Source organism: Humulus lupulus, chromosome 1 (assembly GCF_963169125.1).
Source record: "Humulus lupulus chromosome 1, drHumLupu1.1, whole genome shotgun sequence".
Taxonomy (NCBI): Eukaryota; Viridiplantae; Streptophyta; class Magnoliopsida; order Rosales; family Cannabaceae; genus Humulus; species Humulus lupulus.
Window position 1 is genome coordinate 261,513,688 of NC_084793.1, and position 72,089 is coordinate 261,585,776.

Sequence of the window (72,089 nt, forward strand, 5' to 3'; positions counted from 1 at the left end):
CAACACTTACCAAGTTTCTACTCATTTCGGGAACATAAAGTACATTTACTAATGTAACTTTCTTGCCGGAGGTAAAAAAGACTTCAATGGTACTATTGCCAAGTATCTTGGATTTTCCCTCATTGCCCATTTGAATCTCATGGTTTCCCTTTGATTCTTCAAAGGTCTTGAACAATGATTTGTCATAGGTGACATGGACGGTGGCACATGTATCATACCACCACCCTTTCACCTTGCCTTGGACCGCATTCACCTCACTAAGGGTAGCAACTATGTTTTCCTCTTGAGTTGCGTTCACCTTAGGTCCTTGTTGGTATTTTCTATGCCTACACTCTCTAGCATAGTGACCATTTTTCCTACACACAAAGCAAGGACCTTTCTCGCCCTTAAACTTGTTTGGGTTGGTTTTTGGACCCAAAGGTTTCTCGTTACCCTTTTTCACTTTGTTTTTGTGATGTTTTGGTTGTGACACCGCATTTGCTTTGGAAGTCTCTCCATTAGACCCCTCCACAAGTTTATCTCTACATATCGATTCCTCTTCGATTCGAATATGCTTTTGGATTTCCTCCAAAGAATAATCCTCATTTTTATGAAGGATTATTTTCCTATAGCTCTTCCAAATTGATGGTAATTTAGCCACTATAGCACCAACTTGAAAGGCCTCAGGAAGCTCAATCTTTAAAACTTTCATTTTTTTAACAATTATTTGCAATTCATGAATTTGAGGAAGAATAGGTTTATCACCAAAGAATTTGAAATCGAAGTATTGAGATATCAAAAACTTTTTGGTACCTTCCTCTTCTGCCTTGAACTTTTTCTCAAGTGCATCCCATATCTCCTTGGTCAATTTGGTCTCGGTGTAGAGGTCATAGAGCCTATCGGATAGGGCATTGAGGATATGACCCCTACAAAGGAGATTGTCCTCCTCCCTCTTCCTTCTTTTCTCCTCCTCCTGGGGAGTGTCCTTGTCGAATGGAGTTGGGAGAGGTTCTAGAGTGGATTCTAAAATGTAGGCGATTTTGAGAGTGGTAAAAAAGAATCTCACCTTGTCTTGCCACCTAGTGAAATTGGACCCATCAAACCTATCCAACCTCACTAGGTCTTGATTCATGATTTTGATGGTCTCACCTTCCATTGAAACAAACAAAGGGATAAGCCTTTGAATGTTAGGAAAAAATAGATTGCCTCAATGGAAATGGTAAGATAATACAACTCTATGCAATAATATTACAAATAAATATTGATTGATTGAATAAGGTTACAACTCTATAACTGAAAATACAAATAAACTAAAGAACAACAAGAAGAGAATAGTGAAAAATACAACTCAAAGCAAAATATTACAAGTAAAGTAAAAGTGTTTTGAAATAAAGAAAAGAAGATTACAACTCAAAACAAGAAATACAAATAAACAAAAGAGAAGAATATGAAGATGAAGAGAAATAGAATAGAAAGAAAGAACAAACAAACTAAATAGAAACAACTCTCACTCACACTACTAAAGTGAAGAGTGTTGGGGATCACCAACTTGAACAAGGTTTGAAACCTTTTTCCAAAAGCTTATTTCCCCCTAACTCAAGAACTAAGGGATCCCTCATAGATTATAGGAATTGCTTTCTAGAATTATCAAGCCTCAAGGTGTTTCTAGCCAAGTGCTCTAATGGATAGAAATGTTGTGTCTTTCAAGTGAGCTATATGCTCCTATTTATAGAGTTTAGAGATACCCTTTGAATTTCAAATTCCACCAACCCCCATGGTTGTTACCAATGTTTAATTGGATTAATATGGAATTACAAATGAGATTTTGGAGTTATTTGGGTTTTTTGAGCCGTTCAACAAAGATTGAAAAAACTGAAAAAATGGTCAGTTTTGGCCTGTGGCCACGGCCAGAGACATTAGTGGCTGCGGCCACTACTTTCTGTCCCACAGGCTGCGGCCACCAACATTCAGTGGCCGCGGCCATTGACTATTTTCAGCACTTAAAAATGTGTTGTTTTTCCAAACGGTTCCAAACCCTCCCAAATGATTTTGTAATCCCCAAAACACATTATTGGGATTAAAATCATATCTCTAACAGCCATTTTACATATGGATTTATGAAATTCATCTCAATATTGTGTAACACCAAATTTACACAATAAAGGGTAATATTTGGAAGTTACAAATTTGTAACACCAAATATGTTACATTATTTGGATATATCTCATATATCTAAATATTGTAACTCTCTATTATATGTTACAATATGTGACACTCTTTGTCACATTTATTTAATCTAAAACATTATATTATAATATAATATAATATAATATTACATTATAATATAATATAATATAATATAATATTACATTATATTATAAAATAATATAACACTCACCGTGTAGGCACGTTTCGAGGTCCCGAGAGTGGGGTTTAGGTTAAGACCCTTTCATTGTTGATTTTCATTAATGGAGGTTATAATTGGTTATGATTAGGTAACCGCTAAGGAATCAAAAGGTTGATCGTTCTCAGGAGTCGTTCTTGTTACATTTCTCGCTCGAACCAGAGGTAAGAAAACTGCATCCCATATGTGGCATGCATGGTTAGTCATGAGGCATTTTGAATGTTTAAATGTGGACATGGATTGATTATTGAATGCTTAGCAAATCTTGCTCACTTGTGCATGGTACTGACTGAATAGTCAGAATTGGCAAAGGTGTCAGTATCAACTATGAAGCTGTGACTCATTAGTCAAGTTCGGCAGAGGTACTGGGCACTGGTCACACAGTGTTGACTCATAAGTCAGGAACAGCCTTAGCGTGTTCAACGCAATCCAATAAAGATTAGATCTAATCGAAATCTGCATTAAATGACTCAGATGAGCGTTAATGCCAGACCGACCTCAAGTTCGAGGAAAACTAAAAGTGCTTATGTGACTTACCCATTAGTCACTCATCTGTTAAATTAGAGACTTACCCATCAGTCTCTCATTTATTTGAGCTAGTGACGTGCTTGTCAGTCACTCAGTATGGTTTACCAGAACCTCAAGTGTTTAACCACTCATCTGATTGAGAGCTATAAGCTCCTTCATGGTTAATGTAACCACAAAGTGATATTCACTCATTTGTTCAGAGCTATAAGTTCTGTATGATTATTATGATCATCATTTGATATTATATTTGTGCTATATTGTGTTTTCTTGCTGGGCTTTGACTCATGGGTGCTATTCACTCATCTGTTCCACTTGAATTAGTGACCTACTTGTCAGTCACTCAGTATGGTTTATCAGAACCTCAAGTGATATTCACTCATCTGTTTGAAAGCTATGAGCTCAGTGTGATTATAATGATAATCATTTGATGATGTTTACATATAATGCTATGTTTTCTTGCTGGGCTTTGGCTCATGGGTGCTATGTGGTGCAGGTAAAGGGAAAGAAAAGCTCACCCAGCCTTGAGTGGAGAGCTTAGGTGGTGCTGTGTACATATGCGGCCGCTTGACCACCACGGCCAAGGAGTTCTCAGAGGAACTAGGGGGTTTACCCTATTTTTGCCGCTTAGGTCAGCAGGTTTGTAAATTTGAAATAGTAATGACCATTTTGAGCTGTAACAGTTTTATGTTTTAAATAAAATATATCCTTTCTTTTTTATTGGCTTTCCACCTTAGCTTGTTAATAACACTTAAAAGCACGTTTTTAACCAAAGGACTCGGGTAGCGAGTTAAATTTCCGGTTCACCGTAACTGTTCTGGGGTAACCAGGGCGTTACACTCAGGGTCGATTATACTACCCGGTTTAGTAGGATTCGAGGTCCCGGGGCTAGGACTTGGTCCGTGAACCTTTTATTACTCATTTTATTGATGGGATTTCATATTTGGTTATGAATAGGTAACCGCTAAGGGCCAAAGGTCAGGATCGTTCTCAAGGGTCGTTCTTTATCTATTTTACGCTCAAGCTTGAGGTAAGAAAATTGCACCCATTATGTGACATACATGATTATTGTTAAAGCATGTTGATTGCTCTATATTTGGATATATGTTGCATTATGAATGCTTTAATGCATTTTTTATCTGAGCAACGCACTGACTTATTAGTTAGAAACGACAATGGTATTCAGTGCTGGTCGTGAAGCTCTGACTTATCAGCCAGGATCAGCAATAGTACCGAGCGCTAGTCGTATGGAATTGACTTATGAGTCAAGAGTGACAATAGTGCATTGAATGCTGGTCAATATGATTAGACCTAATCAACAAGAGCATTATATGCTCGTTTGACCTATTGGTCGAAGAAAACTAAAGTGCTTGGCTAGTCTATGGCTAGTACTCAGAGCCAGGGATAAAAGGCTCAGGTGACTTGATGGTCACATGGCTTAGGGTGCAGGACCCTAGGATGTATTATTTATCATCTATTTAAGGCACGTGATCCCAAGATGTCTTATTAGTCATCTATTCAGGGTGCAGGACCCCAGGATGTCATATTAGTCATCTATTCAAGGCACAGGATCCCAGGATGTCTTATTAGTCATCTATTGAGGGTGCAAGACCCCAGGATGTCTTATTAGTCATCTATATAGGGTGCAGGACCCCAGAATGACTTAATAGTCATTCATCCACGGCGCAGGACCCCAGAATGACTTAACAATCATCATCTGGTTAATGCTGCAAGCCCCAGAATGATCATTTATTAATACTTGTATACATGCAGTAATAAGTATTCTTATTGAGCTTTGGCTCATGGGTGCTATGTGGTGCAGGTAAAGGGAAAGAAAAGCTTACCCAACCTTGAATGGAGAGCTTAGGTGGCGATGTGTACGTATGCAGCCACTTGACCACCATAGCCAAGGTGTTTCTCAAGGGAACTAGGGTTTAACCCTATTTTTGCTGCTTCGGTCGGCGAGATTGTAACTTTTGAATTGTAATGACCATTTTGGATTGTAAACACTTTTATGGGATCCCATGCACAATTTAACATTTTAAACAAAATATATCCATTCCTTTTGACCGAAATTTCAACCCTGGCCATTAATAACACTTAGATGCATGCTTATTGCCTAATGACTCGTTTAGTGAGTTAAGCATTATTTAAAGTACACAGTGTGACGGTCTTGGCTAACCAGGGCGCTACAATGTGACTCACTTATTTGGATTGAATGCAAGTATGAGTAGGGTTATTACTGCTCGGCAAGCTAACTATAGTTCTGTAATATGTTATTAACTACTTATGAGTATGTTTAAGTTTTCTTGCTGATTCTTGGCTCACGGGTGCTAGGTGGTGCAAGTAAGGGAAATGGGAAGCTAGACCAGTCATGAGTTGGAGAGCTTCAGTGGCGACGTGTGTTGGGAAAACTTATACATGATCTTGTTTATTTTCATGTAAATCTTATATTAAACAAATAAATATAAGAAAACCTATAACATGTTTCTAAAATTGAATTCATACAGAGATAATGATAAGAACACTTAAATTATTGTGCAACAGAATGATTGAGTAATTCCTTCAGTTTCTCTAACCCTTGTATCCTTTCTGTCGCAGGGTATCACCAAGAAACTGAACCGTTCTTCAATTTTCTTCATAGCCTTCCAAAGTATCCTTAGAATCACCTAGACTAGAGTGGAAAATTCTCAACACATGAGATAGATATAGAGAGAAGAAGAGAAAGGAATATTGAGGCTTAGAAAAGGACTTTTGTTGTAGAGAGAATCTAAAACCTAGAGCATCTAGAATAGACCTTTTGATTTTCAGTCAGATAGTCTTTCTGTAATCTGTTTTCAACTCTCACTTAGGTCACTTATTTAATTAAAAAATCAATAAAATAATAGCAAATTATCAGCCCTAGGTCGAAATTATCATGGGCTTTAGGCCCGTGAAATTTCCCATTTAATTATAAGCCCGTTGGACTTAAAATCAATGTCTGTATTATTTTCTATTGAGTTAATTAATTAAATAATTATTTGTATCCTTTATCAAATTAATTATTTATAATTAGAACCTTGATTTAAACTTATTTATTAATTTAGATACTAATTTATCTTAATTAATGAATCTACCCTAATTTCTCTTTTCTTCTCTAAATTACATAACTCTGTGAAACTATCCAAAATTGACATGGTCAACTTTGATAATTCTAATTGATAATTAAATCAATTAATTGAGACTATCTAGATGATTTTATCTAAGGTACAGTGGGGACCATGGGCCTATGAAATCAAGCTTCAATAATTTATCATAAATTTAACAAATAGATATACTAACTTACTAATTCCTCGTGACTCCACTAAAGACTCAGAATTGCACCCTTGAATTCATAGAACACTCTATAAGCAATATAGATACGTTATTAATTATCCATTGTTACAACCATAATTGTCACTCAATCCTCTATAGACGGTCTACAATGAGATGGGACTAAAATACTGTTTTACCTTTCATTGTATTTTATCCTTAAAACTCTTAGTTCCTTGTAAATGATATTTCAGTAAACTAATATTAATTATTGAAATGAGATCTCTATCATTTAGCACCTTGAACCAAACTAAAAGGAAACCATCGTTTCACTTCTTCATCAGAAGCTATAGATATTCATATCTCTGATGAACACTCCCACTCAATTATACTACTAAGTTCCCAAGATGTAAGTATGGGCTAGTCCGTAGGGTAAGCTGGTAATGAACAAGTCAAAGAACTCAAATAATACAATCAGTTAGAATACTAACCACTCATAATTGAGATTGAATAGACCTATGGTCAACTATATGATATGACTAGAATATATAATAACGATATGTTTACTTATCCCATAAACTGTCAATATCGGTCTAGTCTGATGTAATAAATACATCCGATCTTATCTACTTTGCTAATGGTGTGGAAAGAACATAACATTACAATGTGTAAGTAGATCATATCGTAGATTGGCAAGTCAGTGTAAATCCTGTGCACTGACTAATCTTAGGACTAACTTATATTTGAACATATAATCATATTTATATTCCACTGTGATTACATCACTATAAATACGACTAGCTATATGCTCGAGATTTAATAGTTTTTTTTATATCAAATAATCATGAAAATAAAACATGTGAGCAAAGTGATTGACCAAGTCAAAAAATAATTATATTATTTTATTGATAATAAATGAGATTACAAAGAAATTGAGTTTTAATTAGGGCATAATACCCCAACAACGTGTACATATGCAGCTTGCTCGATCACCACGACCGGAGATTCACAGAGGAACTAGAATTAAACCCTAATTTTTCTACTTAGGCCGGCTTGTGTTGTAAACACCCTTTTGAACTATAGATGACCATTTAAATGTTTATTTTGGGATCTCATGTATGAACTTAAATATTTTAATAAAATGATCATTCCTTTTGACCAAAATTTTTAACCCGAATCTGTTAATCACTTTTAGTTACACATTTATGGCCTAATAACTTGATTAGCAAGTCTAGCACTATTTAAATTACACAATGTAATGATCTTGGCTATCCAGGGTGTTACAATAAATGTAATAAAGTTAAAATATTATGACTATTTATTTTGTAAAAATAGACATTCTTTAAAAGAAGATACATGTCACTAGATTAAGGAAAGAGTGCAAAAGAGAGTAATTCTAGAGTCTCCTTAGCACTCGTCTTCCAAATAATTAGCAAGCACTCCCAATGATCGGATGAGTTAAATAGCCCAACCTTCAAAATTTTGAAGAAATAAGGAAAATAAACATGGCCCAATGGGTGAGCTAAAAATTAGAATAATAATGATATTTATTATAATATTTGAATATTATATTTTTGAATAATGATAATGATATTATTATAATATTTGAATTTATATTAATATAATTACTAAATATCTTGTATTAAATATTATTATAACAATGATATTTTATAATATGTAAATTTATATTAATATAATTACTAAATATTTATTTTACCAAAATTTTATAAAAGTAAGATTATACACATAATAATATTAATATTTTATAACATTTATAATTATTACACATTTAGCCTTGAATTAAATATTATTTTATAATATTTGAATTTATATCAATGTAATTAATAAATATATTTTTTTAATTAATTTTAAAAATTTATTATGTTAAAATACATATTTTTATATATAAAGATATAAATATAGATAATTAACTAATAATACATAAATCCTTGCAAAATGGAGCCATAGCAAATAATCATATATTATGTGGAAGAAGAAAAAGCCTACACGGATATACCCACTCATTTAAAGGGCAGCCATTTTTATGGTAGGAGACTATGATCCAACCACTCGATACAGTGATCTATTAGATCGTGTCCTTAGGCTTTTTTATGATTTTTTACATTTTTACGTTCCTTCATTTTTTTTTACATTTTTACTAACTCATGTTTTCAAAAATATGATTTTAATGTTTCAAAATTACAAAAATATGATTTACACTAAACATCAACCCACAAAACATAACGTTAAAAAAACAATAAGAAAGCAACATGACAACAACCTCACAACAACATAGTGCAACCCATTGCAGCTACAAAAAAAAAACACAAAACACAACATCAAAAAATTCATTCTTACATTTTAAAAAAAGCAACACACTAAAACACACTGGAATGCCTGACCGCGATGGAGGCTGGTCCAGTGGCGGAGAAGCCACTAGCAATAGTGCGCCTACTGACTGAGACAGAGGTTAACATTGCTCCCATCCCCAATGAAGCAACTTGATACAAGGCCTCAGGACTTGAGGCGGAGCACATCCCGAGTAAGTTGAAGAACCTGGATGCTTTGGCCAGCATCAGGTCCCATTACTAGCTTCCGGTCGAGGCCTACCTCATCTATCTTTGTTGGGAGACGAAGAGGTCCCACCGGAGCATCTATGGGCTCAGGGCCTGGAGCCAGTCGCATCTCCAGGCGGAACAAATTCTCCCACTCCACTAGTACTTCCTGAACTTTCTAAAGTACGTAGGGATCTCCCTCTTCCAGCTGATTCCTAACGGCTATAGAGTCCTCGTGGGCCTGTATGTCTTGTACAAGCGCCAAAGGTAGCCTGACAGAGATTATGTATCTTTACAGCTTTCGGGCGTGTGCAAAGAAGAAGGATGTAACTTGGACGGATTCTACACTCTAATGAAGTATTCCCAGGCCCACTACAAGGCTCCTCATCTAAACGAGAGCCACGCTTGGGATTTCTAGGACCAATTCGTCTTCACCAGTGGCTTCTCGCTCCAGGCCAACCCCACCTTACTCCTGGACTTCTCCAGGGTTGGTAAGTTTTCTTGTTACCTTCCGATCATTCATTCATCGGTTCTCATAGATCTTCTTAGACTTAGTTTATTTTCTTCAATTAGGTCTTTTTGTCCACACCCCATTTATCCAGACATACCATGATCACCTATAGGCGATCACAGAACTCCTGGACGTGGAGTTGGAGCTGAGTCAATTAGTGACTATGGGGAACTTGGTCTGGGTAGGGCTTCTCCAGGCTGGGCAGCGTATCAACAACTTGTACTTGACCCGATTCTAGAACTCCACGAAGTCCCAAATAGGCTTTGGTCCACATAGATCAGGTAGACGCGGTTTCTTGGGCCTAGTAAAACCAATGGTTGAAGGAGGAGCACCGCAAGAATCCTCGGGCTATCTGAACGACCCAAGAATCTCACCCTGATCATGAGATCGAGGAGGAGCTCCAAGTGTGGATTGAGTCCTCCTCCTTGGATCAAGGTAAATCTCCCATCCTTGTTTATAATGCTAAGTCGGTTGGAGATAGGGTAAGTCATGAGCACGTGTGGGTTTCTCCTTCGCTCCTCTGGTGTGGTCTTACTCACGATCGTCATTGGACACGGGAGGAATATCAAGACTACCAAGACCTCATCGATTGTTACCTCCAACAGCCGAAAAGATGTTTGCCTCCTTGGGGTTTTGTGCCTCTCGACGATGTGACATCATTCTGGGTGTCGTGGTTTTGCTGATACAATGCAATGGTGGAGCATTTCAATGCTCTCCTAGAAGACGACCTTCAATCCATCCATGTGACAGCTGATTATATCCGCCAGCTCAAGCCTCCAAAGGAGAGACCTCGAGAGGTGCCAATTGGTTGGGCTGAGCTAGAGGGTCTATTTGCCGAGAAGCTCAACAATTTTGTCAGTCCATTATCCATGGAGCTTCTCCAAGGGGTCAGCTCCGCAATGTGTGAGCTGACTGCTCACAGTTTTTCCCAGTTGGGCAATAATAACGAAGTTCCCACCTCTCCTTGTGTCGGTACTCTATCGTCAGAGTAAGTGTTTCTTTCCATAGTCCGAGCAATGTTCCCATTTTGTGATTAGGGCTTAATTTCTGTTTGTTTCTTTATTTTTTCAGTCAGTCTTAGCGACCCAATGCTTGAGGGACGTCATGTTGGAGTTGGAGCAGTCCTTCAAGTTATAATGGACCAAGGATAAACTAGCCAAATTGAAGGCACAGGCCAGCACCCCTGCCGAGGAGTTGACCCAGCTGCAGGTAGCTCTTAAGGATGAGAAGTTCCACTCTCAGGAGCTCGGGCAGGCTTCTATCAAGGCACCAGAAGAGGTCCGAGTGAACAAGGAGAAGGCCAAGGCAGCCAAATAGGAGGCCAAAATGATTGGTGATGAGACCGACAAGGCTCAGGACGGTCCCGCCAAGGCTTGGGCGGAGGCAGCCAAGGTTCGCGAAGAGGCTACTCGAGCAGTGGAGATGGCCCAATTAACTGAGAAGGTGGCTCAGGCGGAAAAGGGCGAGGCAACCAAGGTCCAAGAAGAAGACAAGTCCCTTAGAGAGTGTAGTGTCCCATAAATCCTAATGAGATTTAATACTTTGATTAGCATGTTGGGAGGGCACGTGTGGTAATTATATGATTGAGTATGTATTATTATGTGCATTAAATGTGTTTAATCACCCACTTTTGTTAAAAAATGGCAATTTTAAAATTTTGACCTGTTGAGGGTATATTTGTAATTATTATGTGCTATGTGCTTGAGACCACATTAGTATGTGGATATATTTGTGATTTTCGGCAGAAGTGGATCCGTTCAAGAGATTAAGAGGAAAAGTCAAAACGGGATAAATGCCCGGCTCAGGTCGATCCTAGGGCTATTTGAGGAATCATTGGTAAATAAAGTAAATCGGGGAAAATATTTGTGTTTGGAAGAATATTGGATTTAATTTGGAGATAAGTGGTGTAATTATATTTTTAGATAAATGACCAAAATGCCCTTGGGATTAGTTTTGAGGTTAAGTAAAGGCAAGGGAAAAATGGTATTTTGGCCATGGAATTGGATAAAAATTAACTGAGTTTTTGATCCCTTGGGTACTTTCACATTCTCTCTCTCTCTCCTTCTTCAAGTTACCAAAAGCACAAACACTCAATTAGCAAGTTAAAGGCCAAACCTTGGGGAATTTGAGGATTGTAATGGGAATTGGACTTCAAGAGCAAGGCGTTTTGCTGCTGAAAGCCGCTAACACCATAGGAATCCAAGGAATTTAGAGGAAGAGGTATGGTTTTCTTTCCCACTTGTTTTTCATTTTGTTCTTGATAGAATTTGGAAATTTATCTTAATTTTTGAGATCGGGTAGTGTTAGGTTGTTTATTGAGTAAGTTGATAGTTGACTTATGTTGGATTTCTGGTTTAATGGCTAAGTTCAGATTGAAAGTAGAAACTGAATGGGATTTTTCGGATATTATGGGCAAAGTTAGAGTTTAGGACTCTAAGATGCTAAGTTGGGATTTTGGTGTTTTGATGATGTATTAATTTTTATATGAGTTGTTTTAGCTATATGGAGGTTTGATTTTGTATAAAACTGCCTGGAAATCATGTTTTGGAATGAGTTTTGACTTGAGAAATTGCAGGGGAAACGCAAATTTCTAGTTTTATCGTGGTGGTGGCGCCGCAACGCCTCTGGGTGAGCGCCACAGCTGAGAAGCATTTCCTCAAAAGCAGGGTGTGCTCTTCGAATTCTGTGGTGTTGCGACCCGGCATCGCGGGTCAAAATGGGTCTCTTTTAGGTGTAGACCCTATTTTAGGTCACGGTTTTTGGGTTTCATATTTAGGTTATAACTTTTGATCTGAATGTTTGATATGGACGTTCTTTATATGGTTGGAAAGCTTGTGAAAATATCTACAGTTCTAGTTCCTAATTGAAGTTTAGTTGTGAATATATTGGAGTCAGAAGTATAAGCTAAGCTTGATATTAATCGCTTTTGATCAATTGTGCTTAGGTTTGGCTAAAGACGGTTGAACTGTTGGGAATAGTGCCCTTAAAGCAATTGTAGTTAAAAATTGTTTTAAATGAAATAAATAATTGAATTAATTTATTATATATATATAGACTATGTCTGATATTATGTTGATAATATTAAGTAAATATCATAAAATTCCAAAGTTTATGTATGTGGTCTTAATCTCATATTGGTATGAGAGGATCGAGATTAAGATAATAAACTTAAAACAATTCGCAGTAAAATAAAGTTATGGAATCTTTAGATTAATTATTGCTAGTACAGTTTGCTAGTATTATCAATACACGTGACCTAGATTCGAGTCACTAGGGTAGTAGGACAATATAGTGAAGGTACTTTATACATAGTAATATATAGAACTGGACCAGATGTGATTTATTAATACTTGTTTAAACATAGTTTCATAGTATTAATCAAACACATAAAACAATGATCATATACACGATGATCTTAATCCCGAGGTTGCTATGAACTCCTTTATATGTCATTTGATTCATGTGTTAAGGTTTGTCAGAATGATCAGGCTAAGAACAATTGTTTTGAATGATATATACGGCTGGGGACATAGTTTAACAGATATGAAATTTATACCTTCTTATAGATTGCATAATGGTTTCCTATTGGGTTGACTTTTGGAACTGAAAAAGTTATGAGCGCTCACATCGCAAACTTGTTGTAACACAACCTTCACTAGTAAAGTCAATGGTACTTTAGGAACAAGATATAACTAAAAGGGTAAAACGGTAATTTTATTCCCTTTTAATTACGAACCATTAATAGAGGATTATCGTTGCATGTAATGATTATATCAATGGACACTTTATTCTTTAATAAAATACTCTGTAAATATATGTCTATAATTATCAAGAGTTCAATCTCATATTTATAGTGGAGTAATCATGAGATTAATAAATATGATTATTTAATCAAAGAGCTGTGATTAATAATCTAATATTTATTGGAGCTTGATATGACAGGTCCATAGGTCCCCAGGGTGGCTCTATCAATACCATATCAAGGTGAGAGTTGACATAAGGGTAAAACTGCAATTTGGAAATTTGAGAAGAATTTTATTCTTCGGATCAAATATACAATTATATGATAATTGAGGTTAAATAGTTAATTTGGAATTAATTATTAAATTTTCAAAAATATGTTTATTAATTTAAATATATAATTTTCAAAATTCATATATATATAAATAAATAAATAAAATTTTGAAATTAATTATTTTATTTGAGTGAGAAAATAAAATTGGTAAGTCAAAAAATAGTTTTTTGATTTATTGAATTTTAAAAGATTATAATGTTGATCATCAATTTGAATTTTGAATTTAAAATTTAAAATTTTAAATATGGTTATCATCTTTTTCTTAAAAATATAAATACCTTATTTTGTAGAAGATTGATTTTTGTTAGATAAATAAATAAATGAAATATCCCTGAAAAAGGAATGTAGTAGTTCATGCATGACACAGTCCAGGCACTGTGCCATGCATGTAGCACTACACTGATACTATATCAGTGTTGTTTTTATTTTATTTATTTAATTAAATAATAATTTAAAAATAGATATTTTTAAATTTGGTAAGTTAGATATTTACCTAAATCAATTTCTATTATCATTATGAAATTATTCTATTACTATTATTATTAGGAATAATAAAGTAATAGAATAATCTCTATATATATGATATAGAATAATAAGAAGAAAATATACAATAAGCAATACACTAGTCAGTAAGAATTCAGAATAGCTTTAAGAATTTTAGTCAGACAAAAGATTATCTTCTTCTTCATTGTTCTAACATTTCTCACACTATAATCCAAGTTCTCATGTGTTGAGAAATACTTGTGATTCCTAAATTACAAACCCATGTTCTCTACGTGCCCACACACATCTTGAGGTGTAGAGAACACTCCGGAAGATCATGGTTTGAGTACTCAAAGCGTTGGATAGGAAGATCGATATATATATATATATACATACAAAAAGCCTCAAGGGCACTTGATAGACTTCATGAGGTAAATACTCATGTTCTTGAATATTTATATATGTATTTATATGATATATATAAATATACTGTATATTTATATATATGTTGCTGTCTGGATGTTTTCTTGATCATATAAACTGTTTATATGAGAGATGGACAATTTTGTTGTTGTAAACAATGGGTCCACCACACCTATTCCTCTACGTACTCTGATTGTTTTTTCAACATGAACAGGATCGCACTTGGGTGGTTTTGCTGCTATTACTCGAATACATGTATGAAAAGTTGGCATTGCACGTAGAGCGGGCATTGGCCCTATTGTATCTACAAAGAATTATAACCATGTAATATTGAAATAAGCTAGGGTTGTGTATCCTTATTGCATGCTTTGTTTATTATGCTTATTAGTATCTGATTTGGTTATGGGCATACGATTATTAACGTAAGCTTAGTGCCAGGAGACACACTTTACTAGACATTGACCGTTCATATGTTGTTGGTGATGCGAATTATGCGGTTATTACCGTAATCTTAATGTCGGGAGACACACTCTACTAGGCATTGACCGTTCATATGGTGCTGGTGATGAGAATTACTTGATATAGGTTATATTGAATGGAAATATTATTATTGAATATAGGTGGCTATGACTTATGAGTTATGTGAATAGTTATTTATATGAATTGTTATATGTTCATGTGGTGGTTATTATGCATGTCTTCTGGAACACTTCTTGCTGGGCCTTGGCTTGTGGGTGCTCTATGGTGCAGGTAAGGGGAAGGGGAAAGTCGGCCAGCCATGAGTTGGAGGGCTTTGGATCGGCACTGGCATGTTCGGCCGGCTCGACCACCACGATCGAGTTATTTTGAGGAACATAGGTCATAAGTTCAACTTTGTCGCTTAGGACAACTATTTCGTATCTTTGGATGTAATTATACTTTGTAAATTATTTTGTGGGATCATATGTAAATGTTTAAAGTTTAATGAAGAATTTAGTCCTTTTAGACCAAATTTTTTAACACCTAAACCTCAGTTCAATTCTAATTACAATTTTGAGTTCAAATGACTCGCTTAATGAGTTAAGCATTATTTTAAACAAACGGTGTAACGGTCCTGGATTAGTAGGGCATTACAAATTGGTGCCATAGGTTCCAAGGCTCTATTGTTCCTAAAGATCAATCGAACATGTTCGTTCACTGCTAAAGAGAAGCTCAATGCATGCTAGAGTAGAGAGCATGATATATATACTGTTAGAGCATGGCCTTCTTGATTGCTACATTAATGTCATGGAAATTCTTATTAGCAATATTGTTGCATGTGAATGCCGTGTTTGTTTGGTTTTGACCATGGAACGGTTTCTGGATATTGTAATCATGCCTGATAAGCTAAGTCATTGATTACAGACGTACTTGGAAGTTATGCTTCCAAGGTGTGAATCAGACTAGGTGACGCTAATATCGAAGGTGGAGATGATAACCAGGGCCAAAACCCTCCACATATCCCTCAGAATTGGCAACAAATGTTTGTAGATATGCAATAGATACTCCAGAGGTAAGAGGAAGATATCAGATGATTGAGGCAGTAGTTTCTGTCAAGGAACGCTGCCCCATTTGTGCCACCAGTAGTGGCACCATTTATAGCACAACAAGAGGTAGAGAACAAATGGGAATCATTATATGAGATATTTCGAAAACAATATCCTTCAACCTTTGAGGGAGGCCCAGATCCACTTAGGGCAGAGTAGTGGATGAGCATAATCACCTATGTCCTTGAATTTATGAGGGTGGCAGGTAATGACAGGGTTGTCTGTGCCACATATATGTTACAGGATGATGCCTGGACTTGGTGGGAGGTGGTATCCCAGACTCAGAATGTTGCTATGATGGGCTGCGAGGAATTCTGACAATTGTTCAATGAGAAGTATTACAATGATGCACTTCGATCGATGAAGACGTATGAAATTGTGAATCGGGTTCAGGGTAATATGACAGTGACAAACTACGCCATGGAATTCGATTGGTTGGCCAAGTTAGCTTTTGACTTGGTGTCGAATGAGCGATTTGTGAATCTAGTTCAGGGTAATATGTGGCTCAAAAGGAGTAATTTGTACAGGACGGAATTTTAGGATAGCCCAGGATGAAAGAATCGCTTCAGTACTTGGGATTTCTACATATGCTCAGGCAGTAGAGAAGACCCATATTGTTGAGGGTGCAAAAGATGAGACATGGAGGGAGAGCGCCGCAAGGCATGATACTCGGAGGGTGGTACCTCCGTTTGCTGGGTCTAGTTGGGGGTGGAGTCCCTAGTGAACAAATAAGAAAGACTTGGGATATAGTTAGTACCGCAGGTTCAGAGAAGGGACTCCGGGCTACTTAGAGTGGCCGTCAGGGCGGAAGTGAGAGCTGGAAGAATTATCCAAAGTGTGCCCGGTCCGGGCGACGTCATCTAAGAGAATGTCATGGTAAGGCATGTTTTCTATGCGAAGTGGTGGGACATCTCAAGAAAGACTGCCTGCAGTTGATGAAAGAGGAACCAAGGAAGGGTGACAGTTGGGTTCCAGCCCGAGTCGTTACGCTGACTCAGACTGAGACTGAGGCCAGTTCCTCGGTAGTTACTGGTCAGATATCTAGTGATGGTTCTCCTTATACAGTGTTGATTGATTCTGGTGATACACATTATTTTGTTTCAAGTAGGGTGATATACAAACTTAGTAAACCCTGCGATGTGTTTGTTGTGGGGTTTGAGACTTTGTTGCTACTGAGAAATTAATAATTTCTAGGAGATGGGTCAGAACATTACCAGTATAGGAAGATAGTAGAGAATTGTATGTGGACTTGATCAAGTTAGCCATGGAAGAGTTGTATATGATACTGAACATGGATTGGTTAGCCAAGTATGCTGCGACCATAGATTGTAAAAGGAGGATGGTGACTTTTGAACCTGGAGGAGAGGACCACTCGTGTTTGTGAGTGCTTTGAACGAGCCTCATGTTCCTTTGATTTTGGCATTGAGGGCTAGAGACCTATTGCAAAGAGGTTGCATATGATTCCTAGCTAGTGTGGTGGATACCACCAAGGCTGTACCGGTCGGAACAGAGAATACTAGATTGGTCTCTGAGTTTCTAGATATGTTCCCAAAAGACTTACCGGGAATTCCACCACCTCGAGAGATTGAGTTTGTTATTGAATTGAAACTAGGGACAGAACCGATATCCAAGGCACCATACAGAATGGCATCGACAGAATTGAAAGAATTCAAGGTTCAGTTGCAAGAGTTACATGACTTGGGGTTTATCACACCCATCTTCTCACCATGGGGTGTGCCAGTGTTATTTTTTAAGAAGAAGGATGGGACGTTAAGGATGTGTATTGACTACAGGGAATTGAAAAAGCTAACTATCAAGAATAAATATTCACTACCTAGAATGGATGACTTATTTGACCAGTTACAGTGCAAGATAGTGTTCTCGAAGATTGATCTTCAATCTGGTTGTCACCAACTGAGGATCAAGGAAAAATATATTCCAAAGACAACCTTTCGCATGAGGTATGGGCATTATGAGTTTTTGGTTATGTTTGTTGGATTGACCAATGCCCCAGTAGCATTTATGGATATGATGAATAGGGTGTTCAAGGATTATCTATAAAAGTTTGTGATTGTGTTCATTGACGATATACTGATCTACTCTTAATCATAGAATGAACATGAGTGTAACACCCCAACTCCAAGGAGCGCTACGTGCACATTGCAAACAGTGCTAAACTCGCTAATCGAGTCGTTTGGCCATAAACGTGTAACTAAGTATGATTAGCGGTTTAGGGATTAAAATTTTTGGTTAAGATATAACGTTTCGTTAGAACGTCTACTATATACATTGGGATCCCAAAAATATAATTTCAGAGTCTATTACAAGAGAATATTTACAACAGGTCGTTCTAAGCGGCAAAACAGGGTTTAACCCTGGTTCCTCTTTCAAACCTCGTCCAAGTATTGGTCGAGCAGCTACATATGTACACATCATCACCTAAGCTCTCCAAATCAAGGATGGTCCAGCTTCCTTTTGCCTTTACCTGCACCACAAAGCACCCGTGAGCTGAAGCCCAGCAAGAAAACTCATATGCTCATAAACAGTCATATTGTGATATCAAATCATATCTGGCATGCCTAGCAAACATAGCTTTATTAAAGCATGCAAATGAATTCAACCATTGCTGGGGTATCCAGGATAAGAAATCCTGCCCTTCTGATTGGATGACTATCAAGTCAGTCCCAATCAGATGAGTATCTCAACACTTGAGGTTCTGGTAAACCATGCTGAGTGACCAACAAGCAAGTCACTAATTCAAATGGAAGAGTGGCTGCTGGGTAAGCCACTAGCCTTCAACAAATGAGAGACTGATGGGTAAGTCTCTATTTTAACAAATGAGTGGCTGATGGGTAAGCCACACAAGCGCTTATAATATTCATCAAACTTGAGGTCGGTCCGCCATTAATGCTCTTTGAGTCATCTAATGCAGATTGTCGATTAGATCTAATCTTTGTTGGCTTGCATGGAACATGGTAAGGCTGTCCTGACTAATGAGTCAACGCATTGTGACCAGTGCCCAGTACCACTGCCGAACCTGACTAATGAGTCACAGCTTCACAGTTGATACTAACACCTTTGCCAATTCTGACTAATGAGTGAGTACCATGCACAAGTAAGCACTGCTACCAAACATATATCATATGTCAAACATCCAAAGATGGGCATTCAACATGCTTACTTAACAAATGCGAGCATAATAATGATCATGCACAAACACAGAGACTCAAGCTCTGACCAATCTCATATCCATCATTCATGGCATGCCCTAATCACATGTTTCTCATGCATCACATGCATCACACTTAATCATCCAGCATGCCTCAGTAATAATCATATGCAAATGAGCAAGATTGCTAAGCATTCATTATGCTATCAATGTTTACATTTAAACATCCAACATGCATCAATAATAGCCATGCATGTCACACATGGGGTGCAGTATTCTTACCTTGGGTCTAAGCACAGGTTACCAACAAATGAACCACAAGCACGATCCTGATTCCAAGCCTCTAGTGATAACCTAGTCACAACCACAAATGGCGATCCAATGAGTTCAAGTTCTAAAACCAATCCTTGAACTAAAACTTAGCCTCCAAGACATCAATCCTCACTAATCCGGGTAGTAGGAATGATCCCGAGGCCCAAAACCATGTTCCCGGGGTTAAAACACGCAAACGGGCTCAAAAGCCTGCCTGTGCCGCGGCCCCCAGCCAACTCTGAAGCAAGGGCCGCAGTGCCCAGCAGGAAAAAATTCCTGCACCAGCTTCATCAAGCAAAGGCCGCGACCCAACTTCGGGGCAGCCATTTTCCTTTGTTTTTAACCTTTTAAAACCTCCCAAAAACATGTCTAAACATTCCCAAATCATCAAATCAAAGTTCCCAAACTCCCCAATGGTCCAAAACCACCAAAACCTAAGGCTCAAACGAACTAAAAACTCAACGATTTACAAAGTCCAATTCATGCTTAAAAACTTTTAAAAACTTAAAACTTAAACTTGCATTACCTCCGATTGAGTTGTTTTCAACTAAATCCTCCGGCTAATAAGCTTCTAATTCTCCTTAGGATTGCTATGCCTCGATCCTCGCTTGAATCTGAGTCCTAAAACTCAAGATACCTTCGAAAACACGATCAGGAAACGAAAAGGGAACTTTTAGGGAGAGAGAACGTACAAAACGTTCTTTTTATTTTCTTAAAAGGTTACTTCAAGCTTAAGTAGCTTCCAATAAAACCTAATGCTCGGGGTCCCGAAAACAGCCCCGGGGACATTATAGTCAAAACTTCTAGAATTTCCCCCTGATCTTACTAACTCCCAATTTATCACCAAATATTAATTCCCATTCCCCGATAACCCGGTAATGCTCTAAATACCCCTTGACTTACTCCAAGTCAAGCTTAAATCCCATTGTAACTTTCCCACTAGCTTACCTCCTCGGATCGTCTTGTGCTGGGTAACCCTGGCATAACCAAATAATAACAAAGCACCACGCCTATTTCACATATATGCCAAAAATGCCTGAAATGGCCAAAATATGAAAATCGCCCAATTAATCACAAATGGGTTCACATGCATATTTAATACCCCTAAACATGCTTATTATCATTAATTAGCATAATAAATCAATTATGGCCCTCCCGACCTCCTAATAAAGGTCCTAAACCTTATTAGGATATTTGGGGCATTACAACTATCCCCTCCATACAGAAATTCCGTCCTCGAAATTTATCTGAACCGCCCGGAATATGAATTCCGCACAACTGATTCCAATTTCTCAGGTCGTTCTCTCGACCTCACTGTTTCTGCAACATACCTTAAATCAAGGTATACTTTGTTCCTCAGAACCTTATTTTTCTGTTACAATCTGAACTGGCTATTTCTTATAGGAAAACTTAACTTTAGTTCCCAGATTCTCATAGCTCAACTCATGAGTTCTTTCAACCCATGTCCACTGCATGGAAATACATAACACGATGTACAACCGTCAGAGCCAAAACTATGGCCCAACAAAAGGTAATCTGACCAGTCCTATTCAGGACTCAAACTGTCATACTAATCTAGGCTTAACTTGCCTTTACTCATCACCCCTTTCCATGGTGATTCACTTAGGAAGACACAACTTCCTACCTGGAACTCCATGTTCCTACTTTTCAATTCAGTAACACTTTTCTACTTACTCTGAGAAGTGAGCATTCAAGCTCCCACCTCTAATAATTTCAATGGTCCCTTGAACCATCTCATGATCTCGATACAACATCTCACCCATCTCACTCCAATGAAAGGGTGACAACATGTTCCGCCATACCTTATCTCATAAGGTCCCTTTTCATCTCTGGACAATTCTCCCTCTGATTATGATCAGCCTGAGAATAATGAACTGTACTAAATTCCATCTGTATATTCATCGCCTTCCCCTCACCCTTCCATAACTTAGAAGTAATAATAAAGTCTTCATCTGATAAGATAGACATTAAATTTCATGAAGGCGCACTATCTCTTTCACAACACTGGTCCACAATAGCCCAAGTCAATCATGCTGACCCACTTTCCTGGGTAGCCCCACCAAGAAACCCATTGCGATGCCTTCTTATTTCCATTACAAAATACTCAAAGGCTGCAATGACCTTACTGATTCCTGATACCTTGTCTGGATCTGCTAACAGATTGAGAACTTTATCATGCATTCCATTATGCCCCTCTCCACCTCGGGCCATCACCATAAAGCTTTCATACTCTGGTATACTGACATGATGCCTGAATGAAGAGAATAAGAGAGTAACATGAGATTCATCCAGAATCTCCCATTTAATCCCAGTATCCATCGGATCCCAAATCCGATTCTTCTATCCCAATAAATTCATACCTGACACTGTAACACCCTCAGCTAATCCAACTAAGACTTCCCACTCAACTTTCCTATCTGTGGTTCCCTTAGTCGTCTTTTCTTTTGAGCTCCTCTGAGATAGTAATCTCAAGCACAGAACTGGCTACTTGGCTCACTAGAACCCTACTCTAGTTCTAGTTAAATCCTTTTAGCCAACATATTGCATAATCAATCATTTCTCTGTATCACTAAGGTGTCATATAAACCTGTCAATTGATTGTGATCTGTAAAAAGAAACTCAGAACTCTTTCCACAAAACACATATAATATCATGCCCGTCCAAGGTCACTCCTGCCTTATAAGGTGCCAAATTTCCACAGAGAATACACCACAATACCATCGTCCAAGATGATCACAAATCCCCATTCAAATAATCACTTGAACGCTCTGTTCTTCTGATTCATAAACACTTAGCATTAAACAAATTCTCAAAATATAATCCAGCACTTCCCAGTGCTTTTATCTGATAAAAACACAGCCTTTTGCATATTCGTTTCCCCTGATCCCTAACTGGTACTAACCAGATCAAAAATCAACTTTTGAGAATTCCATCTCATTCAAAACCTAAGCCTCGGGTTCTTACAACCCTACTGAGTCATTCAAAATAGTGCCTTCAATCCAACTCTATCCCTGGCACTAATCAAACCACCATTCTATCTCTTCATATAAAAGGAACCCTGACTAATCCCCTGGAAACCCATCCAAGAACTCACAGACTAGTCCAGCCTGTCCTGATCCCACTAGCACAATCTAAGTGGTATCCATCACATTAGCTAGGAGTTCTATGCATTTCCCCGCCATAAAACTCTAGCTCTCAAGCCCAAAAGATGCTATTCTTTCCTTACCATTTAGCATTGCCATTCGAAACCAAATTTATCAAAATCATTGATGAGTCATTTCCATAACCCAACTTATTTCTTAAGTCACCAATACAGTATCATCTTCCCATCGCAACATGACCATGTGATCATCATATCAACTTTATGCCTTTCTATATGCAACAGACAAAGGAACAGCATGGCACCAAAACCAATTAGCACAACTCAGAAATCAGAACTAGAAAACTGACCTGCCACTCCCGAGGAGCTAGTCTCGGTCTCAGACTCTGACTGCCTCGGAATAAACACTCGAGCTGGAGTCGAGCTGTCTATCCTCTTTTGCTCAAGCTCTCTTAGCCTTGGGCAACCCTTTCTGAAATGCCCAACCATGCCACAAGCAAAACATGACCTTGCTCGGCATTCTCCCAGATGATGCCTCTTGCACCGTGCGCATTCTGGGTAAGGCTTCCAACTTTTCTTCTTGCTTGCTCCACTAAATGGAGATACCACTATCTGAGCTCCATGCTCAGTGGCACTCTTTTTCTCATCTCTGATGCTCTCAACAGCAAGAGCCTTCTCTACCACCTGAGCATAGGTAGAGACTTCATGCATTGGGGCAACTCTAATGCCCTGAGCTATTCCAGGATTCAATCCTTGAACAAACCTTTCCTTCCGAGCTACATCTGTGGGTACCATGTCTAAAGCAAACTTGGTCAACCCATTAAATCTATTAACATACTCGGATACAGATGCCTTTCCCTGAACGAGATTCAGAAACTCATTCATCTTGGCAGGCTTAGCTACATCACAGTAATACCTTTCATTAAACAACTGCCTAAATTCTTTCCAATTCATCACAGCTGTGTCTCGTGTCTGGGATATCACTTCCCACCATGTCTGGGCATCATCCCACAGTACATATGTCGCACAGATCACCCTATCGTGACCTACCAGCCCCATACTGTCAAGAATGGAACTGATCATGCCCATCCATTGCTCAGCTCTAAATGGATCTAGACCTCCCTCAAAAACTGGAGGGTAATACTCCTGGAATCTTCCACAGAGAAATTCCCATCTGCTCTCAACCCTAGGCTGAGCCAAACTTGGTGCCACTCCTGGCACAACATAGGAAGAGGTGCTCCCCAACAGATTCTGTTGTTGCCTCAAACACCTGATCTCTTCCTCATGTCTCTGCAATCTTGATTGCAAATCTGTGACTATCTGTTGAAAACTCTTAGGGGCAGATGAAGAACTCAATTCCTGGCTGAAATTCCCAGCCTCAGTATATCCACCACCTGGCCTCATTATCTGCCTTGGCTATAAACCTGCTCTGCAGTCAATAACTTGACCCATTAGACACGATGAGCATATCATGAGTTTTCCCCCACGGGATTAATCTTACCACACCACATACACAAATCACTGTCGTGCTATAAACATTCCCATGGCATTCATACATCAATCAAAATCCCTGCTCTTCCAACATTCACACCATGCCTCCACTCCAGCATGCAAATATCACAATTATGTAATCCTGGAGCAGGTAATCAAATGATCATGCTCATAGATATATTCATGGAGCATATAATCAAATAGTCAAGAGCCAAGCTCTATCAGAATCTCATGCTCCCTAATGCAATGTGCGGGTAAAGCATTCACAATCTATTTAAGCAACTAAACACATAACTACAAAAATAGCTACCATTCCTTGAGTGAAGCTGTCTTCAGTGATGAGTGTACATGCCCAGCTTGTCTTCAGGAACACATAAACCTTGGCACGCTCTAATACCAAAATTGTAACGCCCCAACTCCAGGGACCGCTACAGTGCACATTGCAAACAGTGCTAAACTCGCTAATCGAGTCGTTTGGCCATAAACGTGTAACTAAGTATGATTAGCGGTTTAGGGATTAAAAATTTTGGTTAAGATATAACGTTTCATTAGAACGTCTACTATATACATTGGGATCCCAAAAATATAATTTCAGAGTCTATTACAAGAGAATATTTACAACAGGCCGTTCTAAGCGGCAAAACAGGGTTTAACCCTAGTTCCTCTTTCAAACCTCGCACAAGTATTGGTCGAGCAGCTGCATATGTACACATCGTCACCTAAGCTCTCCAACTCAAGGATGGTCCAGCTTCCTTTTCCCTTTACCTGCACCACAAAGCACCCGTGAGCAGAAGCCCAGCAAGAAAACTCATATGCTCATAAACAGTCATATTGTGATATCAAATCATATCTGGCATGCCTAGCAAACATATGCAAATGAATTCAACCATTGCTGGGGTATCCAGGATAAGAAATCCTGCCCTTCTGATTGGATGACTATTAAGTCAGTCCCAATCAGATGAGTGTCTCAACACTTGAGGTTCTGGTAAACCATGTTGAGTGACCAACAAGCAAATCACTAATTCAAATGGAAGAGTGGCTGCTGGGTAAGCCACTAGCCTTCAACAAATGAGAGACTGATGGGTAAGTCTCTATTTTAACAAATGAGTGACTGATGTGTAAGCCACACAAGCAATTATAATATTCATCGAACTTGAGGTCCGTCTGGAATTAATGCTCTTTGAGTCATCTAATGCAGATTGTCGATTAGATCTAATCTTTGTTGGCTTGCATGGAACATGGTAAGGCTGTCCTGACTAATGAGTCAACGCATTGTGACCAGTGCCCAGTACCACTGCCGAACCTGACTAATGAGTCACAGCTTCACAGTTGATACTAACACCTTTGCCAATTCTGACTAATGAGTGAGTACCATGCACAAGTAAGCACTGCTACCAAACATATATCATATGTCAAACATCCAAAGATGGGCATTCAACATGCTTACTTAACAAATGCGAGCATAATAATGATCATGCACAAACACAGAGACTCAAGCTCTGACCAATCTCATATCCATCATTCATGGCATGCCCTAATCACATGTTTCTCATGCATCACACTTAATCATCCATCATGCCTCAGTAATAATCATATGCAAATGAGCAAGATTGCTAAGCATTCATTATGCTATCAATGTTTACATTTAAACATCCAACATGCATCAATAATAGCCATGCATGTCACACATGGGGTGCAGTTTTCTTACCTTGGGTCCAAGCACAGGTTACCAACAAATGAGCCACAAGCACGATCCTGATTCCAAGCCTCTAATGATAACCTAGTCACAATCACAAATGGTGATCCAATGAGTTCAAGTTCTAAAACCAATCCTTGAACTAAAACTTAGCCTCCAAGACATCAATCCTCACTAATCCGGGTAGTAGGAATGATCCCGAGGCCCAAAACCATGTTCCCGGGGTTAAAACACGCAAACGGGCTCAAAAGCCTGCCTGAGCCGCTGCCCCTAGCCAACTCTGAAGCAAGGGCTGCGGTGCCCAATGCATAGGACTGCGGCGCCCAGCAGGAACAAATTCCTGCACCAGCTTCATCAAGCAAGGGCCGTGGCCCAACTTCGGGGCAACCATTTTCCTTTGTTTTTAACCTTTTAAAACCTCCCAAAAACATGTCTAAACATTCCCAAATCATCAAATCAAAGTTCCCAAACTCCCCAATGGTCCAAAACCACCAAAACCTAAGGCTCAAATGAATTAAAAACTCAACGATTCACAAAGTCCAATTCAAGCTTTAAAACTTTTAAAAACATAAAACTTATACTAGAATTACCTCCGATTGAGTTGTTTTCAACTAAATCCTCTGGCTAATAAGCTTCTAATTCTCTTTAGGATTGCTATGCCTCGATCCTCGCTTGAATCCGAGTCCTAAAACTCAAGATATCTTCAAAAACACGATCAGGAAACGAAAAGGGAACTTTTAGGGAGAGAGAACGTACAAAACGTTCTTTTTATTTTCTTAAAAGGTTACTTCAAGCTTAAGTAGCTTCCAATAAAACCTAATGCTCGGGGTCCCGAAAACACCCCTGGGGACATTATAGTCTAAACTTCCAGAATTTCCCCCTGATCTTACTAACTCCCAATTTATCACCAAATATTAATTCCCATTCCCCGATAACTCGGTAATGCTCTAAATACCCCTTGACTTACTCCAAGTCAAGCTTAAATCCCATTGTGACTTTCCCACTAGCTTACCTCCTAGGATCGTCTTGTGCTGGGTAACCCTAGCATAACCAAATAATAACAAAGCACCACGCCTATTTCACATATATGCCAAAAATGCCCGAAATGGCCAAAATATGAAAATCGCCCAATTAATCACAAATGGGTTCACATGCATATTTAATACACCTAAACATGCTTATTATCATTAATTAGCATAATAAATCAATTATGGCCCTCCCAGCCTCCTAATAAAGGTCCTAAACCTTATTAGGAAATTTGGGGCATTACAATGAGCAACATCTTCATTTGGTATTATAGAGGCCGAGGGAACACAGGTTATTTGCCAAGTTTAAGAAGTGCGAGTTCTGGTTACCTCAGGTGACATTTCTTGGTGGGTTGGCTCAGTGTACAACAAAATTTTTGTAACATATTTAAACTACTTTTAAATATGCGGATCCATTAATATACATACATTAATCATAAGCAATAATATAAAACATACCTCTTGATGTCTACCAAGTGTCCTTGCTATCTTTTCGTAATTTGAATGAACTTTTTATCCAAGCTGCTCCCAAGTACTCACATCAAGATCTTCCACAACGTTCTCTACACGTCAAGAAGTGTGTGGGCACTTAGAGAATAAAGGATAGTTAATTTCTGATTGTACTTGATGTACTAAACACTTGAGATCAAGAGAATAGGCCTGAGATTGGTTCTTTATCTTTTTCAGGGAGAGAAAAGTATCATTCTCTTTTCTTCAGAGCGAATAAAATTTTATATTGAGTATATCCTTTTCTATTTTCTGATAAGTCTAACTTAAATAGAAAATATTCAAATTTAAAAAATAAATCTGTAACCAATTTACAATTTATCTTTTAATTAGTTAATTAATTATCTTATTAATGAAAATATCCAAAAACTAATGTTATACCCAAAAATTGGAGAATGCATCCTAGGAGGCTAAGGAGAATGCATTCTAGGAGAGCTAAAGGGAGTGGTCTTAGGAGACCCCAAGGAGAAAGTGGTCTTAGGAGACCCCAAGGAGGACGTGGTCCTAAGAGACCCCAAGGGTGTGTAGGAGGCAAGCCTCCCTAGGTTTCCTAAGTGTTGGCTCGAACGTGTCCAAGGTAAGTAGCTAAGGAGGAGGAGTCTCATGCAAGAGGATGGAGACTTAGATTTTGATAAGGAGAGCCTATACAATGTTCGATCGGACATGTTTGGGAGATGCTAAAGGAGAATGCCTTGAACTTGTCCAAGGTGAGATGTCATGGAGGAGGTTGCCTCAATGTTGTCCAAGGTGAGATGTCATGGAGGAGGTTGCCTCAATGTTGTCCAAGGTGAGGTGCCAAGGAGGTTGCCTCAATGTTGTCCAAGGTGAGGTGCCAAGGAGGTTGCCTCGGACCATCTTGGTCCGAGGAGAAGCCAAGGAGATTGGTTCAAGGATGAACATGGCATGTTAGAGGAGAGTGCCATGTTAGAGGAGAGAAGTGCATGTCCTACCACCATGCACGTTCAACCCACGAAAACATGTCCTACCACCATGCACGTCCGACCAACACTTGCATGGGTGGTCAGTAGGAGGTGGATCAACTAGCTAGAGGAGACTAAGTCAAGAGTACCAGAGACAGCTTCAACAACATACGCGGGAATCTCTCATTCTTCCCACAAATGGGGGGTTACATTTCGAATTTTGAATGTTTAAATGTAATAAATATAATAAAATATCCCTATCATAAGGGGATATCAGTTGAGGATCCCAGGCCTATAAATAGAGAGCTTATGGGATGAGAGAGGGGTCTTCTTCTGCTTCTTCTTTCTAGAGAGAGAAAATTGGGACTGTGTATTCTAGAGAGAGAAAGTTGGGTCTGAGTATTCTAGAGAGAGAATTCTTGTATTTTTGCAATTTGTACTGAAGAAACTCAGTTGGCTCAGTCCATCTGATCTTGAGTACAGGTTTATAAATCACAACTCTAAGTGGATTAGGCTATTACCCACAATCGGGGCTGAACCACTATAAAAATCTCCTGTGTTATTTACTTTTCTTGTTTAAACCGTCTGTGTCGTTTTTATTTCTCTTGAAGGCTTGTCGTATTTGACGTTCTCACGTCGTTGGCTAAAAAGACAGTCAACAACTAACTTTTTAATTTTTCATTAATTAATTAAATATATAAAATTGAAAAATATATCCTTAAAATTGAAAAATTATATTTTGGGGATATTTGATTTTTTCATAATTATTTAATTATTTATTCAAACTACCTTATCAGATAAAAATCCAACAACTTGATAATTAATTCAAAATTGAATTAATTATATTTTTAACTAATTATCACATATAATTAGTTATTTGAATAAATATCAATCTTTTAAATTCAAATCTAATTTGGACTTATCAGATTATTATCTCCCACTCAAATAAAGATATTTAATTAATTCTACCAATTAATTAAAACCAATTTAAATTAAATAATAATTTCAAAATTAAATATTTAATTTATTATAATTTTGAAAATTATAATTAATTAATTATTTAATATAATTTCGAAAATAAATTTAATTATTTAATATAATTTCAAAACTTACATAATAATTAAATATTAATTACAACTAATTTGTAATTAATTAATTAATCACTATTATCACATAATTGCATATTTGACCCGAAAAATAAATTTCTTATTAAATATGTCTTTTAACCATTTTTTCCCTTTATATAAACTCTTGCCTTGAATAGTGTTGATAGAGTCGCTGTGGGGACTTATGAACCTATAATTCCAAGCTCCAATAAATTTAAGATTATTAATTATAATCTTTAATTAAATAATCTTAATTTATTAATCTCATGATTACTCCACTATAAATATGAGAGTGCACTCTTGTAATTATAGACATTTCATTTATTGAGTACTTTATAAAATAAAGCGTCCATTGATATAATCATTCCATACAAATTAACCCTCTAATAATGGTTCATAATTAATTGGGAATGAAATTATCGTTTTACCCTTTTAATTATATCTTGTTTCCTTAAGTACCATTGACTTTACTAGTGTAGGTTAATTCATAACTAAATTATGAATTTGAGCTCAATAACCTTTCAGTCCTAAAAGTCAACCCTTAAGAGAACCATTATTCAATCTCTTACAAGAAGGTATAGATTCCATATCTGTATACTATGTTCCCAACCATTTACATGAATGAGTTACCAAAACAAAAGTTTCTAGCCTGATCATTCGGACAAACCCTAACGAGTGAATCAAAGAACTCATATAACATAAACAGGAGTTCATAGTAACTTCAAGATTAAGATCTATTTGTATATGATCATTAGTTGATATATTTAATTAATACTTTGAAACGGTATTTAACTAAGTATTAATAAACATATCTGGTGTAGTTCTATATATTCTCTAATATATAAAGTACCTCCACTAAAGTGTTCTACTGCACTAGTAATCTAGATCTAGATCACATGTATTCATAATACTAGTGGACCGTACGTGCAGTAATTAATCTAAAGATTTCATAACTTTATTTTACTGCGAACTATTCAAGTTCATTTATCTCAAACACAATCCTCCCGTACCAATACGTGGTTGAGATCACATATATGAACTTAGGAATTTTTCTGATATTTACTTAATATTATCACAGAATAGTATAGTCCACAAAATATATGCATAATAAATTCAATTTATTTATTTATTTCTTTCTTAAAACAATGTCTACTACATATGCTTTTAGGGCACAATTCCCAACATATTTAAGGCGTGTCAGATGATGTTAGGGTCAATACCCGTCATGTCTGCATGAGACCAAGCAAACACATATTGGTTCTCGCGGAGAAATCTCACCATTGCTTCCGGGACTTCCACCTTGAGGTTCCTCCCATCCTTAGTTGATAGACCCAAAACGGGTATGTTTTAAACATTTATACTCGCAAGCGCACGAATCGTATATGAAATATAGTGTTCGTGTAAGCGCGAGATCGAACCAAAAGGAGTTGTCTAAAATCGAAAAGAAAACTATTTTAAACCAAAATTAATAAATTCTAACCTAGCTCCAAAGATTTATGAGAATTTGTGACAAGAAAATCAAATAAGAAACAATAATAAAGAAACTAAAGACAATAAATAAACATAAATTAATAATAGAAATCAAGATGGTAAAAGAAAGATTATTAAGATAATAGAATCCACAAAATATAAGTTCAATAATATTTAAAAGTACATTGATTCTCAAGTTTTAGTAATAGTAGAAATTAATCAAACCATCACTAATTCAAATTAGATATTCTATTTAAGCACAAGTTTTTATAAAAATATAGGATCTATCTTCACTTTTTAAAATTATAATTTCAAAGTATTTAATGTAAATCAATCTAGTGAAATAACAAATAAATCAACAAATATTATTTATAAGGCAAAACATAATATTTTTGTTCTAAGCATTGGATGTGTACAATTTAATGACACATCTTACACAAAGAATATTATGTTTTTGCACTAATAAAGAACAAAGTGTAAATATGTGCTAACAATCCAAAATACATGATATTTAAGATGAAAGAATATATTTGAAAAAGAAAATCCATAAGCTTTATTGCACAAAATGGGAAATCAACATACAACATAAATACTATCTAGTTACATATTGTTTCATCATCACCTTAACAATCTTAAAAAGATTAGAAACTCATAACTAGAATAGAAAATACAAACAGAAAAAATTACAAACATAACTTAGGAAAATTTGGAGGAAAACCCCCAAATTCTTCCTCTAAAAATACATAGAAAATTAACCAAAAAGAAGAAGAAGATGAAGAGAATAGAGAGGTTTGAAAGTGTAAAAACTTTGTGGTATGACCTCTCCCAAAAATAAGCACTCCACTCCCTTATTTATAGCAAAAAAAAAAGTGTATTAAAATAATCAATTTAAATTAATTAAATTGATTAAATTAATTGAATTAATAATAATATGGAAAATAGGGGTAAATTGTAGGGTGTAATGATAATTTTTGGGTAAAATGTGTAGAAAAGTTTGGGTAAAAAAAATGGTATTTTTAGACATATGGGACAAGGGAACATTGGGCAATTTATGGGCTCAATAAGGCTATGGTTGTTAGCAGTGGTGTGTCAGGCGGGCTTGTGGATTGTTGGGCTCGGGCTGGCAGATGTGGGCAGGCCCACGGTGGGCTGGGGGAGTGTTGGATGGGAAGCTGGCATGCGGCCCTTTGTGCTGGAGCTGCAGGAGGCAGGCGGTTAGCTGGAGGAAGGGAAGCAGTAGGGAAGAGGACCTGGGCTGGGCAGCTGCGAATTGGGCTTGGGCCGTGAAGCTGCTGGAGCTAGCTGGTGCATCAGGCGGGCTGGGGTGGCTTCAGCTGAGTGGCTTGGGCCTGGACTGCTTCTTTCCAATCTCAAAAATGCCATTTTTTCCTTTCTTTCCTTGAAAATGCCACCTTTCCTTCATTTTTCTTTCTTTTCAAGAGTAAAAATGCCATAAATTCCCTACAAAATAAATATAAAATAAATCATAATAAAGTATTTTCAATTATAAAATAAATCAATTTAATTCTTTGAAAATATTAATTATAACTTAATTTATATTTAACTTTTAATTTCAATAATACAACATTTTTTACCTCCAATTAAACAACAATAATTCAAATAATTAACTACAACATTTTACAACAAAATAACTATAAAAACAAACAAAAATATATAAATCAAAATAAACCCAATAAATTCAAAATTACTTTAAAACTTAATAAATCAATTAAAAACTCAAGAATTAAGCAACAATTAGCACATAAAAAGTGGTAAAATAACTCTATTTTGTAGAGTTGTCATTAGTTTTCTTCTCCTAGTTGGCTTCATCAAGGATAACCACTTCGATTTCCTCCAAGGGCTCTATTTCCCTATTATTTCCAACTCAGGGGTCAAGTTCCTTGGGTTACCCTCTCACTTTGAGGACTACTTGCACCTTCATCTCCTCTAAATGATGTTGCTAAGGAGTTGTTGCATCAATCACCATTATTGGGTGCTTGAGGGACACGTAGCACTGGCAGGCATCTTTATGGTCCCCGTGAACTGTACCAATCCCTGATTCTGAGGGGAACATCATGCACAAGGGTGTGATAGAAGTGGTTGCTCCAAACTCCACCAGGGCCGGTCGACCCATGATGGCTTTGTAAGCAGATGAGCAGTCCAATACCACAAAAGTGCAGTATTTGAAGGCTTGTCTAGGCACTTCTCCAAGTGACACTTGCAACTTGATCTGCCCCATTAGGATTAATCCTTCGACTGAGAATCCATAAAGGGTCGAAGTAAAAAAGGTGAGTTCAGTTGTTGTCAATCCCATTATCCACTAGGATCCGAGAAACCATTTTGTTTCGCAATCTGGGTCTCAATTACCAAAGAATCGTGTTGTGGAAAGTGCACTCTCCGAGCATGTTCCTCAGTGAAGGCGATGACCTAGTCCATCATCCGGGGCCTTTGTGCAAGAAGCTAGACCAACACACAAACTTTGTCATCATGGTTGAGGGCTCGAGCATATTTGTTTTGCGAACTCCTCGACGTTTCCCCCAGAATGGGTCGTCCTGAGATGATCCCCACTCTTCTGTTCACCGAAGGAGGATCTTGGGCCATAGGCATCAGAACAGCGGGTTCTTGGCCTTGGTTCTGGAAAGGTACCCCCAACTGATTTGAGGCTGGAGTCCCTAAAGGAGTTTGTGCAAGGCGTGCTCCACCCCTGGTATATTGGTCAAGATGTCCCAACTTGATGAGATATTCTATTGACGTGTGTCGTATGCCGTACCAAATTTAATTATATTAATTCTTTATTTCCCATTAAATTATTTGTAAAGGGGTACTAAGGGTCAAAATCACGAGGACTATTATTCAATTTATTATTAAAAATAAAAACAATAATTAAATATGAGATTTTGTTTCAAGATTTAATACCATAAAATAAAGTAATAAACAAAGAACAATGTATAAGACAATTTTAGAAAACAGTTAAGAATAATTCTCAACCTTTGACAATCAATCTATCAACAATGAAAAATAGTATTCCTTATTCCCAAATAATCTATTAACCCCGCAGATAACACTTACGCAGTTAATTATCTCAATTTTCCTATTATAATTAATTAAAGCTAAGCGCTCTTAATTAATCTTTTTTTACCAAGCAACAAAGTCATTAAGCATGTGATCTATTTAACATAGGAAAAACATTACATTCAATGGAAACAAGTTAATCTAGGCAACATATTCATTAAGCATGCAATTCATATAACCTATGTTCTACTCTGCATCACAATAAAAATACCTGTCACAACACCTAATTGCAATCTATCACTCTACTTAGAATCCTAGACAATTATGTGAATAGAAATCCTAACATGATAGTAGAACAATGCCAAATCCTAATTAGTGGCCATGTAGCAAGATTTTATAAGATTCATAACATTATAATAGCAAAATATGAGCAATTCAAAATAAGAGAGTAGAAGGAATAAAATTCATTAATGCATTCAAGATCTCATGTCTAGGTTTTTGAAATAACCGTTAACCTAAAAGGAAACTACTCCATAATCTCAAACATGATCATAAACATAAACATGAATTGAAAATAAAGAAGTTTTAGACAAGAAAGAAAAACTAGATTGAAGAATGTAGATGATGGTGTCTTTTCTTCTCCTCTGCCGCTCTAGACTCTAAAATTCGCAATCCCAAGTTATTCTAAGAGTTAACCCTAACCTTTTTTATAGCCCCTTGAAAATACATTTGAAATTACAAAAATTAAGAAAAAAAATCAATCGTCGGGCACTGGAACAAGAATTTTCCAGAAAATCGGACGCTAGCCGCGACGTGGGACATTGTTGGCTGCGACCGCCAGGCTCTGTTGGTGTGGCTGGCCATGATCGTAGCATTTTTTTTCCTTTTTCTTCAGCTGCTGTCACTGACAGTAATTTAACCATAACTTACTCCATATAGCTCAGAATTAGATGATTAAAAAAGCTATGCAAAGATAAGAAAAATATATAATATGTGTATTTCTTTAAAGATTTCCAAAAGAGTAATGAAAAATTATCAAAATCAAGTGTGAGGTTTCAGACTTGTAATTTCGAGCTTAACCATTGCTTGTAAAACATCTCAAATTCATTATTTTTTACCCAAGTGCATAATCATAGAAGAATAATGAATTAAAAATAGACAAATTCGATACTTATCAAATTCCCTTACACTTGACATTTGCTCGTCCTCAAGCAAACAAAATAAAAACTAAAACCATAAGCAATGGTTTTGTCAAAAGCATTAGTTGTCTCAAAAATTTCTCAAACAAATACGTCATAAAAAAAAACTAAATTCCACACTCCTCATAATTTCAACTCAATACCCAGTCACCACTTAAACTTGATCTCTAATGATTATACACAATCAAATTTACCAAATCATTTGCACCCGAATTAATTTATACATGTCAAAGTATTTTTCAAAGTCTCTTGTATAGAAAATATTTATCATGAAAATCATACACTCCATAGACATTAACCAATTATTTTTCACAAATATAAACACACATAATCAATAGTCAAAAGGTCTTTAAAAGTTTGTAATGTAAGACTAATGTTAAAGGTAGACGAAAAAAGAATATTTAAGCTTAAATCACACCATAACCTATATTCATTCTATTGTCTAGATCTTCCCACTAATTTTCCATACACTTCAAAAATACATAACCTTTCTCTTTTCTTCTTTCCATATCGATCTTACTATTTCCCCTACACTAAATCTTTTTCCAAACTTTTCTCTTTTTTTTTTTCAATATTTCTCAATGCAGATTTTTGTTTTCAAATCAACTCATTGGGAGAAATAGTAGATCATATACTTTCGCTTTACAATCCAACAAACCAATACAATTTCTCCTTACAATACAAATCTCATCCCATAAAATCAAACATTCATATAAAACCATGGTGTAATAGGTCACAAGAAGAGATAAAATTTGCAAGTTGCAAAGGTTTAGCTATTGGCTTCATAAAAGAATTTTTTTTAGTAAATATGACTCAAAATGGGAAACTAGGGAATTATATATCATAGGTAAGCTTGAAAGGCTCAAACGATCCAAAGAACATGCCTTAATCATCTTCCTAATCATGTGTACTTATGATTTCACCTCAAACAATTAATCGATGATTTCTAGAGTGGTCGAGACTATATATAGATAAGAGCATGCATAAATCTCTTCAAATATTAGTGAAAAGTAAATCTAATTGTACACATCATTTGAAAAATCTATGTTCAAGCTTAAGTGACAACCAAATCAAGAGTTAAGCACACAATTCATGTACAACTCATCAATTTTCTATAAATATTCTCATCTCACTAAAAAAATTTATCATCGACAAATGACTTTCAACACAATCATGCTTATGACAACCTAAAAGCAAACTAAAAAAAATGACATTAGAAACAACTAAACATAACGCAAACACAAATAACAACTAAAAAAAATGACAAATAAGAAAAACAAAAATAAAATAGGCAATATTCCCTTTCCCCACACTTAATTTAAGCATTGTCCTCAAGGCAGAAAAAATAAAAATCAATGCAAAATAAAAATTAAAGGGTAAGAAAAAGTGTCAGAAGCGTTTTTGTTAACGTTATTAGCTCAACTAAATGATGTGGTTATGCATATTATGGTGGATTATTTAATAGAACCTTCTTCCTCTTGTACTTATCAGTAGAATTCAACATATTGAATTTTATAACTTCACCGTCAAATTCTATTGTAAGTACCCATACTTTGACATCCATCTTTGTACTTGTAATCAGTAGGAATGACCTTCGAAATAGAACTTGCACCAAAACATCTTCAATTACCTTTAGGGAATAAGCATTAGTACAATCACCCAATCGAATAATAACACCAGATTCTTTAATTAACCCTAAATTTTAAGAAGCACAAATAGAATAAGACATAACATTAATAGGTGCTACTAAATCTATCATACAATGGTGAAACCTGGTTTTACCAATGGTGCATGGAATTGTGAACATCTTAGGATCCTGACACTTGGGTGGCAACTTCCTTTTGAGAACAACAGAAACTTTCTCACCCACACTTATCTTTTTATCACCCTTAAGTTTCCTTTTATTTGTGCACAACTCCTTAAGAAGCTTAACATACTGTGGTACTTGCTTAATGGTCTTAAGGATCAGAATATTGATTTTAAGGATCACCTTATTTTCCTCCTCATTCATAGATTTTGTCAATCTGCTCGGAAAAGGAAGAATAGAGACATATGATCTGACAGTTGGTTTGTGTAGCATGTTCTGTGATGATGGACCAACTGACGTGAAATTTACGATCTTTGGTCCGGTGGAGAAGATGCTTTTGGGGTTGAATTATCCCTTGACAAGGTCCTCAGGAAGTAACGCTTTTCAGAGAACTTACTCCTCCAATGGTAGTGAACCGTGATGAAGACTGGTCTTAACTCTCGTGGAGCTTTGAATAGGTTCCAGGGAACATTAATCAGCTTTTGTTGAGCCTAAATCACTCTTAATTTGTGACACATGTCACCCTGTGAAAACACAAATAACAATATGAATTTTTTTATTTTTAAGTTAATTATGTAAGATTAAAATTTTCATATTTTTGTTTCATTTTCACATATGTTTGAATTATGTTTTCTTGTTTTTTTTAACGATATATTGTTCTATACTTAAATTAAACATTAGGGTGGTGGTTTTCATACCAAGTAATTGGTCTTGAGGTTTGTATAATGGGCCTAGGCCTAATGTAGGCTCAGCTAAGTTCATGGTTTTATTTTCACATATATACAACTATTATAACTTCTTTTTGTTAAAAACTATCGTATTAGATTAAGATTGCAAAGAAGCACAATTACGAATAGGAGGAGAGATCTCTTTTATCAAAGAAAGCTCATCGTCTATCCTAAGGGCATGCTTAGCCAATCCATGAGCCGCAACATTAAAGTTACCACTAAAATGAGAAAGAGATGCCCCTAGAAAGCTAGACAATAAAGCTTTTATGTCAGAATAAATAACCCTTCGTTTATTTTTGTACACTGTATTGCTACCAAAAACTAAGACCAATGATAGAGAATCATGGAAGAATGCTTTTACTGATAGACCAATGATAGAGAATTATAGAAGAATGCTTTTACTGATAGACTAATATCTTGAGCCCATCTTAACCTACCAAAAGTGCAAGTGCTTCTTCCTGAAAAGTCTGTATCACAAAAAACCAATTCCTATAAGAAACTTTTTTTTTTTTTTAAATATTAGTAAATTAAAGTTTTTTTTAATTTGAATTATCTAACCAAAGGGGTGTCCCTTTGGCCTACATATCTTTTTTTGATGAAATATCAACTTCATTGAAATAAATTAGCATTCTGAATACAAAAGATGTTGGAATTCAGCAGTAATGGAAAACTCAGAAATGCTACAATCAGGGTAAAACCGAGAATGTCTAGCAACATGATGTGCTACTCGATTTGCTGATCGTCTTATCCAAAATAACTTGACATTAGGAAGGGTAGATAATAGAATTTGGCAGTCCTTGATAAGAAGGCCAAAGGTGGATCTCATGGAGTGGTTGCTTCGGATGGCTTGTACAGAAACAAGGCTGTCCGTCTCAATCTCAACAGATCGCCAATTATTAGTCTGGACCCAGCTGAGGGCCTCCTTAATTCCCATAGCCTCAATGACTTCAGATGCATAAAGGCCACCATAACTGCCAGCACGGGCTGCAACAAGATTACCAAAATGATTCCGGGCAACTAAACCATAGCCGTACTTGTTCTCGCTATCAAAAAGTGCTGCATCCAAATTAATCTTGATTGTGTTTTCACCAGGTTTAGTCCAAGTCTCAGAGCCATCACCGATGATATTCAGACACAACGATGACAACGAAGTTTTATCCTGAGCTTTAATCTAATGGTCAAGAGCTATTTGGGCAGATGCAAGAACATCAGTGACAATGGAGTGCTTTTTATTCCATACTACCTTGTTCCTGACTTTCCAAATTGCCCAACAGTACATGGCGATGAGGCAAACCTTGTCTGCTGCAGCATTCATAAAAATAATCTCCAACCAGCTGCCAAAAGAACCACCGGGGTCAAAAACTAATGGAGTTGCACACCTGCTCCAGCAATCGAGAGCAAACTGGCAAGACAGGAGAATATGACTGGTGGTTTCAGGTTGAGAGTTACACACTGGGCACGTGACAGGAACATCAACATGCTTAGTCACCAACTGAACACAAGTGGGGAGGGTTCCTGTAACCGCTCTCCACAAGAAATTTTTGACTTTTGGGGGAATTTTTAATTGCCATAACTGGCGCCAGAAACCAGAGTTCGCAGCCACCACGTCGTTACTTACTTGGTTCTGAATCAGCTTATAAGCACTTTTGACAGAAAACTCACCATCTCTTTCCCCTATCCAGGACCATGAATCATTTTAAGTATTTGAGCTTAAAGGAATCCCCAGAATGATATCAGCATCACGATTGTTAAACATATCCCGGATAAGCTCGGAGTCCCAAGAGTGGGTATGCTCATGGAAGAGGGAGCTGACCTGTTGATTCAACAAGCCAGGGTGTTTAGTAGAAACATATGGATCCTGCTGCATAGGGAGCCATGGGTGGTTGAGAATGCTGACTGTGTTCCCTGATCCAATCGTTCTTCTGGTGCCCAAACGAAGAAGGGACTGGGTTTTCCAAATGCTTCTCCAAACAAAGCTAGGATTACTTCCTAACTCTGCTGACAGGAAATCAGATCGAGGATAGTATCTAGCTTTATAAACCTTCCCAACAAGAGATTCAGGATTACAAAGCAATCGCCAACCTTGTTTAGCGAGCATAGCAATGTTGAAGTCATGTAAATGTCGAAAACCCATGCCACCATCAAATTTATGTGCCGCCATACGATCCCAAGACATCCATATAATACCTTTCCCTTTGCTGGAAGAGGTTTTCCACCAAAAACTAGCCATGAGTTTTTCAATTTCATGACATGTACCGACAGGAAGAAGGAAGATACTCATAGCATATGTAGGGAGCGATTGGACAACAGTTTTCAAAAGAACTTCTTTGCCGGCACGAGATAGAATTTTCCCGTCCCAACTATTGATTCTCGAAATCACCTTGTTCTTTAGAAATCCTAAAACAGCATTTTTGTTTCTCCCAATTATGTTCGGTAACCCCAAATAGAGACTTCCCTCAGAGGCTTCAGGCATATGGAGAATATCACAAATCTGAGCACGTGCAGAAGAGCTAGTATTAGGGCTGAAGAACACTGTGGACTTTGAATAGTTCACCTTTTGGCCAGATGCGGATTCAAATTGGTTGAGTAAATTAGATACACTTTCAGCAGCACTAGGGGTTGATTGACAAAACAGATAGCTATCGTCGGCAAAAAGCATATGAGTGATAGGAGGAGCACCGTGAGCAACCTTGCATCCTTGTAAGAGACGATGGGATTCAAACTTCTTGATAAGAGAAGATAGCCCTTCAGCACATATGATGAAAAGATATGTTGAAAGGGGATCACCCTGCCGAATACCTCTCGTGGGAATGATAGGACCCAAAGTATGACCTCCATGAATCACAGAATAGCTAACAGATGACACACAAGCCATAACAAGATTTATCCATCTCTCAGCAAAACCCATACGAGTCATAACAAGTGTGAGGTAGTCCCACTCCACACGGTCATAGGCCTTGCTCATGTCAAGCTTGAGGGCCATGAAGCTTTTCTGGCCTTTAGTTTTCCTCTTGAGATAGTGCATCACTTCAAAAGCCACCATAACATTATCTGAGATAAGGCGTCCCGGGATGAAAGCACTTTGTGTGTCTGAAATAACATGGTCAATGAGACTTTTCATACGGTTGGCCAGAACTTTTGAAAGCACTTTGTAGGCAACATTACATAGAGCAATTGGACGCAAGTCACCCATAGAAGTGAAGTTCTTCTTTTTCGGAATCAGAACCAAGTATGTTTCGTTGAGTTCACGAGGAAAGCAACCCGAATCAAAGAAGTCAGATACCAGTTTAACCACATCCAACCGTACAGTGTCCCAATGTTTCTGAAAGAAGCCAGGACCCATACCATCTGGGTCAGGAGCTTTGTCAGGGTGCATCTGGAAAAGAGCTGTTCTAACTTCCTCTTCAGAAACCGGTTTCAAGAGCTCTTCATTTTGTTCATCAGTCACGGAGCAAGTAATTTCATTCACAACATTATTATTCAAAGAATAGTGAGCAGTAAACAGATCAGAGAAATAAGAGATAATAACATGATCTAGGCCATTTCCCCAGTTGGTCCAAACTCCATCAGAGTTTTTAAGGTGCTGAAGCTGATTGTTCCTTTTCCTGGCACTAGCAACAGCATGAAAATATTTGGTGTTTTTATCCCCATTGTGGAGCCAAAATTGCTTCGATCTCTGTTTCCAAAAGATTTCTTGCTGGGCTAGGAGTTCGAAGTAATTATTTTGTTCATTGATGAATTCGGTATTGGAAAGGAAGTCCTGTCGCTGCTTCAGCCGAGTCATTGTCTTCTTGCTAGCTGAAATTCTTTTTGTAAAGTTCCCAGTCAACTCCGTACCCCACTTATCCAAGGTAGCACCACATAATTTAATTTTATCATAGAGGGAGAGGTGACTATTACAGCTCCAGCAGTCTTTCACAATCTGTACACATATGGGTTCACGGGACCATGCATTTTCGTAACGAAAACGGTGAGGAGAGGCAGTGAGATGATTAACATCGGGTTGCAAGAAGATTGGGGCATGGTCGGAGCTTGAGAAACCGATGTTGGTGAGTGTAGCTTCGGTGAAAATACCCAGCCAGCTATGAGAGACTGTAGCTTTATCGAGACGAATTTCAACACAATGATCAGTGCTACGCCCACGATCCCAAGTAAAGGGATAACCACGAAGGTCCAGATCAATTAAATTGCACTCATCAAGGACCGATTGAAAGCCAGAGATTAAAGATGTTGGGTAAGGGCGTCCACCTTTCTTGTCGCTTTGGCTTGAAATGTTGTTAAAGTCACCGATGATGCACCAGGGAAGAGATGATTCGTGATGCAGAGATCGAAGCAGAGTCCATGTTCGGTCACGCAGTCGTCTGTTTGGTTCGCCATAAAATCCGGTGAGACGCCACTTCGGTCTGCCGCTGCTACATACTTCAATGTCAATATGATTTGAAGAGAAACCAAGAAGGTTAGCTTCTTCAGAGGTTTTCCAAAAGAGAGCTAAGCCTCCTTTTCTGCCTGTGGCATCAACGGAGAAGCCACCTTCGAAACCGAGTTGAACCCGTAACCGCTCAACCAGTTCTTTTTTGCTGAGCGTTTCACACAAAAACAAGAATTTGGGCTGCTTTTGACTGCATATGTCAACTAGGAACTGAACGGCCCGTGGGTTCCCAAGCCCACGGCAGTTCCAACTGAGTGTGCTCATGATGTGTGGTGGGCCTGGACACCAGAGCCCACCATTTTTCCATTTTTTGAAAGCCCAGCTGCAGTTTCAGTGAAATTCATATCATGCTGCATACTATCTTGTATATCGACTGGCCCATTAAGCAAAGATAAGCCCAACCGCCGCCTTTTAAGTTCAGAAATGGTTAATTCCATATCTGATGAAAACATATCATTGGTTTCTTTTATGAGGACAGCTGGCTCATTAACATCGGAATTTGACTTTATGCTTTTAAGTTTTTGATCACGTGTATCATGCACAAAGTCATGGGGATTCTCTTCCACGATTTTCTCATCAGAAATAGGCAATTGTTTCGGGTTGGCATTAACTGCAGCAGAATCGTCGTAGTCAACCTCTGTTCTGCTAGGCGCATTGGAAGGAACCTGCCGGAGCCATGGTGAAGCTGTGAGGAAGTTCCGTCCTTTTGGTGGTGCTTTCATGAACAGCCCGTAAGGCTTTATGATAGCTTCCAACGGAGTGTCGTAAAGCTTGTCACAGAAAGCTTCGGAGTGGCCTATGATGCCACATATAAAACAAAAAGTCGGGACACGTTCATATTTGAAGTTCGCCCAAAAAGCAACGACGTCGCGTTTCCGAAACTTCATTCTTCTTTTCAGAGGAGCGCTTAAAGGAACAGACACCCGAACGCGGAGATAATCACGCCACACTCCGTTGTAATTATTCGGGTCCGATTTAAGGAAAGCACCTATATAATTACCTGCTTTCTGTACCACTTGTTCGGTTTTGAAACCCGATTGTAGGTCGTGAATCTGCACCCACATATCAAGGGTATCAAGGTTGATGAGCTTTGGATTGTCCCCTGTTTTCAATCTTTTGATTATGAGTTGTTTACGATCATACGTCCATGGGCTACCGTCTAAGACACGGTTGATGTCTATTTCATGATAGAATTGAAAGAGAAACCTGTTTTGCTCCAGGATCTTGACCGTCATTCCCTTACCAGGCTTCCAAAGATCTGCAATCATGTTTTGAAAGATATTGAAATCTGATATCTTTCCTGTAAGGAGGCGTCCGGCTAAGCACCATCGAGCGTCATACTCAGTGGCATCATCCTCTGTAATATCAAGAACCTCTTCACTGTCTTCTTCTTCTTCCAAACATATATTGCTCCATCGAGTTTCAATATCATTGGTGGTACCGCTGCTAGAAGCCATGGACCAGAAAAACAAAACCAGAAAAAACAATCAAACTCTCTCTAAAATCATAGAGACAAAATCACATGTCAAAAGACATGACTTACCAACTTATAATGTTCTCTTGGCCTACATATCTTAGTTCTCTATGTATAGATAAATATAATTTCAAGACTTATTAGACTATGACACTAAGGACCTTTAAACATATCTTAAGCAAATCAATCTTATTATGGAAAAATCTCCTACTAAATGCAATTAAACCTAACATGATATTGTTTACCCAAATTACAAAATATACATTATGTCAGACATTAGAAATCGCAAGATATCCTATTCAAATTGATAGTATATTGCATGCTATTTGATTAAAGAATATCACGAATTTAATATTATTGACCGAGTAAGATTTAACAAATTCAACCCACTCATCAGGGGATCATTGATTCTAAATTAATAACCCTAAAATTCCATTAATGAGCACTATTCTATGTCTATTCATTAGCCATAACTGCAGGATATTCTAGCTGTAGGTATATAACCTTACTAAAAATTTAAAGCACGTAAATCCTCTTTATTGCATTTGCTTCAGTTCTATTTTTATTTTCCAAAAAATTGCTCCCTTATGATTGTTGAATATCTTTATCATTCTTGACACCTAAAAATGATACTTCATTAAAATTAAAAGGATCGATACAAAACCTTTCAAAAGTACTGATACTGCTGCTGACCCTTGAATGTTGAAACTGTAGTGGGTGACGTCCATTCAAATTTCAAAAGTGGAAACTTTACAATAATTCAAAAAAGTAAATATGGATACACGTCTACTTATTTATTTATTAAAATTTTCCAAGAACTATAGAAAAAAAATCTCAAAGGGAGCCGATTTGATAGCTTCCTCAATATACACTACTATATTCTTTATTTTTAATACTTGATCGATGTTATAAATAATGGATATATATATATATATATGAATGTCTAAATTTTTTCAATTAATTACTATTAATTATAATTATTATTCTTTTTCTTTAATTTCTTAATCTATGACTCACATATTTGTATAAATAGGAGATCACCTCAATGAAATAAAGTACTAAGAAAATTCTCTTATTCACTCTGCCTCATCTCTTCTCCTATTTCTTTCTCTAAATTATATTGTTTTATAATACATTATTAACACGAGTCTCCTACCAATGTATATTGTGTGTTGAAGTTCTTGATCAGTTGTTTCAATGTCTCGCTATTCTAAATATATATATATATGTATACGCGATTGAAACTATTTCAAGCATCTATTATTATATATATTATTTTATTTTGTTTGTCATATATATTATTTTATTTTGTGAATTCATACGTGATATATATCTTTTGACATATCTAATATATTATTATACCCTATATATATAATTGGTATGCATCTGTTAGGAGTCCTATATTATAGTATATATTTCTATGAGTTTTTTTTTGTATTATCTGTACGTTTAGTGATCAATGCACACTTAATTCATTCTTTGACATTTACATATATATATGAACATATTCCTCTATGTTAATTATTTATTATTACATTTTCTATTTGCATATATTAGGTATAGACCTATATTTAAAATTGATTCTTATAAATGCCTTATTTTCTTTTTTTTTTCTCCATCTTTTTCTCTCTTGCATAATTATATATTTACATATGTATATTTATTTGTACGTGCCTTATTTTTTTTATGCTCTTTATTTATCTCATTCATATATTTTAAGTATATACATTTTATGCTTATTTTTCTAATACTTTAAATTTTACATTGATATAGTTTTCTTCATGGAAAATCTTACAAAACTCAATTTTGTAGCACTTGATATTTCTGGAAAAAAATATTTATCGTGGATTCTTGATGCTGAAATCCACTTAGATGCTATGGGTCTTGGAGACACCATCAAAGATCAAAATACTGAAATAAAACAAAAGAAGGCCAAAGCTATGATTTTCCTCCGCCATCATCTCCATGAGGGGTTAAGGTCTGAATATTCAACGATAAAGGATCCTCTTACTCTTTGGAAAAATTTGAAAGAAAGATATGACCATCAGAAAACTGTCATACTGCCAAATGCTAAGAATGAATGGTTGCACCTGAGGTTTCTCTGCAATGTTTAATATCACTTCTAAGTTACTTTTGTAAGGAGAAAAAGTTACTGACTATGAAATGTTAGAAAAAACATATACTACTTTTCATGCCTCAAATGTGCTCCTGCAGCAGCAATATAGAGAACGAAATTTTAAAAAATATTCAGAATTGATTTCATATCTTCTAGTAGCAGAGCAAAATAATGAACTTTTGATGAAAAATCATGAATCTCGCCCAACTGGGTGTGTCCCACTCCCTGAAGCGAATGCTACAATATCTGACAATAGTAGTCGTGGTCGTGGTTGTGGCCATAATCAAAGTCATGGATGTGGTCATGGCTATAATCAAAGTTGCGATCGTGGTCGAAACAATGTTTGGCACCGTAATGGTCAGAATAACAACTCTTATACTCCAATGAAAAGCACAACTACTGAGAACAAGGGAAAAGGTCCTCAAAATAATAATCGTAAAAATTCTAAAAACTTATGTTTCAGATGTGGTATGAAAGGACACTGGCCACATACCTGTTTTATGGCAAAACACCTTGTTGATCTTTATCAAGCATCTGTGAAGGGGAAGGAGAAAAGTATAGAAGCAAACTTTGCCTATCAAAATGATGATATTTTCAAAGAGCCCTTGGATATTACACACTTGGATGTTGCAGATTTTTTTAATGAAGATCCCATTAATAGCAACATGAATATCTATAATGGAGATGAGAATGTCTACAATTAGAGTCATTTTCCTTTGTCATGTTCTTTACATTTATTTACTTTAAGGTGTTATATTTTATTTGGGATGTTTATGTAATGAACTTTTTTTTTAAGTATTTATATTTTAAACTTATCATTTTTTTTTTGTTGTTTTTGTTGGTTAATGAAGAAATGGACATTTGTCATCTTATACATGATTCCACAAATAATGGTCAAGATATATGCTTGGCGGATAGTGCAACCACTCATACAATACTTAGAAGTGATAAATATTTTTCAAATTTAACAAGAATGGAGGCAAATGTTAATACAATATCATGCACTGCAAGTTTAATTGAAGGTTCCGGAAGAGCCATTATATTGATAACTAAAGGAACAAAAATTATTATAGAATATACTTTATTAGCCACCAAATCAAAAAGGAATCTATTAAGTTTTAAAGATATACGTCGTAACGGATATCATATTGAGACAATAGATGGAAATAATATTGAGTATCTTTGCATTATATCTATTGCTTCAAGAAGAAAAATCTTTATTAGAAAAATTGCCTACTTTGTCTTCAGGTTTGTACGTTACACGTATAAGTACAATAGAAACTCATGTTATTGTGAACGAGAAGTTTACAAACCTGAAAAATTCATTTATTGTTTGGCATGATTGGTTAGGCCATCCCGGTTCAATCATGATGCGTAGAATTATAGAGAACTCACATGGTCATCCATTGAAGAACCAGAAGATTCTATTATCCAATGAGTTCTCATGTGCTGCGTGTTCTCAAGGAAAGTTAGCCATTAAGCCATCATCAGTAAAAGTTGTAATTGAATCCCCTGGATTTCTTGAACGAATTCAGGGTGACATATGTGGGCCTATTAGCCCACCATGTGGACCATTTAGATATTTTATGGTATTGTTAGATGCATCAACTAGATGGTCACATATTTGTTTATTATCTACTCGTAATGTATCATTTGCAAGATTGCTTGCTCAAATAATTCGATTACGAGCACAATTTCCAGACTATGCAATCAAGACAGTTCATCTTAATAATGTTGGTGAATTTACAACAAGGGCTTTTAATGATTATTATATGTTAACAAGGATAAAATTAGAACATCCTGTTGCTCATGCACATACACAAAATGGTCTAGCAGAATCATTCATTAAACGCCTCCAGTTAATCGCAAGACCATTACTTATGAGAACAAAACTCCCAATTTCAGCTTGGGGACATGCTATTTTACATGCTGTAGCACTTGTATGCATTAGGCCAACATCATATCACAAATTCTCCCCATTACAATTGGATTTTGGTCAGGAGCCAAATATTTCCCATCTAAGAATCTTTGGTTGTACAGTATATGTTCCGATTGCTCCACCACAACGAACAAAGATGGGTCCTCAAAGGAGGTTGGGAATATATGTTGGGTATGAATCTCTGTCTATCATTAAATATCTTTAACCTACATCTGGAGATATATTTATGGCACATTTTGTCGATTGTCATTTTGATGAGACAAGTTTCCCAGCTTTAGGGAGAGGGGAAAAGAAATAGCTGGAAAAAACAAATTACATGGAATGCACAATCATTATCTCAATTTGATCCTCGTACAAATCAATGTGAACTTGAAGTTCAAAGAATAATTCATTTGCAAAATATTTCAAATCAATTACCAGATGCATTCACTGACCCAAAGAAAATTTCAAAATCACATATTCCAGCTGAAAATGCTCCAGCTTGAATTGAAGTCCCAGAAGGAAAATTTGCTAATGAGACTTAAATCATGCTTGAAACGTGGCAGACCAGTCGGTTCCAAAGATAAAAATCCTGAAAAAAGAAAAGGAGCAAATAACTAAGATGGTCCTAATGAAGAGGCTGATAATTTCGAGGAAGATGTTGACATAAACAAATCTCTTGAAGAGATTCAGGTACCTGAAAATATTAGAAATAATGAGATCTCAATAAATGATGTTAACACAAGGAAAGAATGGGACCGACTCAAAGTAGTTGTCAACAATGTTTTTGCTTATAGTGTAGCGCTAGAAATCGTAAACGAAAACGAGGATCTAGAACCTAAATCTGTCAAAAAATGTCAAAATAGAAAAGATTGGCCAAATTGGAAAGAAGCAATTCAAGCATAATTAAATTCACTTGCTAAACACAAAGTATTTGGACCTATAGTCAAAATAGTTGAAGGTGTGAAACCTGTTGGATACAAATGGGTATTTGTACGAAAAAGAAATGAGAAAAATGAAGTTGTAAGATACAAAGCAAGACTTGTAGCACAAGGATTTTCTCAAAGATCAGGTATTGATTATGAAGAGACATATTCTCCTGTGGTGGATGCAATAACATTAAGATATTTGATTAGCCTGGCTGTTAGTGAAAAACTTGATATGCGTTTAATGGATGTAGTCACAGCTTATTTGTATGGATCACTAGATAGTGATATTTACATGAAAATCCCTGAAGAATTTAAGATGCCTCATGCATATAATTCGAGCCATTGAGAAATGTGCTCAATTAAATTACAAAGATCATTGTATGGACTAAAACAATCAGAACGCATGTGGTATAATTGACTTAGTGAATATTTAATAAAGGAAGGGTATACAAATGATCCTATTTGCCCATGTGTTTTTATAAAAAGTTCAAGTTCTGAGCTTGTTATCATTCCTGTTTATGTTGATGACTTGAATATTATTGGAACTCTTGAAAAACTTTAAGAAGCTGTAGAATATTTAAAGAAAGAGTTCGAGATGAAGGATCTTGGAAAAACAAAATTTTGTCTTGGTTTACAAATTGAGCATTTAAAAAATGGGATTTTCATTCATCAATCAACTTCTATTGAAAAGATTTTAAAACGATTTTATATGGATAAATCACACCCATTGAGTAGCCCAATGGTAGTTAGATCACTTGATGTGAAAAATGACCCTTTCCGACCTAGAGAAGAAAATGAAGAGCTCATTGGTCCTGAAGTACCATATCTTAGTGCAATAGGAGAATTAATGTATCTTGCTAAACTGTACAAGACCTGATATAGCATTTTCTGTCAATTTATTAGCAAGATTTAGTTCTGCTCCAACAAATAGACATTAGAAAGGGATTAAGCACATACTTCGCTATCTTTAGGGTAATATTGATAAAGGATTGTTCTATTCTAATAATTGTGGGTCCACATAAGGCTAGATCTCAAACAAGCTATTTGTTCACATGTGGTGACACTGCTATATCTTCGCAGTCAACAAAGAAAACTCTGGTGGCTACTTCCTCAAATCATGCTGAGATACTTGCAATTCATGAGGCAAGTTGAGAATGTGTATGGTTAAGATCAATGACCCAACATATTCGGGAAACATGTGGATTAACAGCCAATAAAGAAGTGCCAATAGTTCTCTATGAAGATAATGCTACTTGCATTGCTCAACTGAAAGGAGGGTATATTAAAGAAGATAGAACTAAACACATTTCACCAAAATTCTTCTTTACACACAATCTTCAAGAGAATGGTGATATCGTTGTTCAACAAATTCGATCAAGTGACAATCTTGCAGATTTATTCATAAAATCATTACCAACATCAACATCTGAGAAGATGCTTCACAAGATCGGAATGCGTCGATTAAAAGATCTCTAAGAATGCCAAAATGAAGGGGAGTGATTTCATACTGCACTCTTTTCCCTTGACCGAGTTTTTGTCCCACTGGGTTTTTTTTTCAGCAAGGTTTTTAATGAGGCAGTTATTATGGACATCCAAGGGGGAGTGTTATAAATAATAGATATATATAGATGTCCAAATCTTTTCAATTAATTACCATTAATTATAATTACTATTCATTTTCTTTAGTTTCCTAATCTATGTCTTACATATTTGTATAAAATAGGGGATCACCCCATTCAAATAAAGAACTCAAAAAATTCTCTCATTCACTCTGTCTCATCTCTTCTCCTATTTATTTCTCTAGACTATATTATTTTATAATAATAATCCTAATTATTGTTAAGATTCATTGTAGACACGATTCTATTCAACATTAAATTCACACTGCTATAATAACCATATTAGGGAATAGAAATATATATAGTAGTTAATAGGATACTTTCAAAATTTAATATTTTAATCTACAAATCGTTAACCACCAGCTACTTAAAAATATCCACCGCAATTGGGGGCTTTTATAGTTTCTTTATAAGATTAATAAGGTGACTAAAATATGATTAATCCAAAAAAAAATTTATATTAAATTTAGCTAATTGAGCTTTAAAACCGGAGGAAGGCGCACCAAACACCTTAGAAGGCACAACAACATCCAATCAATGGCACCAGACAATCAACCAACATAAAATAATGATAGTCTAAGAAGGCACAAAAACATCTAAATAATGGCACTAAACAACCATAACCATAGTACTAAACAGCCTAAAAAGGCACACCATTAGTCTTGGAGCAAGGCAGTAAAATAACTCCATGTAAATCTCTCGATATAATATGAAGAGGCAACTTATACTTGCTAGATAAGTTGTTAGGTCATTTACATTCTATTAGGAGAATCTGTTATTGTACAGATGTAGTTAGTTCAATTTGTTAGCTTAGTTGTGTATTTATATATAGCTTAGTGCTATCTAATCAATACAGAGCATTCATTCTTTCCATTCGCTCATTTCCTTAATATGGTATCAGTGCCACTGCCCTAATTTTTCTTGATTCTTGTTTCGTTATCTCGAAGCTTTTCTCGCTTTCTTCCTCAGTTTATTTCATCGGTCTCCATCAATGGCTTCCACCACTTCTCCCTCAGCCACCACAGTGTCTATGCCTAATTCCACAACTCATCCTCCACCATTTCAACTTGTTGTTTTCTCCCACAAGATCTCTGTCAAGCTGAATACTGAGATTTTTTTGCTTTGGAGAACTCAAGTGTACTCTGCCATTAAAGGACACTAGCTTCACGACTACATCTCCGACTCTGTACAACCTCCAATGATGTATCTTACCGAGCTTGATGAATTGTCTAACACTGTGAATCCACTCTACACTCAATGGGAACACAAGACCAATTGCTATATTCATGGCTTCTCTCTTCCATGACCGAAGGTGTTCTTACTCGTGTTGTTGGGAGTGTTACCTCTGCTCAGGTGTGGAAAACTCTAGAGGTATATTTTGCTACTCAAACTTCTACAAAAATAGATCAGTTTACTAATGCTTTGCAGAATATCAAGAAAGGATCTTTCTCTGTTAACAAATATTTATTGCGCATCAAGACTGTGGTTGATCGCCTTGGATCTGTTGGTCACGTTGTCATCAAAGACCACATTGCTGCTATCTTCAAAGGTCTACCGCCTGATTATGATACCTTCGTTATTTCTATTAATTCGAGAAATCAGCCTTATACTATCGCTGAAATTGAATCTCTACTCATGTCTCAAGAACATCGCATGGACAATCACAATAAAGAGCTGGATTTGGTCAATCTTGCTTCTAATCGAATGAATCATGGCTGCGGTTCATCTTTCCCCAATTTCTCTTCCACCTCGGATCACAGATCTAATTTCTCCAATTCACCTCCCTTCTCTACTCGTGGTGGGTGAAGCAGTTGGAATCCTTATGTTGTCTCTTCTCGTGGTTGTTCCAACAATAATAAACCTTCTGGATCTGGTTTAAGATGTGGCTCATTTTCCACTTACTCTACTTCCTCTATTCAATCCAGCACAGCTTCGACTAGTTGACTAGTGTGTCAACTTTGCTCCAAGCAAGGTCATCTTGCATCTCGATGTTATCCGAGGTTTAATGCTAAATTTCCAGGGGTTGGAACTGCGAATGTTGATAAGAAATCTGCCAATATTGTTTCCGTTGATACTGTTATGAATCCAGCTTGGTATCCTGACTTAGGAGCTTCAAGTCATTACACTGCATATGAAGGTAGTTTCACTCAAAAGACTCCTTACTTTGGCTTTGTGCAAGTCCATATGGGTGATGGTGCAGGCCTGATCATACAAAATGTTGGTAAGTTTTTCTTTCACACTCCTTATTCATCTAAACCTCTCACTCTTAACCGAATGATACATGTTCCTCTTATTTCCAAAAATCTCATCAGTGTTTCTCAGTTTACACTAGACAATAATGTCTATTTCCAATTCTACCCTAATCACTATTTTGCCAAAAATCAGGGTACCAAGGAAATTCTATTGGAATGACATCTTAGTAATGACCTCTATGTCATCCAACCATCTTCCATGAAGTTTGTTCATCATCAATCCTCATCTTCACCTTCCTCTGAACATATGTCTACTTCTTTTAGTCTTTGTTGTCAATAATGCTCAAATGAACTCTTGTAATACAAATTTGTCCACCCCTTTTTTATTGTGGCATAGCAGGTTGGGGCATCCCTCTGCTAGAGTTGTAAAGACTATAATGTCTCTTTGTAATGATCCACAGAGTAATAAAAGTTTCACTGATTTTTGTGATGCTTGTTGCAAAGGCAAAATCCACAAATTCCCTATCCCTAACTCTGAAACTCAATATACAAAACCATTACAGCTCATACATTCGAACCTTTGGGGCTCATCTCCCAAACCCTCATCCAATGGTTACAGATATTACATGCACTTTGTGGATTCATACTCTAGGTATACATGGGTCTATTTGTTAAAAACAAAGTCTGAAGCCTTACAAACCTTTATAAATTTAAAAACTCAAGTGGAAAAAGAATTTGAATGCTCCATTAAAGCTTTACAATCTAATTGGGGTGGGGAATACCAAGCTTTGAAATCCTATCTTTTAGAAAATGGCATTCATCATAGACTTTCTTGTCCCACAACTCACCAACAAAATGCTGTAGCCGAGAGGAAACATAGGCATCTTGTTTAATTCCTCGTGACTTCATTAAAGACTCTGAATGGCACTCTTGAATTCATAAAACACTCTATAACAAATATAGATATGCTATTAATTATTATATTATTTTATAATATAATGTTTTAGATTAAATAAATGTGATAAAGAGTGTCACATATTGTAGCATATAATAGAGAGTTACAATATTTAGATATATGAGATATATCCAAAAAATGTAACATATTCGGTGTTACAAATTTGTAACTTCCAAATATTACCCTTTATTGTGTAAATTTGTTGTTACACAATATTGAGATGACTTTCATAAAGCCATATGTGATATGGCTGTTAGAGATATGATTTTAACCCCAATAATGTGTTTTGGGAGTTACAAAATCATTTAGGAGGGTTTGGAACAGTTTGGAAAAATAGCACACGGCCACTGAATGTTGGTGGCCGCTGCCTGTGGGACACAGACTAGTGGCTGCGGCCACTAATGTCTCTGGCCGCGGCCACAGGCCAAAAACTGACCAATTTTTAGTTTTTTCAATCTTTGTTGAATGGCTCAAAAAACCCAAATAACTCCCAAATGTCTTTTTTAATTTCATATTAATCCAATTAAACATTGGTAACATCCATGAGGGTTGGTGGAATTTGAAATTCAAAGGGTGTCCTTAAACTCTATAAATAGGAGCCTATAGCTCACTTGTAAGACACAACATTTTTATCCATTAGAGCACTTGGCTAGAAACACCTTGAGGCTTGATAATTCCAGAAAGCATTTCCAATATCTGAGAGAGATCCCTTAGTGCTTGAGTTAGGGGGAAATAAGCTTTTGGACAAAGGTTTGAAACCTTGTTCAAGTTGGTGATCCCCAACACTCTTCACTTAGGTTGTGTAAGTGAGAGTTTTCTTTGTTTTGTTCTTACAATTTCCTCTATTGCTTTTCTTCTCATTCCTCTTGTTTTATTTACTTGTAATTTTGTTTAGAGTTGTAATCATCTTTTCTTTTGTTCCAAACACTTTTACTTTATTTGTAATCTTTTGCTTAGAGTTGTATTTTTCACTATTCCATTCTTCTTCTCTTCTTCTTCTTCTTCTTCTTCTTCTATTTTGTTTATTTGTACTTTCAGTTATAGAGTTGTAACCTTATTTAATCAATCTATATTTATTTGTAATATTATTGCATAGAGTTGTAATATTCTTACTCATATCCATTGAGGCAATATATATTTTCCTAACATTAATTATCCATTGTTACAACCATAACTGTCACTCAAATAATACAATTAGTTAGAATACTAACCACTCAAAATTGAGATTGAATTGACCTATGGTCAACTCTATGATATGACTAGAATAGATAATAACGGTATGTTTACTTATCCTATCAACTGTCAATATCGGTCCAGTCTGATGTAACAAATACATCCGATCTTATCTACTTTGCTAATGATCTAGAAAGAACATAACACTACAATGTGTAAGTAGATCATATCGTAGATTGGAAAGTCAGTGTAAATCCTGTGCACTGACTAATCTTAGGACTAACTTATTTTGAACATATAATCATATTTATATGCCACTGTGATTATGTCACTATAAATATGATTAGCTATATACTCGAGATTTAATAGAAGTTTATATTAAACAAATAATCATGAAAATAAAACATGTGAGCAAAGTGATTGACCAAGTCAAAAAATGATTTCTATTCTTTAATTGATAATAAATGAGATTATAAAGAAATTGGGTTTTAATTAGGGCATAAAACCCTAACAAACTCCCACTTGCACTAATTGAAACTAATGCCTTAATTATACTAATCCAATTTCCTTGATATGCTTATCAAATGTAGCTTCTAGTAGTGTCTTCTTAAACCGATCTGCAAGATTATCTTCAGTTGCAATCTTCATAACCTTCACATCTCCCCTGGCCACATATTCTCAAATAATGTGATACTTCCTTTCTATATGCTGACTCCTCTTGTGACTACGAGGTTCTTTCGAGTTGGCTATAACTCCTGTATTGTCACAAAACAACACAAGCGGTTTATCCATTTTTGGAATAAAACCAAGATTTGAATATAATTTCTTTAGCCAGGCTATTTCCTTAGCTGCTTCTGACGCGGCTATGTACTCAGCCTCCATGGTGGAATCTGAGATTGCAGACTGCTTTATACTTCTCCATATCACAGCTCCACCCCCAAGAGTAAACACCATTCCAGAAGTAGACTTCCTGTCATCGATATCAGTCTGAAAATCTGAATTGGTGTAGCCTACAAGGTTCATAACACAACCCGTGTAGACTAACATATAATCCCTAGTCTGTCTTAAATACTTCAGGATGTGCTTAACTGTTATCCAATGTTCAGGTCCTGGGTTTGACTGATACGGTAGACGTCCTTTCTTGGAATTTGTCATTGAGAAATGTTCAATCACTTTTTCTATGTAAGCTGCTTGAGATAGAGCTAAGAGTCTGTTCTTTTTATCCCTGATGATTTGGATACCTAGAACATAACTTGCTTCACCCCAAATCCTTCATTTGGAATTGAGTGCTTAGCCAATTCTTCACATCTGATAATTTCTTAACATTGTTTCCAATGAGTAAGACATCATCTACATAAAGAACCAAGAATACCACTATTTGATTTTCCTTTAGTGGGTAAACACAAGGCTCATCAATATTTTGTTCAAAGCCATAGGTTTTGATTATTTCATCAAACCATTTCCAATAAAGTTGTGTTCCGACGTTCCTCTACTCCATTTTTTTGCGTAGTACCTGGGGCAGTAAGTTGTGATAAAATCCCAAGTTCAGTTAAAAGATCTTGGAACTGCATATCCAAATATTCTCCACCCCTATCAGATCACAAGATCTTTAACGTTTTACCTAATTGACACTGAGACATCACTAGGATTTCCTGAAACTTTGAAAATGTTTCTAATTTCCTATGCATTAGTGTTGACGGTGAGAACTCATCAACGATGTTAGGTCGGAGAACACAATGCTTAGTAAGAAGATAACTAATAAGAACTTAGAATGGACTGGAAGAAAAATAAGTGCAGACCAACAATGGAGTCAATATTTATATATTGCTTAATAGCCTGAGTATACAATGAATTTTCCAACCACTTAGTTTGAGGGGTGGAGGTCTATTTATAGGTTAGGTCTAATGGCCTTCGATACAAGGTGGTCCCAGGGGACAAGAAGGTACTTGGGTACACTATCATGGTAGTGCAATAGGTCGTGGTGGAGCAGAGGATCATTGTGTCGGTGCTTGTTTATTGTCAAAGGCATGCAGGTTATGCCACCACTCCTCGTACTTCAACTACATGTCGAATACGGATGTCAAAGTCATGCCTTTATCTTCCTCAATGTCGTACATCTCGTACCCGTACACGTGCCTCGTACTTGATGGTCTGTCTTACATTCCCAAGACACATATTTTCTCCAAGCTTCCTTATATTTTGCCAAGTGTGGGAAAGCCTGCAAGCCATCATGAGTAGGTTATTTAGTTACCTTCCCCAACTCTAGCCTGATACCAAATGATATTTGGGACCTTACTTGTTCTCCTCATATGTATACTTAGGAAGCTCTAGACTTTATATTTATGAGAAGTCGCAGTAAAGACGTGCCTCACTGGTGGCACCTACTCTTGGGGGATAAATGGGGCTTCTTAGGCGAGACATGGGTCATGTATGATGAGGCAAGGTGCCTTCTGTGGGTCTTCATCCCAGCAAAATTTCGGGTCTCACAGTGACCCTTGAGCGCAAGGCACGACGTCTCGCATAGCGAGGCTTATGAGCCTATGGAGAGGCATTCCTTTGGCTAGGGACGCTTTGGAAAACAGAGTTTGTCCCTATGCGTAGGCGACATCACGATGGTCAGGCGAGATGGGTAAGTCAGGCGTGCGAGGTGCCTCTCGAGTGGCCAAGGTACGATGGCCTTGCGAGGCACCTATGGGGTGTGAGGTGCCATCGCGTGGCTGAGTGGGGCGCGAGATGCTGCTGCATGGGTGAGACGGTGTCCGCAAGGCCCTGCGCGCGAGACGCTGCTGCGTGGGCGAGGTGGTGTCTGCGAGACCCTACGCGAGATGCTGCTGCGTGGGCGAGGTGGTATTCATGAGACCCTGCGCGCGAGAAGCTGCTGCGTGGGCGAGGTGGAGTCCGCGAGACGCTGCTGCGTGGGCGAGGTGGTGTCCGTGAGACCCTGTAGCGTCGTGTGGGGGCTATTTCCACCCCAAGCATATACTCCAAGGTCCACGAGGCGGGGGTCTCGTTCAAGTGAAATTTTGGTATCCACAGAGGCATGTGTGTGAGACGGGGGCATCTCACATTTGCCTCCCATGGGCATGGAATGACCTCATGAGGTATGGGGCCTCACAAATGTGTGGCCTCTTCTGCCTCTATCACATACTTGACACCTTCGGTGCCCCATTAGCCATTTACTTCAATAAGGGACTGGACCATTTTTCCTTGGTGGATTTTTGGCATCCACAATTGCCCCTCTGTCTATAGGGAGGCCTTTAGGCATTCTTGTAGACTCTTCTCTTTCTTTTTGTCTTTTTTTTTTTTGTATGTGAAATCTTTGTGACATTCATAGTGCAAGTGATTTTCTCCATTAACAAGATATGGAAAAACATATTTCAAGAGTGGCGATCCTTAGGACTCCTTTGAAGCTTAATTAATGCCAATCATTATTTTATGCAAATCCCAAGGGTGTCATTATTGTACAAATGTCGGGCTGCCGGAAGAAGCTTGAGGCACTTCTACCTGAAGAGCCAAAGAAGCGTCATTCAGATAGGGTTTTCTCTCGAGTGGTGCTCTTAAGCTATTACCCTGGGTGTTTTATGCGTACTAGTGCTTTTCAGATTTCAGAGTGAAGAGAGCTTTAGCCATTCTTTCTTGTAGCCCTTTCTTCTTGTTGGCTTCTTCTTTTTTTTAACAGGTCGACTCGACAAGGAAGTCTATCAGTACTTGCCCGTCGATTGATACCCTTGATGTATAAGTGATGTCAACAAAAGATCTACCTTTGGCCGAGGCGAAGAATGATAGGCTTATTGCCAAGATTCAGGGACTTGAGAAAAGTTTGTTGAGGCCATACACAAGATAGAAGCGGTTGTAGAGAAGACTTCATCTCCGTCTAAGAGTAAGAAAAGAGCAGAACCTAAAGTTCTTATATGGAACAAAATCTTGGCCCCAACTTCTCCTCATTCGGTGGCTGCAAGGATGCTAAGGTTGCTGAGTGGAGTGCTCGAGACGGGAAACCATGAAGTTTTCTCCTGCCCCATCTTTTGGTTCCACCGTGGGCAGCTTCTTTATTTTTACTTTGATTTGGTTGTAATGTTGCTTGACATATTTTACCTGAGACGTTTTTATGGATTTCTTGTTTTCTTCATGAGGAACTTTTAACGAGTCCCGCTACATCTTATGCTTATCTGGTGATAGAGCATTATCATGTGCCTTTATGCACGCGAGTCTCTTACTAGCACCTTTTTATTTTGAAAGGGTTTCCTTTGGGACTCTCTAGTGTGTGTGATTCGTGTCTGTTGGTGCACCTTGACTACTTGTAAGGATATGTTGGCCCTTTGGGCTCTCGCTATCCTTTTATATATTTTTATGTGCGCATTTTATTTTTTGCGAGAAGAGTCCTTCTCATCATTAGGTATAGTACTATTTTTTCAAGTGTCTTCTTTGAGACCCTTTTTGCAAGCGTCTTCTTTGAGACCCTTTTCATAAGCATCTTCTTTAAGACCTTTTTCATAAGCGTCTTCTTTGAGACCCTTTTTTGGTTTTTGAGGTGATCTCCCCTCAGATCGAGACCCTCATAGGGAGATGGTCCTTGTGAAACCTTGCGAACACCTATTTTCAAGGCCCTTTTTCCCTTGGTAAGGCGACTCAGTCGATCTAGACTTGGGGATCTCTTTGGGCTCCCCTTTCATCTTCTACGTCATGGTCCCTTTGTAGGATGGGTTTGTTCATGAAGAGGTCACTTTTGAGGGACCTTTTGAATTTTTTAGATTCTATAAGGGTAGTTAATCCTTATAGATTCAAATGTTGTCTCATAAGGTTCACCGCTCTCACATATATGTATTATAAGTACTTATATATACATGTCACAGGGCCAGACACCTGTTTTGCACTTGGCCAAGTACCTATTGAGGCTCGTGAGGCTAAGTGCCTACTTTGCACATGGATAGGTGCTTGTTGAGGTTCGCAAGGCTAGGCACCTATTTTGCACATGGCTGGGTGCCTGTTGAGGTTCGCGAGGTTGGACACCTAATTTGCATAAGGCAGGATGCCTGTTGAGGCTCGCAAGGCTAGGCACCTATTTTGCACATGGCTAGGTGCCTGTTGAGGCTCTCGAGGTTGGACACCTAATTTGCATAAGGCAGGATGCTTGTTAAGGCTCACGAGGCTAGGCACCTATTTTGCACATGGCTAGGCGCCTGTTGAGGCTCGCGAGGCTAGGCACCTAAGTTGCACATGGCTAGGTGCCTATTGAGCCTCGCGAGGCTAGGCACCTATTTTGCACACGGCTAGGTGCCTGTTGAGGTCGGATCAAATACCTCCTAAGTGGTTTGTCGGATCTTTCTTGCCAAGTACTTTGTTTTTCGTTCTCTTCGATATGCTTTGACAATTCCAGATCTCTAGAATCAGCTAGGTGACTTATTTGGATCTTTATGGGGGCCGATTGTGATGATTTGATGAATCCTGCTAGCTTCTTCTTTGAAGCCTTTTTGTATTCCTCTTCAAATTTTCAACTTGATCAGCGACTCCTCTATCACGACGTTCTCTTCTACACATAATCATCAGATGTATTGGTAGAGGGGTGATTGGAGAAAAGTTTACTTCCCTCAACATGCAAGTTCTTATAGCCCTCTTCATCACGTATATACTTCTGTGCTCTTTTGAAGAAGTCATCTAAGTTTGTAACCTCTCTCTTGAGCATGTTACCCCATAACTTGCTTCCTGGACGAACTCCGACTGCAATAGCCATCTTGAGTTCCACTTTAGTTGGACTTGCCAGCTTTGTTGCTTCCATATTGAACCTATGGATATAGCTCTTCAAACTTTCATTCCCGCCTTGTTTTATGTTGGCGAGGCTGGTAATTGTCATAATGTAATCACAGACTGCATGGTGTTGTTGAAGAAATTTTCCAGAGAATTGCTGCCACGACTTGATTGTTCCTGGCCTTAACCTCTTGAACCACTTGTACGCAACTCCTTTAAGTGTAACGACAAAGCAATGGCACTATGCTCTGCTGTTGACCCCCCTTAACCTCATCAAGTTATTGAAGGAGTCTAAGTGATACTTTGGATCCATTGTACCCTCATACGGAGTTATGCGAGGCTCTTTGAAGCTGGTGGGGATTTGCTTAACCTGGATCTCCCTTGTGAAGGGTAAATCATGGTCAAATTCTTCATCATCTCTGTGCTCCCCAGGTGCAGTGATAATCTTGATTCGAGGACTTTGCATTTTGATGTCTAGTTCCCTCCCTTTTTTGCTTAAGGAGTCCTGTGGGTTCTCAGACTGGACCCTTGATTTGGTTGTGTCCCTCGGGGGAGCTGCGAGGGGTGTGGTTTTTACCTCGGACCCTCTTGAGTTAAATTTCTCCCTCAGGTCAGGTGAAGCTCTTGTGGGGGTAGTCTTGGGTTTGCACTTCCCGTAGGTGGGGTTCGCGCCAGGTTTCGTCACTGGTGTACAATCTTCCTCGCGTTCTGGGCGAGGGGTGCAACAAGTGGAGAGCTGTGTTTTGTCACCATCCATAGGTATGGTGGTTTCTCCTCATGCATGCTTTTTTCTCCTATGGTGGGGAAAAGGCATGCTTGACCTTCCTTGTAGCAGGTCATTCAACACCTCCTGCATGTACTGTATTGTGGCTTCCAGATTTTGATTTTTTATGCGCAACTTGCGTATCTCATTCTCATAAAAGCGAGTCTTGGAGCTGGGACTCACAGAATGCACCCACAAACTGTTGTCAGGTTTGTGCAAAGAGGGGCATGGATCCCGGTGGCCGGAGCGTGGTGCAACCAGTGGTTGAGGAGGAAGGTGCATACTCAGGCCACCCACACGGGTCATAGATGGTTCACGATGACCTCCCCTAGGTTGGACCGCTGGGAGCGATGCTTCCTTCTTCCCTCTAGGGGTTAAATGTTCCTCCTGCATGCCTCCATTCTCAGGTGCGGAGGGACTCTTTTGAAGGCTTTTAGTTGGCCTCTGTCAAGGTGGATCTCAGCATCCTGAGATTCCCGTAGGCGTTTTGAATGCCTTGGCATTTTTCTAGTCAAAATTGATGGAAGAACAACGACTTGATAGTCGTCCTTCCCACAGATGGCGCCAAACTGTTGACGGTGAGAAATCGTCAACGATGTTAGGTCAGAGAACTCAATGCTTAGTGAAAAGATAACTAAACAAGATCTTAGAATGGACTGGAGGAAAAATAAGTGCATACCAAAAATGGAGTAAACATTTGTATATTGTTTAATAGCCTGATTATAAAATGAATTTTTCAACCCCTTAGTTTGAGGGGTGGAGGTCTATTTATAGGTTGGGTCTAATGGCCTTCGATACAAGGTGGTCCCAGGGGACAAGAAGGTACTTGGGTACACTGTCAATGTAGTGGCATAGGTCGTGGTGGAGCAGAGGATTGTGGTGTCAGTTCTTGTTTGTGGTCAGAGACATGCAGGTCATACCTGTTAGGAAAACTTATACAGGATCTTTATTTATTTTTATGTAGATCTAATATTAAACAAATTAATATGAGATAACCTAGAACATGTTTCTAAAATTGAATTCAAAGAGAAACAATGATAAGAATACTTAAAGTAGATGTAGCGGAATGAATGAGTCATTCCTTCAGTTTCTCTAACCATTGTATCCTTTCTGTCGTAGAGTATTACTAAGAAACTGAACCGATCTTCTATAATCTTCACAGTCTTCCAAAGTATCCTTAGAATCACCTTGACTAGAGTGGGCAATTCTCAACACATGAGATAGATACAGAGAGAAGAAGAGAAAATAACAAAGAGGTTTAGAAAAGGACTTGTGTTTAAAGATAATCTAAAAACTATAAGAAAATGTGACTTGCGACTTATGTTTTCTTCTCTCACTTAGAAATCCTTTTATAGACTCAATTAGGCCATTTAATTTAATTAAAAATCAATAAAATAATATCCAATTAACAACACTAGATGCTTGCACAAGATCCCAGACGAAATTTGAGTACATTGAATCCATTTCCTGTTTCATGGCTTCGAGCCATAGTTCTTTTTCAAGGCTATCCATTGCATGTTTGAAAGGCAACGGGTCATCGTCACCAGTGTCACCAACAATCATATTGGTTTCACCATCCAAACCATAGCAAACTGGGTTCCTAGAAACCCTCCCACTACGACAAGGCTTTGTGACTGTTTGCTCAAGAATAGTAGTACTTTCTTCATTTAAATCGACTTGCGTCGGTTGGAAATGAAGAGTGGGAATTTCATCATCAACTCACCTTGATGATGATGGAACATTGGTTGGAGTCAATTCTTTAACCATCTCCTCTAAAACTACTTTGCTACGTTATTTGCAGTTTTGGACACAGTCATTTTCCAGAAAAGTAGCATTCGTAGAAGTAAACACTTTCTTTTCTAAATGACTAAAGAAAAGTCCACCCCGAGTACCTTTAGGATAGCCAACAAACATGCAAACTTCAGTTCGCGGTTCTAGCTTTCCTTTATTTTTTCGTTGCTAGAAACTTGGGGCAATCCTGTTTCCAATGCCCCTTCTCTTTGCAGTGAAAACACTTACCTTTACCTTTCTTGGTTTTCTTGTTCTTCCCCTTAGGTGTATGTGCATTTGGTTGTGCACTTGTTTTTGCAGGCTTTGCAGGGTTGGGTTGTTGGTTTGTCCACCTTTCCTCTTGTTTCCAGCTTTTGAAGACGAAGCTTGGTTAGCTTCAGTCTTAGCTGGATCAGCAGCAACAATAATAGTCTTATTTGCTCCTCCATTACTAGGTCCACCCATGATAGGCTCAAAAATCTGACACTCATTCATGAGTTGCGTCAGACCATAGTTGATTTGATCACGAACGTGCGGACATAGTGTCATTCGAGCATTCATGGTGTCATCATGTATGTGCAGAGACGGTGCTATCCAAGAATTTATGGTGCCATCACGAGCATTGACGATGCCTTCACGAACATTCAAACACGATGCTCGTTATGGGGATTCCTTAATCATGACGAACTCAGAGTTGTCACCAATAAACTCTATGTTGATATTCTGCTTCCAATTAAGGAAGTTTTCTCTAGTGAGTTTCTCCATCGAAAGTTGAGAAAGGATGGGAGTAGACACAGACACTACTTAACTTAAAACTACAAATTATCAATAAAATAGAAATCAATCACTTTTGCTCAATAAAACTCCTATTCACACAAATTTCAAGAAATAGCACAACATATACCAAAAATATGTAAGATATGAGAAAAAAAAATACAAAAAACAATCATATCTCTATTTATTTAGGATTTTTTTAAATCTATGATATCCTTGTCCCGGTTGGCGAGAGTAAAAAATACCACTAGTTAAATAGAGTTGTAAACTCATTTAATAATGGACACCACTATTAACAACCTTCTATTCGATCAAAATAAGAAAACAAAATTTCTTATTTTATGAGCTAGACCCATAGTTTCGATAATCATAGATTTAGTCCTAGTAGTCACCGTAGGGGTGAGTCTAGTAGAATTTGACCTATAATTATCTATCTTTCAAAATCTAACATTGTCAAAATAGCTAATGAACACCTTCCGTAGGGGGACGAATCAAAGCGCCTCGAGGCCTCATTAAGCTATTGACGTTAAACCAACGGTGGAGATCGAATATAAATCTTAAAATAAGCTTATTATAAATTTAAAAAATAGTATTTTTATTATTTTTCGAAAATTAATGACTAGTTCTTCAAAAAATTGTAAGATTAGAATTTTTAAAACCAAAGTCTTATAATTTCCTATTAATTCTAAAGTGTCACATTGAAACAAATTCAATTAATTTAGAATTAATTTTTTTGTTGCTAATCAATATTTAGTTTTAACTAATATAATGAACCTATACAATTAAGTCCAACTCAGGTAAATGGGCCTTAACAATTGGACTTGTATGGAGGAGGGCTGGGTCCAGTATGTCGTTCCCACTACAAAGACCCCCAAATTCCATACAAGGTCCAAAAGACAGTAATTTAAACTGTCGTTTTATTAATTGTTTTTAATTGATTAGGCCCACTATTGTCATGCAAAGCAAATGAGCCTTCACAAGTGGATTCACCCACAAGAGAGGAATTTAAATTTTACATTTTCCAATGGGCCCAAATAAAACCTATCATTTTATGAATATTTTATTTGGCAAAAACCATATATCTAACAAACATATGGGCCACTATATGCATCTAAGCCCAATTGCAAAAATATCACATATAGTGCAAACAGACATGTTATAATTGAATGGGCCTAATCATGTTACTATTTGAGCAATTTTATGAATTTATGCAAAAATACAACAATTTATTTCATTTGCAAAAATAACACAATTAATTATATAGAATTTATCAAAAAAATTAAAAACTAATTAAATTTTTACAAAACTAAGTTAATTTAAATGAAATTTATCAACAATTAACAGTAGTTGATTTAAATTTCATTTATCAACAATCAACTTGGTTTAGGTTAATTTGAAAAAAAAAATATTAATTTAATTTAAATCTCATTTATTAAAAAAATATTTTATTAATTGGTTGAAAAAAATGATATTTTTCAAAATTTAACCAATTTTAAATTTTAAAATCAATATCCCAACTGTTTTAAAAAATATCTTATGTTACAACTATAAGCAAATATTTTAACCATTTAAAAAAATAAAATATTAATAGTTATAAAAACCCTAAAATATCTTAAAATAGTTAATCAAATTCAAATATCCATGAAAATATCTAACTAACAAATTTCAAATTTCAAATAATTTAAATATTAAAAACTATAGAATAAACAGATGTTTATATTTTCAAATAAAGATTTGATAAAATATCAAGAATTTAAAAGAAAATATCATAAATATCTGATATCTTAATTATAATATTTTAATATATTAAAATATTTAAAATTAAGATGTTTGTCTATATTTAAATTTGACTTTGAATCTTTGTAAAAATATCTAATTATTTAAATCTCAACCAACAAAATATCTTATTTTAAAAAAAAAATTTAAATGCAAAAAAAAAAAAAAAATTAGCTTTGATTATAAATAATTCATTTTCACAATTTTAATTTTCTTTATTAAAAAAATTCGGATGAACAGTACCTGATACTAATCATCACGTGCGTGGGCGTGCACGCAGGGCGCGCAGTGTGCAGTGGGCAATGCGTGCGGGCGTGTGCACGCAATGGCAGCCAGGCAAATTTTTTTTTGTTCAATTTTTCAAACCAAAAACATTTTCTAATTAATTTTTACATGTTTTACACAAAATAAAGCATATATAAAAATTAATAGTATGGAAAACACAAAAAAACAACCTAAAATTGCTGATAATTACATAAAATCAATATGCTTCATATAAACATGAAAAACCATCCAATTATTCAAACACATCAAATAATCCAATTTTTAACATGTTCATGCATGAAAATAAAGATTACCAAATGCTCTGAGGCCAGTTGTTAGGAAAACTTATAGAGGATATTTATTTATTTTCTTGTAAATCTAATATTAAACAAATTAATATGAGATAACCTAGAACGTGTTTCTAAAATTGAATTCAAGGAGAAACAACGATAAGAATACTTACAGTATACGCATCGGAATGAATGAGTCATTCCTTCAGTTTCTCTAGCCCTTGTATCATTTCTGTCGCAGAGTATTACCAAGAAACTGAACCAATCTTCTATAATCTTCACAGTCTTCCAAAGTATCCTTAGAATCACCTAGACTAGAGTGGGCAATTCTCAACACATGAGATCATGCGCACGGGTGGCTGGTGCGCGTGGGGTGCGCGGGTGTGCGCACGCAATGGCAGCCAGGCAAAATTTTTCATAAATTTTTTTTTGTTCAATTTTTCAAACCAAAATGTTTTCTAATTAATTTTTAACATGTTTTACATAAAATAAAGCATATATAAAAATTAATGGCATAGAAAACACAACAAAACAACCTAAAATTGCTAATAATCACATAAAATCAATATGCTTCGTATAAACATGAAAAACCATCAAATTATTCAAACACATCAAATAATCCAATTTTTAACATGTTCATGCATGAAAATAAAGATTACCAAAGGCTCTGAGACCAGTTGTTAGGAAAACTTATACAGGATCTTTATTTAGTTTCATGTAAATCTAATATTAAACAAATTAATATAAGATAACCTAGAACATGTTTCTAAAATTGAATTCAAAGAGAAATAATGATAAGAATACTTACAGTATATACAACGGAATGAATAAGTCATTCCTTCAGTATCTCTAACCCTTGTATCCTTTCTGTCGCAGAGTATAACCAAGAAACTGAACTGATCTTCTATAATCTTCACAGTCTTCCAAAGTACCCTCAGAATCATCTAGACTAGAGTGGGCAATTCTCAACACATGAGATAGATATAAAGAGAAGAAGAGAAAATAACAAAGAGGCTTAGAAAAGGACTTGTGTTTAGAGAGAATCTAAAAAATATAAGAAAATATGACTTGTGACATATGTTTTCTTCTCTCACTTAGTACTCCTTCTATAGACTCAATTAGGCCATTTAATTTAATTAAAAAATCAATAAAATAATAGCCAATAAACAGCTTTAGGTCGAAACACTTCTACAAAAAATGCTTTTTAGGAGTCGCGGGGCACGAGTCCTCTATTTGAGAGCCTTAAAAACTGAGGTTTTTTAGGACTCGCAATGAGAATGTTTTAAGGACTCACAATACGAGTCCTAAAAAGTCTTATTTTTAATTTTTTTAAAATTCATTGATATTCAAAGCATCCTGCCGGAACTCCGACATTAACGGCGGCGCCACCACCCCATGGTGGTGGTTCGGGAAAATGATCAATCATTTAGTGGGTTTTGATGCTTAAAGCACAAGGAATGCACTGGTGGTGTTCATTTGGATCAGGGTAGCTCGAGGCGGTCGGAAAACACTTGGAAGAGTTTGGGAAAAATAGCACCATCGCGACTTCGAACGACTTTAGGCGGCAGAGGGCAGCGCGTGAGGGGCTGGGCTCGCGGGGGTCAAAGGTGGCTGACCTTCTGCATCCATTGCGCCGGCACGTCTAGGAGGGGGTGGCCAGAGCGCCGCCGTCTGTGGCTTGGTTGTGGAGTTCCTGGTAGAGAGAGAGATAGAGAGAGAAATGGGGGAACAGAGCAAGGAGAGAGAGAGAGAATGGGCTGTTGTGTTATATTTTTCTTTGTGATTTAATAAATAATAAAATTTTAGTTAAAAAAATTAGAGGGAATTTGAAATTTTTTAAAATTCAAACTTTTAGGACACACATAGTTTTTAGGACTTGGAATGCGAGTCCAAAACACATTCTTTTGCGAGTCCTAAAAAGTCTAGAAAGTGTTTGTTTAAAAAAAACTCAAACTTTTAGGTCTCGCTCCACGAGCCCTAAAAGAAATTTGTTGCGAGTCCTAAAAAGTCCAGGAGTTCTTTTTAGGACTCACATCTAGGTGAGTGCCCTAAAAAAATGTCCTAAAAGGGTTCTTTGTAGTAGTGAAATTATCATGGGCTTTAGGCCCGTAAAATTTCCCATTTGATAATAAGCCCATTGGACTTAAAATCAAGGCCTGCATTATTTTTCTATTGATTTAATTAATTAAATAATTATTTAAATCTTTTATCAAATTAATTATTTATAATTTGAACCTTGATTTAAACTTATTTATTAATTTAGATACAAATTTATCTTAATTAATAAATATGCCCTAATTTCCCTTTTCTTCTCAAAATTACATAGCTCTGTGAAACTATCCAAAATTGACCTGATCAACTTGGAGAATTCTAATTAATAATTAAATCAATTAATTGAGACTATCTAGATGATTTTATCCAAGGTACAATGGGGACCATGGGCCTATGAAATCAAGCTCCAATAAGTTATCATAAATCTAACAAATAAATTTACTAACTTATTAATTCCTCGTGACTCCACTAAAGACTCATAATTGCACTTTTGAATTCATAGAACGCTCTATAATAAATATAGATATACTATTAATTATCCATTGTTACAACCATAATTGTCACTCAATCCTCTATAGACGATCTACAATGAGATGGGACTAAAATACCGTTTTACCCCTCATTATATTTTATCCTTAAAACACTTAGTTCCTTGTAAATGATATTTCAGCAAACTAATTTAATTACTGTAACGAGATCTCTATCATTTAACAACTTGAACCAAACTGAAAGGAAGCCATCATTCACTTCTTCATCAAAGCTATAGATGTTCATATTTTTTATTAACACTCCTACTCAATTATACTACCAAGTTCCCAAGATGTAAGTATGAATTAGTCCGTAGGGTAAGCTGGTAACGAACAAGTCAAAGAACTCAAATAATACGATCAGTTAGAATACTAACCACTCAAAATTGATATTGAATTGACCTATGGTCAACTATATGATATGACTAGAATAGATAATAACGGTATGTTTACTTATCTTATCAACTGTCAATATCGGTCATGTCTGATGTAACAAATACATCTGATCTTATCTACTTTGCTAATGTTCTGGAAACAATATAAAACTACAATGTGTAAGTAGATCATATGGTAGATTGGCAAGTCAGTGTAAATCTTGTGCATTGACCAATCTTAGGACTAACTTATTTTGAACATATAATCATATTTATATTCCACTGTGATTATGTGACTATAAATACGATTAGCTATATGCTCGAGATTAAATAGAAGTTTATATTAAACAAATAATCATGAAAATAAACATGTGAGCAAAGTGATTGACCAAGTCAAAAAAATGATTTCTATTCTTTTATTGATAATAAATGAGATTACAAAGAAATTGGGTTTTAATTAGGGCATAATACCCCAAAAATGCCACCACTCCTCGTACTTCCACTACCTATCAAATACGGATGTCAGAGTCACGCCTTTATGTTCCTCAGTGTCGTACATTTCGTACCCGTACGCGTGCCTCGTACCTAATGGTTCATCTTACATTCCTAAGACACATATTTTCTCCAAGCTCCCTTGTATTTTGCTAAGTGTGGGAAAAACTGCAAGCCATCATGAGTAGGTTACTTAGTTACCTTCCCCAACTCTAGCCTGATACCAAATGATGGTTGGGCCCTTACTAGTTCTCCTCATATGTATACTTGGGAAGCTCTAGACTTTATATTTTATGAGAAGTCGCAGTAAAGACATGCCTCGGTGGTGCCACCTACTCTTGGGGGATAAGTGGGGCTTCTTAAGCGAGACATGGGTCATGTATGATGAGGCAAGGCACCTTCCACAGGTCTTCATCCTAGCAAGATGCGGGCTCTCACAGCGACCCTTGAGCGCAAGGCACGACATCTCGCATAGCGAGGCTTATGGGCCTATGGCAAGGCATGCCTTTGTGGCTAGAGATGCTTTGGCAAACAGCGTTTGGCCCTATGCGTGGGCGACATCAAGGCGGTCAGGCGAGATGGGTAAGGCAAGCGTGCGAGGCGCCTCCCGTGTGGCCAAGGTACAATGGCCTGGCAAGGCGCCTATGGGGTGCGTGGCACCATTGTGTGGCCGAGTGGCGCACGAGACGCTGTTGCATGGGCTAGACGGTGTCCGCGAGACGCTGCTGTGTGCGTGAGGTGGTGTCCGCGAGACCCTGCGCATGAGACGCTGCTGTGTGGGCGAGGTGGTGTCTGTGAGACCCTGCGCATGAGACGCTGTTGTGTCGGCGAGGTGGTGTCTGCAAGACCCTGTGTGCGAGACGCTGCTGCGTGGGCGAGGTTGTGTCCACGAGACCCTACGCGCGAGACGCTGGTCCATGTGTGAGGTGGTGTCCGCGAGACCCTGCGCGCGAGATGCTACTACGTGGGTGAGGTGGTGTCCGCAAGACCCTGCAGCGTCGTGTGGGGGCTATTTCCACCCCAAGCATATACTCCGAGGGCCATGAGGCGGGGGTCTCATTCAAGTGGAATTTTAGTATCCACAGAGGAATGTGCATGTGACGGGGGCATCTCACATTTGCCTCTGATGGGCATGGAATGACCTCGTGAGGTTGGGGCCTCGCAAATGTGTGGCCTCTTCTACCTCTATCACGTACTTGATGCCTTCCGTGACCCTTAGCCATTTACTTTAATAAGGGACAAAGCCTTTTTTCCTTGGTGGGTTTTTGGCATCCCCAATTAGGTAAAGACATGAGTATCTAGAGTAATCGTCAATGAAAGTGACGAAATACTCAAAACCACTCATGGCTTGTACATTCAAAGGTCCACAAACATCTTAATGCTCAAGTCTAAGTGGTTCTTTGGACCTATCACCCTTTGCAGAGAATGGAAGCTTGGTCAGTTTGCCTTCTAGAAAAGATTCACAGACAGGTAATTCACCTAAGGTGAGTTCCCTCAAAGGCTTGTCCTTTGTAAGTCTTTGAATCCTATCATAGCCAATGTGACCTAGTCTCAAGTGCCATAAATACGTCATATTATCGTTATCAGTCTTTTGACGTTTATTGGTTCTAGGTTTAGCTACTTTGAATAAATCATTTTTAAGAGTGAGGGGTTCATTAGATCGCATAATATAAAGCCCGTTTTCCAAACATGCAATACACAATAGTGATCCATTGAAGAAATAGATATATTAGAACTTGTGAGATTCATAACAAATCATTGTAATTGAACCATGGAAACTGAAATTAAATTTCTACTAAAATCCAGAATAAAAATACATCTTTTAAAATTAAGTATTTATTTCCAAACTTCAGATGAACTCTTCCTCTTGCTTAGACCGCAACGAATGCTTTATTCCCAACTCTAAGCTTTAAGCCGCCATCGTCCACTTCCTCCCACGATTCAAGAAGCTGTAAAGAGATGCAAACATGGTTGGTAGATCTAGAATCAAAATTCCAAACAGATTTATCATTCTCTAAAACACATGTTTCTAAGATAAATGAACTATAATCATTACCTTTGTTTTTCCCTGCTAGAAACTTCAGGCAATCTCATTTCCAATGCCCCTTCTCTTTGCAGCGAAAGCACTTATCTTTACCTTTCTTGTTTTTCTTGTTCTACCTCTTAGGCGTTTGTGCACTTGGTTGTGCACTCGTCTTTGTAGCCTTTGAAGGCTTGGGGTTGTTGTTTTGTCCACCTTTCCTCTTGTTTTAGTTTTTGAAGACGAAGCTTTGTTAGCTTCAGCCTTAGCTAGATCAGCAACAACAACAACAGTCTTATTTTCTCCTCCTTTACTAGGTCCACCCATGATAGGCTCAAAAATCTGAAGCTCGTTCATGAGCTGCGTCAAACATAGTTGAGTTGATCATGAATATGAAGGCACAGTGCCATCCGAGCATTCACGGTGTCATCACGTATGTGCGGAGACAGTGCTATCCAAGCATTTATGGTTCCATCACGAGCATTGATGGTGTCATCACGAATGTGCGGACACAGTGCTCGTTCTGGGGATTCCTAAATCATGACGAACTCGGAGTTGTCACCAATCAACTCTATGTTGATATTCTGCTTCCAATTAAGGAAGTTTTCTATAGTGAGTTTCTCCATCGAAAGTTGAGAAAGGATGGGAGTAGACACAGCCAAACTTAAAACTACCGATTATCAATAAAATATAAATCAATCACATTTGCTCAATGAAACTCCTATTCACACAAATTTCAAGAAATAGCACAACATATACCAAAAAATGTAAGATATGAGAAAGAAAATACCAAAATAATCATATCTCTATTTCTTCAGGTTTTTAACTAATCTATGATATCCTTGTCCCGGTTGGCGAGAGTCATAAATACCACTAGTTAAATAAAGTTGTAAACTTATTTAATAATGGACACCATTATTAACAACCTATTATTCTATCAAAATAAGAAAACAAAAGCTCTTATTTTATGAGCTAGACCCACAGTTTCGATAATCATAGATTTAGTCCTAGTAGTCACCGTAGGGGTGAGTCTAATAGAATTTGACCTATAATTATCTATCTT

General features: G+C 37.1%; 1 protein-coding gene across 1 annotated transcript; it reads left to right on the forward strand.

Moving 5' to 3' along the window:
* The first annotated feature begins 45,154 nt into the window (after nucleotides 1-45,154).
* On the forward strand, nucleotides 45,155-46,097 carry LOC133833133 (uncharacterized). Its single transcript, XM_062263391.1, has 2 exons — nucleotides 45,155-45,385; nucleotides 45,492-46,097. The coding sequence occupies exons 1-2, from the start codon at nucleotides 45,155-45,157 to the stop codon at nucleotides 46,095-46,097; spliced, it is 837 nt and encodes a 278-aa protein (XP_062119375.1).
* Nucleotides 46,098-72,089: the final 25,992 nt, after the last annotated feature.

Excerpts from the sequence above, each read along its gene's own strand:
- LOC133833133 (XM_062263391.1), top strand. The coding sequence starts at position 45,155 with ATGGGTCTTGGAGACACCATCAAAGATCAAAATACTGAAATAAAACAA. Across the intron at positions 45,386-45,491 it reads ACCTGAGGTTTCTCTGCAAT|CAGCAATATAGAGAACGAAA; the intron begins GTTTAATATCAC and ends GTGCTCCTGCAG.